At 44.6% G+C, this 71,288-nt stretch overlaps 2 protein-coding genes and 1 long non-coding RNA gene across 10 annotated transcripts in view; 1 reads left to right on the top strand and 2 right to left on the bottom strand.

Annotated features, from left to right (window-relative positions):
* Positions 1-347: 347 nt before the first annotated feature.
* NPPC (natriuretic peptide C) lies at positions 348-5,137 on the bottom strand. The gene is made up of 3 exons (XM_025935408.2): positions 4,847-5,137; positions 4,076-4,386; positions 348-842 (listed from the first exon to the last, which is right to left on the bottom strand). Exons 1-2 carry the CDS (start codon positions 5,135-5,137, stop codon positions 4,096-4,098), a joined length of 582 nt encoding a protein of 193 aa, XP_025791193.2. The 3' UTR covers positions 348-842; positions 4,076-4,095.
* Positions 5,138-9,723: 4,586 nt separating this feature from the next.
* Positions 9,724-13,886, bottom strand: LOC147578738 (uncharacterized). Its single transcript, XR_015254346.1, has 3 exons — positions 13,713-13,886; positions 10,857-11,742; positions 9,724-10,376 (listed from the first exon to the last, which is right to left on the bottom strand). It is a non-coding gene; the product is annotated as an uncharacterized LOC147578738 (long non-coding RNA).
* A 34,308-nt stretch (positions 13,887-48,194) lies between these two features.
* Positions 48,195-71,288, top strand: part of LOC147578739 (DIS3-like exonuclease 2) — a 179,507-nt gene continuing 156,413 nt past the window's right edge. For 4 of the 8 annotated variants that reach the window (XR_015255630.1, XM_086719930.1, XM_086719932.1 and 1 more), the window contains exon 1: positions 48,196-48,522. The gene's annotated coding sequence lies outside the window, so the exon portion shown is untranslated. Of the gene's footprint in view, positions 48,523-71,288 lie in introns of all 8 variants that reach the window. The other 4 variants (XR_015255629.1, XM_086719933.1, XR_015255628.1 and 1 more) reach the window with 3 other exon arrangements.

Genomic DNA, 71,288 nt, shown 5'->3' on the forward strand with positions numbered 1-71,288 from the left:
CTAAGTTCAATTTTAATTTAACTCCAGGCATCTGACTTCCCAGCTGTGAAGTGTTCTGACCAGAGTTTCCCATTCTGGCTGAACTGGTCAGAGTCACTGGAGACAAAATCCAAACAGCAAGTCTTATCCCCCCTGGGAGATTCAGATTCGGTTCATTGGGGGTACGTGGGGGCAGAAGTCAGTATTTTAGCAAGATCCCCAGGGGAATCTGATACAAACAAATCCAGAATCGGGAACCTGGCTGTTTAGATCTGTTTAGAGGCAAAAGCCTTGTCTTCACATCCTCCCTCTAAGACTAATTTCTGAAAAATAAATGTAGTAAGTAAATAAAGACAGTTTTCAAGATGTTCATGGAATGACTTTTTTTTTTTACATTTTTCAACTAGTTAAGACAAAAACATTACAATGATTGACTTCTTTCATTTAGTTACATAAATAAAATTTTTATAAATATCTCTTTATAAACAATATAAATAGCTTTACAACATAAATACATTTATGCATGACATGAATTTACAAACAGCAATGTTTTACAGCTGGTTTTGTCAGTCTCTTAAAAACTGTCCCTTGTCATCATGTTGGTGTAGGTGTGTGTGTTTCATGTATATAATATATATATAATATATAACTTTTTATTTTTCATTTTCAAAAAAAAAAAACAAACAATAAAATCATACCCCCCTTCCCGAATAATAATAAAACAGCTGGTGTTGTGTATTCCCAGTACCAGGAAAAAAAAAAAAAAAAGAAATGTAAAAGCCACATTGCGTTGGAGATGCTTCCAGATGCCGTGAGGCTGATGACCAAGAATGACCTCAGCAAAATGGAGCAAGTTCCCAATCCTGAAACACAGAGGGGACACGGGACACTTAGTTCTGGCCCCTTAGCCGAGAAAGCCCAGCCTGCAGGACAGTCCCTTTCCACAGCAGCGTGAAGCAATGTCCCGCTTTGCCCCACCAGCCCGGAGAAGGCGGTCCTATGGAGGGAAAGGGGTCCTTCTCTCCTGGGTCACCTCATCTCCTGCTGTGCCCTTGGCACTTCCTGCCCCAGAATGTCTGCCAGCCCTCCTCCCCCTGAGTCTAACTACAGGCCTTGCCCTTGGCACTCGGTGAGACACAATGAGGGAAAGAGAGTAGAAATGCCCTTTTCCCTTTTTTGCTGCAACAAAAACCCTCGAGGGTGCCACCTCGGCTTTCTGTGTCTACGTGACAGCAGTGGGGAGGGGGAGACAAACATCTGAAGAGTTGGGAATTCTGGGCTCAAATCCCAACTCTGACATTCACTTCCTGGATGGCCCTGGATAGCTTTGAGTATCGCTTTCCTCACCCATAAAATGGGATAATAGCCACCTCCCTGGGCCAGCTTTAAGATTCAACAGGTGGGCCACACGTTGGGCACCGGCAGAGTGTCTGGGTCACAGCTGCCACTCATTAAATAGCACTTCCTCCTCTAGCTGGCTTCACCTCAGAAAGGGTCCCCTTCAGACGCAGGGGGAGTGGGGTCTCATGCCAGCCCTGGGGCAATGAGTGGCCATGCTGGGTGTGCTGGGCGGAGAGTTAAGAGTCCTTTGATGAGGGCTCTCCAGCTCTCTGCCAATGGCCATGTAGGTGCTCTGGGGCCCGAGGGAGGAGTCCTCCTGAGACAGTGCAGTGCCCTCCCAGAGGCCAGCACACGCGGAGGGACCCCGGGCTTCAACACCTTGATGAACTGTCCCTCAACTTCCGTCTCTGGCCGTCCCATGTGTTTAAACAGACGATAGATGTCTGTGATGTCCCTGGGGCTCCTGGGCAAGGTGTTCATTCAGGCATCGGCCACACCCCATCTCTGTCATTAGAATTTTATAATCAAGACTATAACCATCAGCGACAGTCATTATGGTGACTGCTTAGAGCCAAAGTCAACTCCTGAGTGAAGAAGACATGGCCACAGCCTGGGACGAGTTTCCATTAATGTGAAAAATCTCAGCTGTCTTTCTCTTTTAAGCGGAGACGGTGAGACACCTTGGGCATCTCCACTAGGAGGCTGCGGGCAGCGGGAAGGATGCTCTGCCTTCTCATGGTGGGTGGGGTGGGGGGGAGAGTGGGGTCGAGAAGGTTAAGGGTGTTAGAGGTGGCTGTTCAGCTCAAGGACAGAACTTCCAAGAGGATGACATACTTCCCTAGTCAAAGGGGCTGAGAAGTCCTAGCGATCTGGCCTCCTGCCCAGCACCTCCCCACCTGGTGCCCCCGGACAGCCACACCCAAGAGCAAGGAGCCTAGGGGGATGTGCATTCCAGGCACTTTCCAGGCCTTCTTCCTCATCTCGTCTCCTGCTAACCCACTGGACATTTGGTTAGATCGGGAAGTTTGAGCTTGGTGCTTAAATCACAATGTGAACTGAAGATGTGAAGCCTGTGGCTCCATCTCTTCATTGTTTAGACAGGAAAGATGAGAGCAAAACCATTATAGTGGAAGCTAGTAGAGTCTGGGCCCCATGTGCTAGAATTATCTTTTCCTGTGCAGGGGCGAGTCAAGACCTCAGACAAATGAAGCCCCTTGCCGAAATGGGGAGGAGCTCACAGCTCAGTCAAGTCTGGCACAGAGAGGAAACCCTGCTAAAACCCAGGGCAGGTGTGAGAGGAGTGCCCCTAAGCTGGGTGGCGCATGTTTCTTTGGTCATTGACAAACATTTTTCAGAGCTTCTTTGGGGGTGCTGTGGGTCCCAGATCACCTTAGGTTAGCACCTGGCCCTCAAGTTGCTCATGAGTTAATCTGGGAGTGGTAAACAGGTTCCCAAGCAACTATGGCTCGGGTGAAAACGTGTTCTGTGCTGTAAAAACGGCTTAGGCAACGTGCTGGATATTTTCAGAGGGGCGTTCTCATTGCCCTCTGGAGGAAGACAGTGTGGACGCTGACAAGGCTTCTTGGGCGAGAGAGCAGCTTCCCCATGGCTTGGAGTGGGGAGTGGGACAGACAGGCTGCAGGGAAAGGCTGGAAGCCAGCAGGAGTCCGTTCCTAAAGCACTTGAATGTCAATTTCAGAGGTGGTTTTACCACCCCGGTTTACCATGGGAAGTGACGGGCAACAGGAAAGGAGAGAAAGGGAGAGAGGGGGGAGGATCTTTGCAACATCGCCAGGATGCAGCACCTGGCAGGGGCTGAAGGTAGCACAGGGGAATCCAGCCCTAGTGGAGGGTGAGGGGGCAATGCCAGAAACAGGGACCCCTGTTGGGGAGGTGGGCAGGTTGGGGAGGAACTCAGATGGGCACATAGGTTCAGATTGGGGCAAAATAATAATAATAATAAATAATAATAATAATAATAAAATATTTTTAGTCTTTTTCTCTGCCGTGAAATAGTGCCACAAACACTGAGTTTCCATCCTGAAGTCAGGCAGGCAGCAAGCAGCATCAGGACCCTGGACAGACCAGTTTGCTCCCAGCCACGGTTTAGAGAAGGGACAAGAATCAGACCGCTCTAGGACGGAAGGGCAACCTGCTGATGCCAACAGAGGACTATTCTGTCTACAGGATTATAAAGTCTGTCCTACTTTAGGGACCACAGTCCTAGGAAGCCGCCCTGACCTCTGGCACCATGAAACAGTGTCTGGCAGATAAACTTACCCTCCACTTGTGTGTATGCCCTTCCTCCTCTGCTCCCACAACCCCCCGATTGCCCCTCAACGCTCCCAAATGGCGATTTGGGACCAGTGCTGCCAGTTTACTTCTGGTCCCGGTGTGGGCAGGACCCCACCAAGCTGTCGCTGCTTTCTTAAAGGAAGCTAGGCGGGTTCATCCGTGTTGAGCCATTTCTGACCTGGCCCAAATGCCCCGACCACTCTATCCCTCACTTTTTTCATGTGTAAAACGGGACGATAAACGGGGTTGGGGGCAAATGCCTTGCACACACACTGGATCTCGTGCTGGGATCGCCTGGCTCTCCTCCAAAGGTCGGCTGGGAGGCGGAACGACCCCAGCGCCAGGGGATCAGAGAGGAACCGGCCTGCGGGCGGGCGGGGGTTCAGGCTTGGTTCTGGCAGGTGCCGCGGGGGAGCTAGGTGTGCACAAACTCCGGGCGCCCGGGGTTGGTGGTACTCACCGCCGCCAGGGGTCGCCGCACTAACATCCCAAGCCGCTCATGGAGCCGATCCGGTCCAGCTTGAGGCCGAAGCAGCCCTTGGACAAGCCCTTCTTGTTGCCTCCCTTGTATTTGCGCGCGTTAGGGTGCTCGTGCAGAAGGCGGGCCCACGCCGCCCGCGACTTGGTGTCCACGCGCAGGTCCCGGAGCAGTCGCGACCGGTCGCCCTTGAGGTTGGCGCCGCCACCCCCGGGAGTTTTGTCGCCCTTCTTCTGACCGCCGCCCGCAGCCTGGGGCTCGGCCAGCTCCTCCCCTGGCGGAGTTCGCGGGACCTGTCCGAGGGAAAGGGCGGGCAGGTGAAGGGACGCCCGGGGGCCGCGCGAAGTACTTTGCGCGACCCCTGATGCTCCAGCCCCTCGCGCCCGCCGGCGCGATTTGTCCTTTCGGAGCCCTGACGCGCCCCCACAGATGCCGGACAGCCGGCCCTGCATCCACCTGCCACGCAGCCGCCGTTGTCCGCTCCTTCCGGAAGCCCCTTGCCCTCCCTTCCTTTGCCCCCTGACCGGCTGGCCACATTGGGGCAGGGGCTCAGCATCTGTCGTCGTGCTCCCGAGGCTGGGGACGTAGACCCCCTGAGTCGGTTTCGAGGGCTTCCCGGCACTCACCCATACACATCTCTGAGCAGCGGGCCACTTTCCCGCCCTCTGCTCCCTCTAGTGCTCCGCATCCTCCTAGGGCCCCCAGCCCCACCATGGTCCCTCACAGTCCCGATGTCCATGCAACAGCACCCACCTTCGGCGGCGCCCCGGGCTTGGCTTCAGAGGGCCGGAGCGAGAGTAGCGTGAGCAGCAGGGCGCAGGCCAGCAGCTGGGAGAGGTGCATCGTGCCGGCAGGGTCGAGGGGCGCAGAGCCGCAGCAGCGAGGGCGCACGGGTCCGGCGGGAGACGGAGCAGGCGAGCGCGGAGCAGGCTGGCTGGGCTGCGGTGTGGGCGCGAGTCCCAGTGCTGCGCGGCGCCGGCTGGGTGCGCTCTGAGCCCGCGGCTCCGCTTGCGCCTTTATAATCCAACCTGCCGCTGATGTCATCCTCCCGCCCACCCGGCCGCCCCGGCCAATGGCACGCGCGCCGAGGTCCGGGAGGGGGGCGCGGGGGCTCCCCCTTTGCCCCCACCTACATCCCACCCCCGAGGGATCCCGCTGCTCCGCCAGCCCTCTCCCGCCGCACTCGCCGCTGCAAAGCGGCGCGCACAGGAAACTCCATTTGCAGCGAGTGCGTGCCAGGCATGCCAAGCGTCGGCGCTCCCGGTGCCCTGCACACACGCTTGGACCTCAACACACGCGCTCTCCCTAGGAGGAATCAGTTTCCCTCCTTTGCAGGTGCAAAGACAGGCTCAGAGGAATTAAGTCCCTTGTCCAAAGCCACACAGCCAGAAAGTTGGCACAGCCCCAAATCCACGCAGATCTGTCTTGTTGCCAAACTCTTTCCTGGGCACCAGACAGGCTCAGGCCTGGTACTGCGGCTCCACCTCTCACCTACTCGGGAGTTTAGATTGCACCGAAGTCTTTAAGTTGGGGAGGCAGAGGATGGGGCGGAGGTCCGGGCGGGAGGCGCAGGGAGAGCGAGGTTTGCCGGGGGCCGCAGGGGGGAGCGCAAGTCCTACACCGGACAGTGAAAGCTTTTTTGCCTGAGGGTGTGTTTGAGAGTGAATTGCAAACGAGGTGGGCTAGGAGGGCCGAGATACCGGTGCCGGTGCGTGCGTGCAGCTCGCGTTCAGCGTGGGTCTGCCGCGTGGAACCCGCCCAAAGTCTGACCCGGCGGATAGCTTCCCGGTGCGCTCTCGGGCGCGCGCCTGACCCTGTCTGCACCCACGCGAGGAACCTCAGGGTGGGGATGTTCTCTCCCTGTCCTGTGCACCTGCACCGCGCGGGGAGAGAGCTTTACCTAGCCTGGAGCCCCGTCTGGCTTCCCTGAGCGGTGACAGGTGATTGCCTTTGCTTTTTCAGTCTTAGATAGGTCTCTGTCAAAGTTGCAGGGACGAAATCGGGTACACCTGTCGCTGGGAACTCCCTCTCCTTGGGCAGGGTGTCTTCGTTCCTCGGACTCTGAGGAATCCCTTTGGGATGAGCAGCAGAGGCAGAGAGCTGGGCACCTCAAGAACTGAGTGAGGTGCGGAACTGTATGACCCCAAAGCCACCCAGCAGGACTCTGCTGGAAAGCAGACAACAGGGGCATGGTGGTTGTCCCTAGGCACGAAGACCACAGCCCGATGCAGGTGTCTGGATGAGTCTTTTCAGGGAGAGAAAGCTGTGCCTGAGGCAGAGGGCGGTGACAGTTAAGAAGGGCAGGGGGAGGGGGCATCTGGGTGGCTCGGTCAGTTTAGCATCCGACTCTTGATTTTGGCTCAGGTCATGATCTCACGGTTCATGAGTTGGAGCCCCGCATCAGGCTCTGCACTGACAATGCGGAGCCTGGTTGGGATTCTCTCTTCCTCTCCCTCTCTCTCTGTGCCTCCCCTGCTCGCATTCTCTCTTTCAAAAAATAAAATAAACATTAAAAGAAATAAGGGCCGAGGGAATCAGGTGCCATGTGGATGGCTCCTGCAGTGGAGCCCGTGTCTGGAGGCAGGAGGCAATAGCACCACCATTTTTTCAGGCTCTCCCCGTCCCACCTGGCACTCTGGGTAAGAAATTGCAGACCCACGGAGCCCAAGTTCCCTTTGTTTAGGAAATAGCTGACACGAGCCCTGAGTTTGGGGTAGCAGAATTTCTGAGTCTAGAAGAAGATTCAGACATTGACAGGACACCTTTTGGGGGTTCTAGTGAGTTGATTCACCACTTCCATGCAGCCCCCTCCGATTGTTGCTCCGTGGTAGCATGGAGTGGCACCACTCTTTGAGAGGTAAGGAAGAAGAGCAAGGAGGAGGAAGAGGGAGGCATTTCCTGGTGAGTGATGGAAGTCCTCTCTCCTCTTTGGCTCCTGATCAAAGTGGAATGTTACCAATCTGGAACGTCTCTGACACTTGTTTTATTTGCATCTATTTAAGGAGCCGAGCAGATTGAGTCTAGACCCAGTCACTGAACTCATTTCCAGGGGACAACAGCTACATCCTCTGAAACCCCTTATTAAGGACGGGTTGGAAGCTTCCGGTGCACCTTGGTCACCTCCTTCTGTCTGAATGTCGCTTCTTCAGGCTGGTTCTTCCTGTATTTGGTGTCCCTTGGATGCACTTAGTGACAGCTGGGTAACTATCTAAGTCTCCCCTCTCTTTGAGCATTGAGACTAAATTAAATAAATGGACCCCACCCAACCCCACCCCAGTGTGGGCAGAGCCAACACCCTGGACTCTACTTCTCCTATTCAGAAGTGGAAACTTCTGGTGAGCCCTCGCTTCTGACCACTGGACTATGGTCCTTTGGGGCAGACCAGATCCTGGAAGAGTTACCTGCAGAGCGAGGCTTCCCTGGGGCAGGCAGTGGAGCCACTCTCACTTAGCTGGGGTCTGGGAGGTGGGGTGGATAGAAGCTGAAGGACTAGGCTGGAGGAACCTTCCAGAAAGGAGGTAGTCCGCACGCGACTGCCTTGGTTTCCTCCCACATTGAGCTGCAGAGGAAGCTCTCTCCCTCTTGGGTCTAGAACGGGGACTCAGGTCCCTCCTTCCTGCTTTTCCCTCATGAGGTGTGCTTGTTTCTGCTCTGACCCAGGGGCCAGGCCTGGGAAAGCTGGACCCACTGAGCAGCTGAACAGGAGCTGTTGGAGGCAGTTTATGGAATGCTCAGTGTGAACACTCCTCCTGATGGCAAAGGAGACAGAAAAGTCCACTGGGCCTTGGGAGTCTGGCAGTGCTGTAGGGAATCCGGTTATGTGTCCTTTATCTGCCCACTGGTTCCCTAAGTGTCCATGGAGCACCCAGGAAGCCTGTGGGTTTGCATCCCTGCAGGGAAGGAATCCAGGAAACAGACACTAGGTTTGTAGGCTGAAAAGGACAACGGTGGGGACGGAGGGCAGCTCTCCCAGCTTGGGCTAGCTGGGTGGGCTTCCTGGAGAGGAAAAGTCTGTGCAGAGCTGGTGGTAGGGTGGAGGCGGGAGGCGGTGGGGGTGGGGGGTGGGGGGGAGGGAGACCCAGAAGGCAGGAGGACAGATGGGATAAGGAGGGAAATCTAGTTGGAGAGCAGCCCTTTGGGCTAACCATGTAGTGCACCCAGACTTAGAGGGCTGCAGTAAAAGAAAATGAGTGACCTCGCCAAAGGGAAACTGAGGGAAGCAGGGGGGCAGCCTGTGACATTGCAGGGCCCTGTGTGCCCAGACTGGGGGTGGGGTGGGGGCTTCAGGTAAGGGTATCCAGAAGACGCAGGCTTGGGAGAGAGGCAAGTCAGCCAAGGGAGGGCCTTGTCTGGCAAGAGTGGGAGCCTATTGTATTCTTGAGGGTGAAGACAGAAAGCAAGCTTGAAGGTTAGGACTGAGGGAGAGTGGTCAGTTGTGGGGAGGCACGGAGAAGGAGCAGGGATTGGGGAAAGTCAGAGCCAGCTTGAAGTGTGCCAAACCCCAGGCATCAGAGAGTCACAAGACTGGCACCCTCTCCTCCCTTCCGGACCTCTGAAAGAAAGGCGGGGACAGGGAGAGAAAAGGCTCCATTCCTGTGGGCCCCTTTCCCCTTTTTCTCCTTCACGAAGGCAAGGCGAATGTCTTGCACAGAAGGCGCCCTTCCTGGGAACAGTCGGTGTCCACTCTGCTAGCAGGACCCTATGGAACATGAAAGGGGCCTTGAGTATTCCTCCGGTGAGAAAGGTGTGCATAAGGGCTTACCTGAGGCTGGGGAAGGAGTGATTGAGACCAGACTGCCCAGGGGGTGGGAACTAGCTCCATGTGGAACAGCGCCCCCTCCTGGCCCTGGGGCAAAGCGGGAGGATTCTCAGGCACACAGAGGAAGGGAGGAATCCTCAGCAGCCCATCTGTTTTCTCTGCAATTATTTCATCCCAGGGGCCCCCTTCCAGCTGCATAACTTCCCAGAGAGGACACTGAACAGGCGGTGAGCAGATCTTATGGAGGCCGGGCAGGGAAATTTCAGCGGGACCCGGGCCAAGTCCCATCACTGCTCTGGGCCTTCAGTTTCACCACCTGTAATTGCGAAAAAGCTGTCCTTGCCTCCTGGACGGGGGCAGAGTGAACCAGGACGCCTGACAAGAGGCTTCCAACCCCTGGACAAAGGCAGGACGAGCAGCTGGGGCAGAAGAAGCATCTGAATGTCACTCGCACTCCTGGGGAGGAGGGGGAGGACACCGTGCCCCTGAGATTCCTCAGAACCGATTGATGGGGAGACCCACAGAAGACACAGAGGTCAAAGCTTGGCCAGGTCTTCTGGCGCTTGGTGCCTCCTCCAGGAGTCCTGCACCTACAGGACTTGGCTTTAAGAGAGGAGCTGGAGGCCAAGGAAGACTCATCTATCCTTCCTGGGCCAGAAATTCCAGGAAAGCTTAACCTAATGGTGCCATGAGGTCTTTGACCCCAGGACACCCCCACCTGATGAGCCAGCTGCCCTTCTTCTTCTTTCCCAGGGGCCCTGCCAGCACCTGCTCCAGATGGCCTCCAAGCCCACTGTCCCACGCAAGCTCATGACGTCAGAGTTTATCCCTCCTTTTTTTTTTCCCTTTTCAAAAATAAAAGACAGATAGGGTTGACAGATAGCCTCAATAGATAGGCTCAGTTCCTCGGAGGGGGGGGGGAACAACTGCTCCCCACGTGGCTTTTAACAAGCAGGCGAGGGAGTAGAGGCCGAGGCCTAAACGCTGAGAAAGTGAGGAGGGAGATGAAGGCGAGAGGCTCTCTGAACCGAAGATGGTTCAGCATCCTGACCTCGGTATGGAGCGAGCGCCAGATGTTTCCAGAAGGGACAGGTCTGCTGCCAAGGTCTGTGTCCTGGAGATTGGCTTGCCCTGGCTGGGCTCTGGTCAAATGTTGATCACATGGAGTTTTCCAAAGAGGCAGAGCTTCTTGCTGCTATAGAGGTCCCTACAGTGAGCTCGCCTTCTTGGAGTGTACCTGGAGGAGGCCTTCTACTGCCTGGTCTTGGAGATTGTGTTTCAGATTTGTTGGAGTCCACAGTCTTCAAGGAAGGGGGCTTTCCCATGTGGGTAGAAGGGGCCCCAAGGGTCTTATAGAAGACTCTTGGCCCCTTCACGGAAGGGATTATAGGATTGGTCTATCAGGATTCAGGGCCACCAGTCGGCTGAGGGAGCCCCACCTTTGGGTTTCCCAAGCCTGAAAGTCCTCTGTGGATTTCTGTCCCAGGAGTGTGTGATCATCAACCACTTTCTGGTGAGCAGTATCTAAAATGCAAATGGCCAGAAACACTAGCCAGAGACACACGACAAAGCCAGATGCTAATGAGGGGTTGGAGGGAACACACTTCTTGCAATCTGGGCTCCCCAGGGGTTGGAAAATACTTTTAAGCCCAAGCCCTGCCACCCTAAAAAAGCCTGAAGCCCAGAGTGCCTGGGAGGCTCAGTCGGTTAAGTGCCCAACTTCAGCTCAGGTCATGATCTCCCGGTTGGTGAGTTCAAGCCCCATGTCAAGCTCTGTGCTGACAGCTGGGAGCCTGGAGCCCGCTTCGGATTCTGCGTCTCTCTCTCTCTCTCTCTCTCTCTCTCTGTCCCTCCCCAGCTCACACACACTCTCTCTCTCTCTCAAAAACAAAGAAACATTAAAAATAATAATAAAAAAACCCAAAGCCCATATATTGTTTGGAAACCACCCTTGTGCCTGTGTGAATTGTTTCTGGGCCCAATGTGCAGCAGAACACAACAAACCTTTGTTCCTGGATTGCTCGGTACGGTCCCTCCGTCTCAGCGCGGGATGGGCAAGAAGAAGGTTCCTTCCTTTCCAGATGAGGGTGGCTTTGCCTCATGGGTGAAATAACGTAAGAGGGGAGGCTCTAGTGTAGAGTTCAATAGGGTTCAGAACTTCTAATCAAACAGATGATTCAGGATCTTGGGCTGCAGGGAGTTGGTAAGGAGGGGAGGCAGTCTCGTTGTACTGGACGCATATCAGTGATTTTTTGCTGCCTGGCTTCTCAGCCCCCTGGGAGAAGCTGAATTGCCAAATGCTTGCTTGCCTGACCTGCAGATGAGCAGGGGTTTGTGACTTGGACCCCCTGGGTTTTAAATCGGGAGCCATGGTCTCAGAGAAGTCCGTGCCATGCGGAATGCTCTTAGTCACATCCAAGAGGGCATGGTGGGTGGTAGCGATAGAATCCACCGTCCTGTGTCAAGGTTGCTATTGACCCAGTGTTATCATAAGTGTTGGTGGCCAGGAATATCTCGGAAGGCCTCAGCAGACCCACTGCAGCTTGACTGGTCCTGGATCAGCTGTTTCCCAGCCTTCTCAGACCGCCCAATGCCCTTTAATAAATCCCTCTTCTTTACTCAGCCGGTCCGTTTCTGTCACTTGCAAGAAAGCACCCTGATTGATCCCCAGGACAACCCACACCCTTGGTGCCCACTGCTGGACCTCCAAACTTTCATTCCCGGAATAAGCAGTCTGCCAGAACCCCGCTGCTCCCCCAGACGTCCCTGATGTGAGGATGAGGACATCTGGGGGCGTCGGGTCTTCCTCATGCACTTTCAGAGATGGATAGAAGGACAAAGGGGACAATATTTGGAGAAGAAAACTGTGTGGAGGGACTGAGTGGTTCCCCTAAGGAAATAACAAAGCAAATCATCAGGACCATGTTCAATGACTGGGTCCAGACTAACTGTGCTGGCCATGTTGTCTCGAAAAATCATGTTGTAAATTATTGGAGGGGATGATTAAAAATATTACATTGACTCTGTAGAAATTAGTGCCTGATCTAGCTCACAGCCTGGTGAGGAGGCTTCACTTCAGTAAAATGAAGGTGACATGTGCTTATACATATTGCTAAACTAAGCAAATATTTCTAACTTCAACACCTTCTTACCCCATTAAATCCAAATGAGTTTCTCAGGCAGAATAGGTTTCACGCAACTAAGAGAAACACAGCGTGGTGAGTGATGTGCTATGAGAAAATCCAGAAAGCTGGGAGGTAGCTGGGCCAGGAATGGAGGTAGAGGGGTTGGGAGACAGGGTGCCTGGCTTCAGAGAACAGTGCCCGGATCCGGCAGCCCAGACAGTGGGATCCTGCCCCTTCCTATTACCCCCTGAGGGAACTTGGACTCAGAGGGATTGGGCGTCATGGTCTGGACATCCTGGCCTCATACCCTCCTTGGTGTTAGACCCTCCCTGGATCTTGGCCACGCCACCTTCTCTTTGTCTCCTTGAGTTTTCACGTAGTGTGGACTGCAGACTAGGGTGGCGTGGCTGGGACTACTCAGCGAGAACCTTCCAGGAGGTGAGCCTCACGGAGAAGGGGAGAAGGGTGTGTGACAGTCAGGAAAGGTTTCTGAGCCTTGCTGAGGTGGGAGAGCCTCCAGGACCGGCTTGTTTCTGGCAGAAGAACCTGGTAGGATCTGAAACGACGGGGGATGGGCCTGGGAATCTTCTGGTGTGATGAACCTTCTGAGGGCCAGGGCTCTCCCTGGGCCTGACGGGCCCCATAGACTTCTCCTCTGGTTCAGCACAGTCAACAGGGGCCCAGCCTGAGTCCCATAGACCCTTGTGCATGCCACCGTCATAACCTTAATGCCACCATCTGTCAGTTTTGTGAGGAGCTCCTGTGTCTACCTCAGTAGTCTCAGTTCCTTGCATACTGCCAGCCACAAGGCAGGTGCTTAATAAGTGCACAGGAATTCAAGGCCAGCATTGTGCTCGGCCTTAGGGGGACAGCAGGGACAGAGATAGCCTCTGCCCTCGCAGCAGGAAGGTGCCGGCAAAGCTACTATAGCAGCTTCATTTTGTGGAAGGCTACGGGGCCCCCCACTGGCTGTCTGATCTGCCTTCGTCACACGGCAGGCTCAGCAGGCCGCTTAGGCCTACGGGGTGAGTCATGAGGATCCGGCTTGGGAGTGAGCTCCCCTGCCTCCCGCGAGAACATCTGCTGAGGGGAACAGCTGTCTCCACCCTGTGCCGAGTGGCTCCCGTGGGAATGTGGTGTGCGGCTTGGCAGAGAAACAGACACAGCTCCTCTGCCACTCGTGGCCATTTTCTGGGTGTGTGTGTGTGTGGGGGGGGTGTTCGGAGTTCTAGGGCCTTTGTCCTATCTGTCAGCAGCCATTTCTCTGGTACCACACGGTCCCCTCCTCCCATTCTTTCCTTCTTCAGTTTCTGGGAGGTCTGGAAAGGATGGGGCCAGACTGGTTGGGAACAGTGCGGTTCTGAGGTCTTCTAGCATCGGGGAACCAGACCTGTCCGCGGGAGATGAGGGGACAGCATGAATTAGGTGGTCTGAGGCCTCAGCTGGCTGGGACGAGCTTCTGAAAGTGAAGGGGTGACACTCACAGGAAAAGGGGTGGTCATTCTCTTTTCAGTTGTCCCTGAGAGAAAGACGACTAAGCCTCACCTTGTATTCTCAGCAGCAGGAGGCTTGGTACACAGGGGTCCCTCGTGTATGAGACCGAGCGTATGAACCAGCTCTCACCTGAGAAACCTTCCCTCATACCAGCAGGACAGACAGAGCCTCCATTTCTGGGTGGGGATCCTCACAGCTTTGGGACTCCCCTCCCCCAGCCTTTCCTCTGGCTGACACCCACCTGGGAGGCAGTGCCTGGGCCCGAGGTTGCTGCTGAGTCTGGGACTGAGACAGAAACAAGACGGTGGCTCAGACGTGGGCAGGGCCTGGCGTCCAGGTGGGGTCTGTCTGGTCACACTGGCTGAGCAGTTCCCAGACCAAGGCGAGGCTGGGACAGGGGCCGGGCTGGGGTGGGAGAGCTCTGTCAAGCCCCCCCAGACTTCTGCTGACCTCACACAATTCTCTGTTCTGTGTGGAACCACAGAGTGGGAGTCAGGGCCCACTCCGTCTGTCGGAGGCACAGGGCAGGGGCAGGAGGCTGGGAAAGGAATTGCCCCTGGCAGTTATCTGACCCCGGGAGGACTTGCCCAGCAACGATGAGCTCATGGGCACAAGCGCGGAGCGGGGTGGTGACAGGAAAGGAATGGCAAATGTTCGCTGGAGACCCGGAGGCGTGGGGCTTTCACATGAGCTCATGCGATAAGACGCTCCCCAGGCCTCGCCAGGCCAGGACCCTGCGGGCAGCTGTGTCCCACAGAGGAGCCCCGGCTGCTGGCCCTGCCAGCCTCTGCCCTCCGCACACATGCTCTCACTTGCTTGGAAACCTCAGGCTGAGGCCTAGGAATGTAGCCTCAAGATGGCATGGGCAGAGTCAAGCTTCATTTGGGTGGAGTGATAAACGTTCTCTTTTAAATCCATTTTTGGGGGGCGCCTGGGTGGCTCAGTCGCTTGGGTGTCCGACTTCAGCTCAGGTCATGATCTCGCAGTCTGTGAGTTCGAGCCCCGCGTCGGGCTCTGTGCTGACAGCTCGGAGCCTGGAGCCTGCCTCGGATTCTGTGTCTCCCTCTCTCTCTGTCCCTCCCCTGCTCATGCTCTGTCTCTCTCTGTCTCTCTCAAAAATAAATAAAAACATTAAAAAAATAAATCCATTTTTGTGTGTGTGAGTGTGTATAGTATATTTACCCAATGTTACAGTGCAAGGTCAACAGAAATGTCAAACCAACAGCAAAGTGTTTAAATACCTCCACCAATATAACACGATCTGCCTGTTGCTTTCTTCAGGTTTCATATCCTCCTGGGGAAATCTGAGCCTTGTTGGAATCCAAGAGTATATAATATCTTGTGATCAACTTTTTCATGCAACAGTATTTTGTATAACCTTTTCCATGGAGCTGTATAGTCTGCGATGTAATCGTTCACAGTCACGATTTGGGCTGATGTGTATGCAAATTATGTGTGATGTGTATGCAAATTATACAGGTAAAAACACCTCCACGCAAATGGAGTTTTTCTCTTCCCTCCCTCCCTTCCTTCTGCCTCTACCCTGCCTTCTCTCTCTTCCTTCCTCCCTTCCCCTCTTCTTTTTTTCCTCTCATCAGAGGAATTGCTAGTTGGAAGATTGGATGGTGTGAGTGTCCTGTGCTTTGGTAGCTTCATGCTAGCTCTGGGCCAGTGGTACATAGTTGGTGAATTCTTTTCCAGCTCTCCTGCTAATGCTGCAGCTCTGTTTGTATTTGCCCAAGACCCTCAGAGTTGCCTTAAGTTGTCTTCCTCTCATTTCTCAGCGATTTCAAAAATATTGTTATCAATCCGTTAAATATGCTTATATGCTTATTATTTTTCCTCTATACCCTGAAATGTTCTTTCACTCCATTGCTTTTCTTTATGGTTACATACAGATGTTTACAAATTAGAAAAAATGTATTTTAGGGCCACCTTCATGGCTCAGTTGGTTGAGTGTCCAACTTTGGCTCAGGTCATGATCTCACAGTTCATGGGTTGGAGCCCCACGTTGGGCTCTGTGCTGACAGAGCCTGGAGCCTGCTTCGGATTCTGCGTCTCCCTCTCTCTCTGCCCCTCCCCTGCTTGTGCGCGCACTCGTGCACTCTCTCTCTGTCTCTCTCTCTCAAAAATAAATAAACTCAAAAAAATATCTAAAAAATGTATTTTGTTCTTATAGCCTCTTATACTTTTCATTAATTACATGCTTGGGCGGTTCCTTCACTCAGATCTTTCTCCCCAGGGGCCATCTGTTGGGAAGGTGCCAGAGTGCACCCCCTGCACCCAGCCTAGAAAAATCCACTGCAGAAGCTAAAAGTGGGCACCACGAAGTGGCTTTGATTCCTGTGAATTTTTACCTACATCAGGTAGGAAAGCAGATAACAAACTGAGCTCATAGAATTAAGTATTTGAGTAAGCACCTCAGGTGGGACTGAAACTCAGAGGTCTGTCTGCTCTGAAACCCACACTTTGTCCTGACCCCCATGTCTCAGTAGACTGAGTGAGCCTATACTTTTCTATTCTTCTGTTGTGGGTTTTTTTTTTTTTTTTTTTTAAATCGTTGTGTGTATGTATGCATGTGAATATCTAACTTTAACCTGTCTGGAATGTTCTGTGGTAAATAGTATGAGTAAGGATTTGCTATTCATGTGCCATTATTACCCTCCATTTCCCATATGGATGTAGTGATAATTATTTCTTTCTTCATTTAAAAAGTTTCACTTGATTTGTTGTATATTAAAATATATTTTTATGTATCAGATGTATATATATTTGTTCAATGTATGTTCTACCATAAAGGTTTTTTTTTTTAATTTTTTAATGTTTTATTTATTTTTGAGGGAGACAGAGCAGAGCTCGAGCAAGAGAGGGGCAGAGAGAGAGGGAGACACAGAATCTGAAGCAGGCTCCAGGCTCTGAGCTGTCAGCACAGAGCCCGATGCGGGGCTCGAACTCATGACCAGTGAAATCATGACCTGAGTCAAAGTCCAATGCTTAACCGACTGAGCCACCCAGGTGCCCCTCATATGAACTTTGTTTATGGATTTTTAATTTTATTGCATTGTGATCCAAGGATACAACTTCTATCTGGGATTTGGATTTTACTGAGATTTTCATTGTACCTGAATATATATTATTTTTATAAATATTTCACGGGCCTTTAGAAATAGGGCTATTCTTTGTAAGATACAGAGTTTAACATATGAAACTTTATTCACTAACTTTTCTACATACTTTTTATTTTTTGGCAACTGTTTGTAATATAGTAATAGAATTAGATAAACCCCCATGATTTGATAAATGATGTCTCTTTTTTTAAAGTTCATTTATTTATTTTTGAGAAATGAGAGAAAGAGGAAGGAGCAAAGAGAGAGGGAGAGAGAGAATTCCAAGCAGGCTCCTCGCCATCAGCACAGAGCCTGATACAGGGCTCGAACTCATTAACCGTGAGGTCATGATCAGAGCTGAAATCAAGAGTTGGATGCCTTACTGACTGAGCCACCCAGGTGCCCCCATAAATGATGTTTCAATACTCATTTGCTATTATTGTTTGCTCTGCCCCTGCTCAGTAGCCCCTCCTCTGGGGAACTCTCCTCCACTCCAACCCTGTGGTTTTATTGGGGTGTGCCAATCTCCATGACCTATTTCTTTGACCATAGACATGGGCACATGGTTCAGATCTCACCAAGCCCAGGCCCCTTAATCGGTTAATGGGAGAAACCCAACTCAAACTATGAGGGACTTCATCATTTGCATAACTGGGAAGTCTAGGGAGGGGAATGCTATTGGCTGATCACAACCAGGTACGGGGATTCAAATGAGGGTGAGCCTACTTCTGCCATAGCTCATCTCTGCCTCTGTGTAGTGAGCATATTCTCTCCCACTGCAGGGCATCTTTCTCCATGTGTCAGGGGATGGAGGTGAGGAGGGAAATGCCCTTGGATATCTTCTTTCAATGTCTAGACAGGATCTTTTTTAAAATGTTTATTTATTTTTGTATTGAGAGAGAGAGAGAGAGAGAGAGAGAGAGAGAGAGAGAGACCATGAGCGGGGGAGGTGCAGAGAGAGAGGTGGGGGACAGAGAATCTGAAGCAGGCTCTGTGGTGACAGCTAAGAGCCCCTCAATGCAGACCTTGAACTCACAAACCATGAGATCATGACCTGAGCAGAAGTCAGAGGCTCAACTGACTGAGCCATGCAGGCGTCCCTAGACAGGATCTTGCAGAAGGACCAACTGGTCCTGTTTCATTTGAGTCCCCAGGCCCTGTGGCCAGGAAGACGGTTTTTCATGGGTTGGCCAGTATTAGTTCAAGTGCTTGTCTCTGGGACCTAGAGTTGAGTGTAGAGATTGACAACCTCAGTAGAACCCCAGGGGATGAGGACGGAATGGACCTCCAAAGGAAATGTGATTACTGTTACCAAAGGAGAGAGAGAAAGGAGTCCTGGGGTTTGAAGAACAAAGTTGTCTACGACACATTGCATTCCCCTGGTCATACGATTGATTCAGGGATCAGCATGGGACCCAAGCCAAGCCCAGGGATTTTATTTTTCTCTACCTGGAACTGACAAGAAAGGAATCTCTTTCCTCTTGTGCATAAGGTGGTCAGCCTAGAGCTACTTGTAGGCACTCAGACTCTGGGTTGTGTCACCACAGCCAGGTGACCCCAGAGGAGTACCTGCACAGAAAGCACTTTGGTGCCTTCCAGCTCAGGGGCTGGTGGAGGACCAACTTCCCAGGGTCACATTCCCCTAAATGGTTCCCAAGTATTGTAACATTTTTTTTTTTTAATTTTTTTTTTCAACGTTTATTTATTTTTGGGACAGAGAGAGACAGAGCATGAATGGGGGAGGGGCAGAGAGAGAGGGAGACACAGAATCGGAAACAGGCTCCAGGCTCTGAGCCATCAGCCCAGAGCCTGACGCGGGGCTCGAACTCACGGACCGCGAGATCGTGACCTGGCTGAAGTCGGACGCTTAACCGACTGCGCCACCCAGGCGCCCCTGTAACATTTTTTAAAAACATGAAAGTTTTTGTCTTATTCTACCTCAAAAAAGTGGAAATCGTTTTTTTTTTTTTCTGAGTACTACATAGACTGTGCTATATTACCAAGTTAATATGTCAAGATTTCTCATGCTAAGATAAGGCTGACCAGAACATTTTTGAAATCTTTTTTCTTGTCCATTTCCTGAATCATTCAAAAAACGATAAAATATTACATGACCATTATAACACAGACAATATAAAAGATACAAATGGGTGTGAAGCAGAAGACCACCTCTAAGCCCACCACCCCGAAATAGGCACTCTTAACATTTTGGGTTACACCCATCCATATATTTTTCTAGGTATATAAATACATAAAGATATATATTTTTTAATAAAATGCTGGGGTGCCCGGGTGGCTCAGTCAGTTGAGTGTCCGACTCTTGGTTTCGACTCAGGTCATGATCTCACGATTCACGGGTTTGAGCCCCACATCAGGCTCCTCAATGGCAGCGAGGAGCTTGCTTGGGATTCTCTCTCCCTCTCTCTCTGCCCCTCCCCCACTCTTTCTTCCTCTCCCTCTCTCAAAATAAATAAGTAAAAAAACTTTAGAAAATAATAAAATGCTATTGGATTGTAACACGGCCTCGTAGCCCCCTTTTCCAGTTATCCACAACTCCTGAGTATTTTTTGTGTTGTCCTGAACGCTTTGCACAGATTGGCTCAGGTGATCTTCCCTCCCCTTCCTCCCACACAACTATATATAGGTTTGTGTCATCATTTTCCATGGTGTTCTAATGTATGGAGGTCTCATCATTTATGCAGTCGCTTCTTTACTGGTGGGCTTGTAGGTTGTTTCCACTTTTCACTATTAAAAATGTAACAACACGACCACAGATGAGCTTAGACCTTGCAATATATTGTAGTTATCTTAATGGGGCTGGAGAATCAGACCCGTTCCAGTGAGCGAGGGCGGCCTGGCTGCCTCTGCAGTGACTGGGAGTTTCCACTGTCAGCTGCCCTGGGGCGGGAAGTGAAGAATGGAGAGAGTGGTGTAAAAACGTGCTCTCTCTGGAGCTGATGGTTGGGTCAGTTGGGCCATAAGGAGAGGCCTAGGGCGGTCCCCGGGTGGTGGGGGGGTGATGACTGTGTCTGGCCAAAAGGAAGTAGGTGCTTCCCGGTGAGGGACGCTGGGCTGCCTATGCTGTGCTTGCTGGCTGGTCTCCAGCACCTCCGGAGAGCCTGGCCTTTGCTCTGCTGGGGGAATGAAGAGAAGGCACTGGTACCATGTTCTGGATGGAGTGGCCAAGGGAGACAGTGGTGTCCCTTCCCTCAAGGCCAGATCAGGGGTAACAGGAGCATTGCTAAGTCAACAGGTATCCATTTATTAAGGCTTCTGAGAGACATATTGACAGACTGCCCTCCAAAAAGTGCTAGTACCTTCACTCATCCCACCCCTATGTGGGAAGCTGTGCGAGAGCCCTCACTCACACTGGGTGTTACAGTCTTTTTCACCTTTGCTCATCTAGTAGGTGAGGAAAGACACCCCATGGGTTCTGTGTGACCGTGCTGCGTGTGTGTGGTTTGCTTTTTCCTCCTTTTTTCCTTTTCTTCTTTTTAAACATTTCCTTTGGTTACCAGTGAGGTTGAACATCCTCTTGTGAGGCCACTGGCCTCTTGCAAAGCTTGGTCAATTACCACTTCATATCCATTGCACATTTTCTACGGGAATATTATTTTTGCTTTCAATTGGTTGGTGAGAGTTATTCATACACTGGGAATGTGATGCCTTTGCTTCTCACATGTCAAAATGCTGTTTCTCAGTTTCTGCTTTGACTTTTATTTTTTTTTTATTTTTTTTCTCATGTTGAATCTGTGATCTATTTTATTTTATTTTTTAATATATGAAATTTATTGTCAAATTGGTTTCCATACAACACCCAGTGCTCATCCCAAAAGGTGCCCTCCTCAATACCCATCACCCACCCTCTCCTCCCTCCCACCCCCCATCAACCCTCAGTTTGTTCTCAGTTTTTAACAGTCTCTTATGCTTTGGCTCTCTCCCACTCTAACCTCTTTTTTTTTTTTTCCTTCCCCTCCCCCATGGGTTCCTGTTAAGTTTCTCAGGATCCACATAAGAGTGAAACCATATGGTATCTGTCTTTCTCTGTATGGCTTATTTCACTTAGCATCACCCTCTCCAGTTCCATCCACGTTGCTACAAAAGGCCATATTTCATTTTTTCTCATTGCCACGTAGTATTCCATTGTGTATATAAACCACAATTTCTTTATCCATTCATCAGTTGATGGACATTTAGGCTCTTTCCATAATTTGGCTATTGTTGAGAGTGCTGCTATGAACATTGGGGTACAAGTGCCCCTATGCATCAGTACTCCTGTATCCCTTGGATAAATTCCTAGCAGTGCTATTGCTGGGTCATAGGATAGGTCTATTTTTAATTTTCTGAGGAACCTCCACACTGCTTTCCAGAGCGGCTGCACCAATTTGCATTCCCACCAACAGTGCAAGAGGGTTCCCGTTTCTCCACATCCTCTCCAGCATCTATAGTCTCCTGATTTGTTCATTTTGGCCACTCTGACTGGCGTGAGGTGATACCTGAGTGTGGTTTTGATTTGTATTTCCCTGATAAGGAGCGACGCTGAACATCTTTTCATGTGCCTGTTGGCCATCCGGATGTCTTCTTTAGAGAAGTGTCGATTCATGTTTTCTGCCCATTTCTTCACTGGGTTATTTGTTTTTCGGGTGTGGAGTTTGGTGAGCTCTTTATAGATTTTGGATACTAGCCCTTTGTCCGATATGTCATTTGCAAATATCTTTTCCCATTCCGTTGGTTGCCTTTTAGTTTTGTTGGTTGTTTCCTTTGCTGTGCAGAAGCTTTTTATCTTCATAAGGTCCCAGGAATTCACTTTTGCTTTTAATTCCCTTGCCTTTGGGGATGTGTCGAGTAAGACATTGCTACGGCTGAGGTCAGAGAGGTCTTTTCCTGCTTTCTCCTCTAAGGTTTTGATGGTTTCCTGTCTCACATTCAGGTCCTTTATCCATTTTGAGTTTATTTTTGTGAATGGTGTGAGAAAGTGGTCTAGTTTCAACCTTCTGCATGTTGCTGTCCAGTTCTCCCAGCACCATTTGTTAAAGAGACTGTCTTTTTTCCATTGGATGTTCTTTCCTGCTTTGTCAAAGATGAGTTGGCCATACGTTTGTGGGTCTAGTTCTGGGGTCTCTATTCTATTCCATTGGTCTGTGTGTCTGTTTTTGTGCCATCTGCTTTGACTTTTAAATCCATGTGAATAGTAGCATATGGAGATTTCACATTTTTATATAGTCAAACCCATCATATTTTTGAATGGTTTCTTGCTTTGGTGTCATTATAGAAAAGCCTGCCCCTTCACTTCCCAAGATTTAATAAGCATCACCTATTTTTCCCCCCGAGGACTTTTATGGAGTTTTGTATAGGTTGGTAAATGTGTGCATTTTTATAACTGGAATTTACTAAAATGTGAGGTAGAGATCCAACTTTATTTTTTAAGTTTATTTATTTATTTTTGAGAGAGAGAGAGAGAGAGAGAGAGAGAGAGAGTGAACATGAGCAGGGGAAGAAGAGAGAGAGAATCCCAAGCGGGCTCCATGCTTTTAGAGCAGAGCCTGATGCAGGGCTCAGTCACACTAACCATGAGATCATGACTTGAGCCGAAATCAAGAGTTGGACGCTTAACTGACTGAGTCACCCAGGTGCCCCTCAGCTTTATTTTTTAACATGAAAAAAAATTTAAAGCAGTTGTTACCAATCACCTACCACAACCATTAAAGCATTCATTCTGTGGGTGGCCTTTGGGAGATGTGAGTAACCAGCTTATCCAGAAAGTGATATCAAGTTATTAAAATACAATTTAATGAGACGGGAGGGCAGAATTCAATGGCTTTTTCCTACCTGAGCTTATATCTGATCAGTGAGTCCCTTTATAATCAAAACAGCCTGGACCAGGAACTTGTCGAGTTAAGGCACCAACCTCAGATCTGTTTCAGGAACTGGGCTCCTACCTGAGCACATGGGGCTCAGACCTTCACTGATTCTGCTCCTGGAGCCCAAAGTCAAGGAGAGGGTGATAGTCTTATGCACCTACCATCTCTTCACAGAGTGTTGAAGAATACAGGAGGGCCCTGAGTGGCCAAGTGATGGAGAGCCCAATTGCTCACAGAGGTCCAAACTTGGGTAACTGTGTGGATTTGCTCTGCATTGCTAATGCATAAGAAATGTTACATTTTTCTATTTTTCTAAGTCAGATTAAATGTGGCTCAGTCTTCAGCAGTCTTATTGATGGGAGGTCAAAATCATCATTTTGAGGAACCACTTGTCTGCCATAGGATTCCCCAAGAGTCCTGGGGGGTAATTGGAGTCAGGTTCATGGCAACTCAGAAGATTTAACTGGGAGAATTTAGCGAAGACTACTGTCACAAACACGGTATGATAGCACACACACAGGTTGTGTCTTCCTACAATGTCAGCTTAGTTCAATCATAAAGCAAGGTTAACATGAACATAAGCAGGTTCAGGATTCTCAACTCCAGGACTGTGTGTTTCTTTTGGCTTCTTATACGTCACACAAAGCCAAGCACAATACAAAGTCACACAACAGACAAAATACAACAAGGGGTAGGAAGTTAACAAACCAAACGCGCAGTCAGTCTGTGAGCGCGCAGTTGAGAAGGGCCTCTCTCCGCTCTGGGTCAGCTCTGGGCGAGTGCTGTTTATTATGTTCAAGCAGTGGAGACTCTCCATTCAGAGATCAACCAGGCATAGGCTTCGGCAGCAGTTTTGATGTGGTCAGACATGAAAGGTCAGCATCTAGAAAGTCTGATGGTTTTCTGCAAAACCCTCTCGTTTTAAAGGAGTTTAATCAGTCCTGGGCCTTTGCAGACTTCCTCTGGTTCTGCTGGTTATCAGTTCCGGGTGTCGTCAGCCTGTGCTGGTTTCCAAGATACCAGGTCTTAGCTGCAACACCCTTGGCTGCTTGCATCACTGCTCGACACAAGCTGCTGTTTGACGTGAGTGACTCCATTTTGCTCTCTCCAACTACCCCGAAGGGAAGATTGAGAGCTGGGGCATGAAAGATGGGCCTTTCTTTCTTTTCTTTCTTCTTTCTTTCTTTCTCTCTCTCTTCCTTCCTTCCTTCCTTCCTTCCTTCCTTCCTTCCTTCCTTCCTCCTTCTTTCCTTCCTTCCTCCCTCCCTCCTTCCCCCCTCCCTCCTTTCTTTCTTTCTTTCTTTCTTTCTTTCTTTCTTTCTTTCTTTCTCTCTCTTTCTCTTTCTTTCTTTTCTTTCTTTCTTTCTTTTTTTCTTTCTTTCTTTCTTTCTTTCTTTCTTTCTTTCTTTCTTTCTTTCTCTTTCTTTCTTTCTTTCTTTCTCTCTCTCTCTCTCTCTCTCTCTTTCTTTCTTTCTTTCTTTCTCTTTCTCTCTTTCTTTCTTTCTTTTCTTTCTTTCTTTGTCTCTTTCTTTCTTCTTTCTTTTGAGAGAGAGAGAATGTGCGCATGAGCAGGGGAAGGGCAGAGAGAGAGGGAGACACAGAATCCCAAGCCAGCTCTGCACTGTCAGTGCAGCGCCTGACACAGGGCTCCAACTCACAAACCATGAGATCATGAACTGAGCTGAAACCGAGTCGGACATTTAACCAACGGAGCCACTCAGGCGCCCTGAAAGATATGCCTTTCAATAGTACTTTTGATGCCATTTTGGAGTGTTGGGGTCCGGAGCCAACAGCCAAGAAAGAATGCTTGAGGCATTTTTGGTGCAAAAGGTGATTTTATTAAATCATAGGACAGGACTCGTGGGCAGAAAGAGCTGCACTGGGGTTGTGAGGAGTGACTGATTATATACTATGGAGTTGGGGGGAAGAGGGGTAAGGAAAAAGGGAGGTTTCCAAAAGGACTTTCATCTGCTAAAAAGGACTCATAAGACACTGGAGGCCTTGCTATTGTTGAGCTAAAGTTATTTTCCCTGTAGTAAGATTTTAACATTAAGACAAGACAGTTGGGAGTTTCTGGCAGGAATGTTTTACTCTGCCTGTCTCAAGTATTTATCAATGGGCTGCAGGTTTTAAGGAAATTTAATATTATCTACATTTTCTTCTTGCCTTTGTTCCCCGCATCACTATGGAGGGGAGGGTGATGTTAGGGCTCCAGAAAACTGAGGCTATAGGTTTCTGGAGATTGCTTTTTTTCTTGTAAATTGTTAAAATAGTTGCAAACTGATGGAAACTCCTGTCCTGCGGGACTGTGATCTCTATCAGTTAACCATTTGTTTTTCCCTTTCCTTTTTGCTTGGACAACCAGGAGGGTCTGAGGAATGTTGTATAGAGCCCACCTGGGCAGGGGTGGGCCACTGCCACAACTGTGGCCAAGCAGAGCAGAGAATAAGCAAGATGGATTTGGGGGGTGAGGGGGTAGATGACAGATAACCAGAATAGGGACTTACAGGGGTGCTGAAAAGAACCCCTAGGCTGTGGTCACACTGGCGTTTCTTTTATTTGTTTATTTATTAAAAAAAATTTTCTTTTTAAATCTTTATTTATTTTGAGAGAGAGACAGATGTGAGCAGGAGAGGGGCAGACAGGGAGAGGGAGACACAGAATCGGAAGCAGGCTCCAGGCCCTGAGCTGTCAGCACAGAGCCCGACGCGGGGCTCAAACTCACGAACCATGAGATCATGATCTGAGCTGAAGTCGGACGCTCAACCGACTGAGCCACCCAGGCGCCCCCACACTGGTGTTTCTTAACCCCAGTCTAGGGAACTGAGTCCTCCCAGGTAAGAGCACACGCCCACCTTGTGGTCACCCAAGCCTCCTGGTACCATGGGCGGGCCTAGGGGGCTTGGTGCTGTGTGAATTGGAAAAGCTGCACGTGGGATGCTGGTGCTCTCCTTGGACACCTGGTACCATGGGGCATAGCCTCTCCTTGCCCCTCTCAACTAAGGGACCCCACAGGCGGGGCCTGGCTCCCCGCTGCAGCAGAGGTTGTGGAACAGGCACTAACACCACAGGAGCTGCTGTTCTGAGGCCCCATGGGAGCTTCCCTGTGGCTAGACCTACAGCTATGATGCAGGGCTGGAGTGGTGGGGTTCGGAGCTGACGGCCAAGAAAGAGTGCTTGAGACGTCTTTGGTGCAAAAAGGTGATTTGATTAAAACATGGGCATGGGGACAGGACCCGTGGGCAGAAAGAGCTGTGATGGGTGACTGACCTTCAGGTTGGGAGGTGGTTAGGGACAGTGTAAGTCTCTAAGGTATTTTGGAAGCAAAGTTTCCAGGACCTTGAGGGGCTGGCTGCTGTTAGGAAAAGGTCATCTATCACTATTTAGTAAAACCCCAGTCATGATGAGACCCTTCAGATGTATAGCAGCGGGCCATAAGCTTGGAGTATGATTGCCAACCTATATCTTGGGGGTGGGTGGTGGTAGAGATAAAGGACATTTCCAAAGGAATTTTGATATGTTAAATTAGACTTACAGGATCCTGGAGGTCGGGATGTTAAGCGAACGCTGACTTTTGCCCTTAGCAAAGTGTCATCAGTGAGGGAGTTGAGCTCCTCGAGGAATGTCACTCTGTTTCAAGGACTTGTCAACAGGCTGTGGACAGCAAGGAAAATTTTCATTTGCCTTTGTTTCCCTCATCAGCTGCACCATTGGCCAGCAGAGCCAGTGAGCTGGGTCTACCTGGAACATTAGAGGGACAGGGATGGAGGCAGCAGCACCAGCCAGTGAGGTCTTGGAGTAGGAGTGTGGGTAGGGTGTCTGAATTTCTGCTTCCCCAGCAGGCAGCCGGAGAAGCACCAGAAGGACAGACTGGGGGACGTAGCCACGCACCGCAGGAAGACTTCATATATTAGGGAAGGCTGCACCCCCAGACTGACCAGCCTTCCTGCTGAGAAGGCTGAGAGGTCTCAGAGTCTGTGATCTGGGACTTGTCTGTGATCTGACTTGTCTGCCAAGCAGGTGAAGTTTATGACTTTCCCATTACATTGCCTTTGATATTGTGAAAAATAATTAATGTTTCTTAGGGAAAGAAATGGGAATGGATTTGTAAAATCTGTAAACGTACCTCCACTGAAATTAATTCAAAACCGAGGAAGCAAAATTCACCTTATCTCTCTGAGAGCTGTGAGGTTAGCAAATTACAAGAGCCCTCCTTACGTAGCTGTCCCCATAAGAAAGAGGGCTTCCATCCAATTTGTATTATAAGCCAATGTCTAGAAGAGCTTACATTCCTGGAAAGAAAAATTCACCTGAAAGGTGGCAATATTTACTCCATAAAGAACCAACTCCTCCGAGTTTGCTGAAATTGGTTTAATGCTTTCTGTCAAATCCCATTGTAAAGGTGAGCATGAAAATAAATTTAGTGTCATGCTTATTCTAAGGATCCGATCTAAGGATCAGTAAATATGATGGATCGAGGATTGTAATAAGCAAGCTTAAATACACACAGGCAATTGTCACCTGTTGGAAACAGAGTAAGAGTTTTAAAACAGCGTTTTGAGGTATAATGAGGTATAACCAACCCACCCACTTAAAATGTAGAATTCTGGCGTCTGGATGGCTCAGTTGGTTGAGCGTCAAACTCTTGGTTTTGGTTCAGGTCACACATGATCTCGTGGTTTGTGAGATTGAGACCTATGTTGGGCTCTGTGCTGACTGCATGGATCCTGCTTGGGATTCTCTCTCTCTCCCTCTCTCTCTGCCCCTCCCCCACTTTCTCTCTGTCTCTCTGTCTCTCTCTCTCAAAATAAATAAATAAACATTTACAAATGAACAAATAAATAAGTAAAATGTAGAATTCAGTGGCTTTTAGTATATTCTGAGTTGTGCTACCATCACCAGAATCCACCCTGGACCCCTCACCCCCACCTTGAACCATCAACCCTCAATCCGTCCATGCCCTCCAAGCCCAGGCAACCACCAATGTTTGTGTCTATAGATTTGCCTATTCTGGGCGTTTTATATAAATGGAATCAGACAATATGTGGCCCTGTGGGTCTGCCTTCTGAACATAATGCTTTTAAGACTCAATCATATTGTAGCATATATCAGTACTTTGTTTTTTTTTTTTTTAATAGCTACATAACATTCCACTGTATGTACATACCACATTTTGTTTATCCATTCATCAGTGGATGGGCTTTTGGGTCGCTTCCATTTGTTGGCTATTATGAATATATATAGCCAACAATTATGAATTATGAATTCATAATGAATTATGAATTAAGAATTATGAATAATGCCGCTATGAATATGTACGCACACATTTGGGGGTCAACGCATGTTTTCATTCTCTTGAGTGTATACTTAGGAGTGGAATTACTGGGTCATATGGTAACTCCATTTTTAACTTTTTGAGGACCTGCCAGACTATTTCAATCTAGCTGCAGCATACATTTCCACCAACGGTGCACGAGGGCTGTGATTACTCCACATCGTTACCAACACTTGTGATCTTTTTGATTATTGCCATTCCAGTGGGTGTGAAGAACATAAGAGGTCTTTAAGTAATAAAAATCACGGTAAGGGCTAAACCATGTTGTGGACGATATCGGATTATTTTCCATTAACAATATATTTAACGGCAATTAGCGTAGCTGTGCACATATAACATGCCAGTGCCAACAGTTTGTAGGCCAAACATGTTTCACTCTTTGCATTTTCTCTGTCTGTAGTCCAAGCAAACTTTTAAGACTGTACAAATGTAAACTCATCCCATTCTCTAACATGATATAATAAATTATCATAAATTACACGTAGTAAAGTCTAAAGGAGAGATTTTACTGTCGATACTTTCGTGATACTCTTACATCATCACATTTTACAGTGAAAATATCCCTACAGAACCTATGGAGATTCTCCAGTGCAGACACCAGTGAAGACTAAGGTGTGGGGAAAAGCATAAGGGACGATTTGTCATATTGGATATTTATTTATTATTTTATTTGAAAAAAATTTTTAATGTTTATTTTTCAGAGAGAGAGAGAGACAGAGCACGAGTGGGGGAGGGGCAGAGAGTGAGGGAGACATAGAATCCGAAGCAGGCTCCGGGCTCCGAGCTGTCAGCACAGAGCCCGACTCGGGGCTGGAACCCGTGAGCTGAGAGATCATGACCTGAGCCGAAGTCGGACGCTTAATAAATACAGTAGCTATTTTCACCCCCATTTCATAGATAAGGAGATTGACACACGGCAAGGTTGAGTAACTTGTTCAATGTCACGAAGCTGGAGATAGCAGAAGCAGGATCCAAACTCAGGATCTAGTTCCTGAGTTTGTACCCATTAATAAAATATCTGTCATTTGTATTTGGGAGGTTGACAAAGGAGTGTCACATGTTAATTGAAACTACCTGGTAAACCAAGCCCTCTCATAAAACTGGGACAAGCAGTCTTCCAAGGATCATCCAAAACCTGGCCAAATTGATGCTATGGATACGCAATGGCCCCAGTGAGACAGAGGAAGCAATCATGAGTTTACAGCAAGAGCGAGACAGCTTCTGACTTCTTCCCACCCTGTTTTTTATATCTCTCCAGGGTCAGCTTGCCTGTTGGCTTGGGCTGCCTGATAGCTTTTAAGGAGCTTATCTTATATATTCAGATGAAAGAGGGTTTATTTTTTTTCTTTTTCTTTTTTTTTAACATTTATTTATTTTTGAGACAGAGAGAGAGAGAGAGAGAGCATGAACAGGGGAGGATCAGAGAAAGAGGGAGACACAGAATCTGAAACAGGCTCCAGGCTCTGAGCTGTCAGCACAGAGCCCGACGCGGGTCTCGAACCCACGGACCGCGAGATCATGACCTGAGCCGAAGTCGGACGCTCAACCAACTGAGCCACCCAGGCGCCCCAAGAGTGTTTAATTTACCACCCATCTATTGATAAGAGGTGAGAGAAGAAATATTTCCCTTGAGTTGTGCCCAGAAGGGTCAGTTCCTAACAGAATTTGGGAGTAGTTTGACTCCTCTGCCTCCAATCTCACCAGTTCTGCCCCAAAGGCAGTTTGCAGTGAGACAGCTCAGTCAAGGGTGGAAAAGGAGCTGGGTGTTGTGAGGGAGAAAGGAGGAGCTTGGACCAGAGAATGATCATCAAGGATGTGGGAGACAGGAACATCGAAGCACCAGAAAGTCAAGGATGCTCACCCCAGGATGGAAGGAGGAGGGAAATCAGCATTGCCCTGAAGCCCCACTTCACGCTCAGGCTTGTCCTGTACAAAACCCTTCAGGACCATCCGGTACAAGATTTTGCAAAGAATGGTTGATTATGATTAGTCCACCTGCATTTTGAAAGGCGTCCCAGAGGCAAGAAATCTTCCATTGTTCAGTGACTCTAACACAAGATCACAGAAATATTTATGTGCTTTTTATTTCAGTACATTCAACTTTTGAAAATTAACACGGTTGATTTTTCTGGAATTTATTTGGGTTTAAAATGAAAAATACGGGGCGCCTGGGTGGCGCAGTCGGTTAAGCGTCCGACTTCAGCCAGGTCACGATCTCGCGGTCCGTGAGTTCGAGCCCCTCGTCGGGCTCTGGGCTGATGGCTCGGAGCCTGGAGCCTGTTTCCGACTCTGTGTCTCCCTCTCTCTCTGCCCCTCCCCCGTTCATGCTCTGTCTCTGTCCCAAAAATAAATAAAAAAACGTTGAAAAAAAAAAAAACTCTAAAATGAAAATACAACTCTTTTTCCCCAGTGGGTAGCCAGGTGCCCCAACACCATTACTGACTTTTGTGGCACATTTGTGAAGGTTCTCCTCCATCAAATTATACTTTCATTTTTCTCGTGCTGAATTCTCATATTTGGGAGTAGTTTGCATTGGTTCTATTGCATTGCCTGCTTAGTTCTGGCCATACTGTTTTATTCACTGTAGTTTTTAAATATGTTTTACTGTTTGGTAGGGCATATCACTCTGAAGATACTCTTCTTTTTCAGGATTTTCTTTTTTCTTTTTTCGTATTTACTTTCCAGAAGAACTTTAGAATAATTTATCCAAATTCCCCAATTATCCTGCTATGATTTTATGGAGTTTTATTGGATTTGCCCATAAATGTAAAAAAAAGTGTCATCTTCTCAATATTGAGTTTTCCTCCCCAAGAATGAGGTATATCTTTCCATTTTCCATACCCTTGAAGTTTCCACATAAAGGTCCTACACATCTTTATTAAGTTATTCCTGGATTTTTACGGGTTTTGTGGCTACAATAAATGGGCTTTAAAAAATTCCATATATTTGTTTCCTTACTGAGGATTTTTAAAAATTATTATTTTTTATGGGTTTTTGTGAACACAGAAAGAAAACAATGTTTACATATGTTACTTTATTTATTTTTTAGCATTTATTTTTTGAGAGAAAGAGATTGCACGTGTGTGTGGGCAAGTGAGTAGGGGAGGGGAAGAGAGTGAGAGACAGGATCTGAACCAGGCTCCGGGCTGACAGTAGACAGACCCACGCAGGGCTTGGACTCACAACATGAGATCATGACCCGAGTCTAAGTTGGAAGCTTAACCATCTGAGCCACCCAGGAGCCCCTGTTTACATATTAATTTTAAACTTGGATTAATAGCTGGATTTTCTTATTGAATTCACACTTTTTAATTCTATTTCTCTTGGGTTTTTTTTGCTTTGTTTTGTTTTTGGCCAGGAACTGTCTCTAGTCTTCAGAAGGTGCTCTTCCCTTGAGTTTCCTTCTTGTGTTCAGTTGTGTGTTGGGTTTTCACGGTATACAGTAAATCACTGGTAAATAATGATAGTATCGACTCCTGCTTTTCAGCTGTTATTGAGTTTAATGAAATGACCATTTATTTTTTTTTATTTTTTATTTTTTATTTTTTTTTTAATTTTTTTTTAACGTTTATTTATTTTTGAGACAGAGAGAGACAGACCATGAACGGGGGAGGGTCAGAGAGAGGGAGACACGGAATCTGAAACAGGCTCCAGGCTCTGAGCGGTCAGCACAGAGCCCGACGCGGGGCTCGAACTCACGGAGTGTGAGATTGTGACCTGAGCCGAAGTCGGCCGCTTAACCGACTGAGCCACCCAGGCACCCCTGAAATGACCATTTAAAGGAAATGTAAGAGTAGCCATGTGCAAAAAATATTAAAAAAAAGAAAACCCACCAAATAGCCTCCTCCCGGCAAGCACCTGTAAAAATCCCATTAACAATAGCCGTGTCAAAAATTAAACAAAACTTAACGTTATGGGACAAAAAGAAGCACCTGACTAAATGGAGAGCTATACATGTGTCTCCATAGGAAGATTTACTATTATAAAGACCTTGATTCTCCCCACCATACTGCATAAATCTGACATGATCCCAGACAAAACTTCAATGGCTTTGTGATTGCTGAAAAATTAATTTTCTCAGGAATAATAAATTCATGAAAATGATCAAGAAGATTTTTTTTAATGTTTTTATTTATTTTTGAAGGAAAGAGAGAGACAGAGCATGAGCAGGAGAGGGGCAGAGAGAGAGAGGGAGACACAGAAACTGAAGCAGACTCCAGGCTCTAAGCTGTCAGCACAGAGCCTGATGCGGGCTCGAACCCACAAAATGTGAGATCATGACCCAGGCCGAAGTAGGACACTTAACCAACTGAGCTACCCATGTTCCCCAAGAATATTTTTTTTTTAAAGAAAATTCTTCAGGCAAAAAGTCTTATAGATAAAAAAATGTGTTATAAATACTAATTAAGGATGTGTTACTGGTAAAGGATGTGTTACTAGGTTGACAAAAATAGAATAGGAGTTTGGAGTGGACCAAGTTTACAGGGGCAGGTCTCAACTACCTGGATCAGACAAATAGATTTAAAATAGGGGCGCCTGGGTGGCGCAGTCAGTTAAGCGTCCGACTTCAACCAGGTCACGATCTCACGGTCCGTGAGTTCGAGCCCGGCGTCGGGCTCTGGGCTGATGGCTCAGAGCCTGGAGCCTGCTTCCGATTCTGTGACTCCCTCTCTCTCTGCCCCTCCCCCTTCATGCTCTGTCTCTCTCTGTCCCAAAAATAAATAAACGTTGAAAAAAATTTTTTTAAAATAACAATTGGGGCGGGGCATCTGGGTGGCTCAGTTGGTTGAGCGTCAGTTGAGCGTCCAACTTTGGTTCAGGTCATGATCTCACAGTTTTGTGGGTTTGAACCTCCGCGTCGGGCTCTGTGCTGACAGCTCGGAGCCTGGAGCCTGCTTCGAAATCTGTGTGTCTTTCTTTCTCTGCCCCTCCCCTGCTCATGCTCTGTCTCTCTCTGTCTCTCAGGAATAAATAAATGTTAAAAAAGATTTTAAAAATAACAATTGGGGTGCCTGGGTGGCTCAGTCAGTTAAGCGTCCAACTTTGGCTCAGGTCACAATCTCATTCATAGTTAGTCTTTGAGTTTGAGCGCTGCGTTGAGCTCTGTGCTGACAGTTCAGAGCCTGGAGGCTGCTTATCAGTGCATTGATAAAATTTCTGATTCTCTGAATCAGAGAAAACAGGCACATATGAAGGCATCTGCTACACAGAGCAGCCAGGCAATCTGTGGACCCTCCTCCTGCTGCTGCACTGGGCACTCCCTGCTCACCTGCCAGCTCACCCGTCATAGCACCCGGCTGCAAAGATGGACCCTTTAGGGGTCGCTCACAGCCTGTTCTGAGAGTACAACGTTAGACCCTGGGAAGCCATTCTGGGGATGTCCTGGATATACAAGGCCATAGGCTTTGCAGCTGGGTTTCCACAAAAGCCCCAGTTCTTGGTGGAGTGGCTCCCCAGGATCCAGCTGGTCCAAGTCCTCTGACCTGGATGAAGCACATTATGCTGTGCCAGAGAGGGGAAGGGCCCGTGGTCCCTCCTGGGCTGGGCTGCCTGCACCTCTGACATTGGGCTGAGGAACTGGGTGGGGAGGGAGGAGGCGCGGGGGAGGGGGGGAGGGGGACAACAGCGCTCAGCTTCCCCATGAGGCTGTGTGGTTTGGGGACAGCCTTATCATCTCACCAGGTGGCGGCTCCCTGGTGGCAGGAGGAAGCAAAGGGAGGAGTGGAAGGAGAGGCTGGCTTCCAGACTAATACTTCCTCAAATTCCTGCCTTGGTCTCCTTTAAGAACTCCTCCACCCCTTCAGAATGTCCTCCTCCTTCGAGGTTTTTTTAGTGTGCTTATTGGCACAGGGAAAGCATTTTGTTAAATAATAAATGTGTGTTTTACCAATAGAGAAATGAAAAGATGCTCAACATCACTCATCATTAGGGAAGTGCAAACCAAAACTACAAATGAGATATCACTGCACCCTGGCCAGAACGGCTAAAATCAACAACACAAGAAACAACAAGTGTTAGGTAGGATGTGGAGGAAAAGGAACATTTGTGCACTGTTGGTGGGAATGCAAACTGGTGCAGCCACTGTGGAAAACAGTATGGAAGTTCCTCAAAAAATTACAAATAGAACTACCCTATGATCTAGTAATCACACTACTGGGTATTTACCTAAAGAATACAAAAACACTAATTCGAAGGGATATGCGCACCGCTATGTTTATAGCGCACTATTTACAATAGTCAAATTATGGAAGCAGCCCAAGTGTCCATTGATAGATGAATGGATGAAGAAGATATGGCATATATATATAATATATGGTATGTGTGTATATATATATACATATATATAATGAAATAGTATTCATCCATAAGAGAGAATGAAATCTTGCCATTTGCAATGACGTGGATGGAGCTACAGAATATAATGCTAAGTGAAATAAGTCAGAGAAAGACAAATACCATAAGATCTCACTCATATGTGGAATTTAAGAAACAAAACAAATCAACAAAGAGGAAAAGAGGCACACAAAAAAGCCAGACTCTTCTTTTTAAATGTTTATTTTGAGAGAGAGAGAGATAGACAGCAAGCAGGGGAGGGGCAGAGAAAGAGGGAGAGGGAGAATCCCAAGCAGGCTCCACACTGTCAACACAGAGCCCACAAACCGTGAGATCACAACCTGAGCTGAAACCAAGAGTTGGAGGCTTTTAACCAACTGAGCCACTCAGGCACCCCCAAAGTGAATGTTAGAGAACAAACTCCAGAGGGGAGGTGGGGGGGGGGATGATGAAATAGGTGAAGGGGATTAAGAGTACATGTATCTTGATGAGCACTGAGCAATGTATAGAATTGTTGAAAAACTATATTGTACATTTGAAACTAATATAACACCGCATGTTAACTATACTGGAATTAAAAGAAAACCATTAAAAAAAAAGAAATATGTGTTTGGATGCAGGTATTATCTGACTAAAAGCTTGCTCTTCTCTGCAGATAGAAGACATTGCTGGTGGAGAAGATTTTGGCCAGTATTTTCGGATTTCAGGGACTATTATTCTTCAAGAAGAATAAAAACAGTGACACCTGAATAAAGTGAATAAGTTCATTGTTTTTTATTTTTTTTAATGTTTATTTATTTTTGAGAGAGTGACAGAGCATGAGCAGGGGAGGGGCAGAGAGAGAGGGAGCCACAGAATCTGAAGCAGGCTCCAGGCTCTGAGCTGGCAGCACAGAGCCCGATGAGGGACTCAAACTCACAAACTGTGAGGCCATGACCTGAGCTGAAGTCAGACACTCAACTGACTGAGCCATCCAGGTGCCCTGAGTTCATTGTTTACCTTAATCTTCTTCCCCATAGCGGAACACTTGCCATCCATAATGTTGATGCAAAAGTATAAATGTGTTTACTGTATCTGAAAAGATAATTCTGGTGAACATGAAGTTTGAGGATTTGGTTAAGAAATCCCACAGACAGTCTGAGGCAGTGGAAGGCTCCAGGTTTACACCTCCTGACTGACTGCAGGGTTAGCCCTGCAAGGTTAGCCTTCTTGTGGTAGGAGATGATGAAGGATTCTAGGTTGGTAGCAAGAGAAATGGCCCAATCTGAAGGGGGAAAAGCAAGAAGGGAGAACCACAAAGTAGATCTGAAACAGATGATTGAACAGAGCTCTTGAGGAGAAGAAATACTTGGCTTGTTCACAGTGGAATTCTTAGAACCCAGGCCTCTGCCAGGTCCTTTATACATACGTCCTCTCAGTGATGTACAAGGTAATTGTCATCATCCCCATTTCACAGATGAGAAAACGGGCTTGACCCAGTCCAGGCCATGGACTGTTTGTGGTAGAGATGGGTTCAAACTTCTCTGAACCACTGTATCTGACTGCCATCACACAGAGCAGGCACCATGAAAATGTCGATTGGATAAATACTCTAAGCCCAGCATGATGCCCTGGCTGCTGTTCCATTCTTGTACACTAAACATAAATGAGGTAAAATGGACAGGAAATTGTTAACAGCAAGAATACAGAAAACAGTTACTATTACACTTCAATAAGAGATCTTACAAATTAGTTGGATTGAGGCTTTGTTAAAGAATTGGTTGAAGGCATGAGAAAACAATATATTCAGAAGGAAATACATTTATAGCATACATGAGAAGTCAAAACATCACCAGTAATCATACAGATGTAGTTAAAATATAAATAAAGCACTATATTCTTTTTTTTAACTTTATTTATTTATTTTGAGAGAGAAACAGAGTGTGTGAGTGGGGGAAGGGCGGGGGAGGAGTGAGAGAGAGAGAGAGAGAGAGAGAGAGAGAGAATCCCAAACAGGCTCTACACTGTCAGCAGAGAGCCTGATGCAGGACTTGAACCCACTGTGAGATCATAACCTGAGCTGAAATTAAGAGTTGGAGGCTTAACTGACTGAGCTACCCAGGCAACTCTAAAGCACTATTTTCAATCACTAAAATAGATTTCTTTAAGTATAATACCCAATTCTGACAAAGTTATAGTGAAATTGGTATACATTGGGGTGCCTGGGTGACTCAGTCGGTTGGGCGTCTGACTTCGGCTCAGGTCATGATCTTGCGGTCCGTGAGTTTGAGCCCCACATCAGGCTCTGGGCTGACAGCTCAGAGCCTGGAGCCTGTTTCGGATTCTGTCTCCCTCTCTCTCTGACCCTCCCCTGCTCATGCTCTGTCTCTGTCTCAAAAATAAATAAATGTTAAAAAAAAATTTTTTTAAATAATAATAAAAAAAAGAAATTGGTATACATTGCTTTAGGGAGCATTAAATTGAAAGAATATACATTTGGAGTATGTATTGGATATATATCAATTGTCATAAAAATGTTTATACTGTTTGGTTGAGGAATCTCAAGTTACTTGGTATATTTTGTCTAAGGAAAGTATCCAGAAGGAGAGTAACCAAATATACAAAAATTATATTGCACCATTATTTATAATGCTTAAACACTGAATAAAATTATTGTACTTTATAAACTTATTGGAATTTCTACAGTCTTTTAAATTAATAAATAAAGATAATTTTTTCAAAGCAAATAATTTAACTCAGGTGCAGAGATTTAGTTGCATGGATGTTTATTAAACATTGTGATAGGGGCGCCCGGGTGGCGCAGTTGGTTAAGCGTCCGACTTCAGCCAGGTCACGATCTTGCGGTCCGGGAGTTCGAGCCCCGCGTCAGGCTCTGGGCTGATGGCTCAGAGACTGGAGCCTGTTTCCGATTCTGTGTCTCCCTCTCTCTCTGCCCCTCCCCCTTTCATGCTCTGTCTCTCTCTGTCCCAAAAATAAATAAACGTTGAAAAAAAAATAAAAAAAACCCCACAAAACATTGTGATAAAAGATTGGAAATTATATATCTAATAATATGGTATAATTTTGGTCAAATAACTAATGAAAAATTCATAATGTTTATTTAAATTGATGCTATAGAGTTATTTGTGTCCACACATTGGTACATATTTTCAAGTTTTTGAAGTGAAAAAGTTACAAAACAATTGTAAAGTATATTCCATTTGGAGGACTCATACTTTTCAATTTTAAAACTTACTATAAAGCTACACTAATCACAACAATATGGTACTGGCTTGAGCTTAGACTTACAGATCAATGGAACAGAATTGAGAGCCCAGAAATAAATCCATGTATCTATGGTCAATCGATTTTGACAAGGGTGCCAAGATCATTCAGTGAGAAAAGAATAGTCTTTTTAATAAATGGTGCTTAGACAACAGGATAAACACTGGCAGAAGAATGAAGTTAGATCTCTATCTCACCGCATCTACAAAAATTACCCCCAAATAGATCAAAGATTTACATGTAAGTGCTAAAACATAGAAGAAAACATACGTATAAATCTTTGTGACATTGGATTAGGCAACAGTTTCATAGATATGACACCCTACAGCACAAGCAACCAAAGAAGAAATAGGTAATTTGGACATCATCAAAATTAAAACTTTTTTGGGGCGCCTGGGTGGCGCAGTCGGTTAAGCATCTGACTTCAGCCAGGTCACGATCTCGCGGTCCCCGAGTTCGAGCCCCGCGTCAGGCTCTGGGCTGATGGCTCAGAGCCTGGAGACTGTTTCCGATTCTGTGTCTCCCTCTCTCTCTGCCCCTCCCCCGTTCATGCTCTGTCTCTCTCTGTCCCAAAAATAAATAAACGTTGAAAAAAAAAAAATTAAAACTTTTTTTTTGGCATCAGAGAACACTAATAAAATAGTAAAAATACAACCCACAACATGGGAGAAAATGCTTGGAAATCATATTTGATAAAGGCCTAGTATCCAGAATATATAAAGAATTCTTACAATTCAATGGTAAAAAAAGACAAGCCATTAAAAAAAAAAAGGGCAACAGACTTGAACAGACATTTCTCCAAAAAGACATAAAAAAGGTCAATGAGCACATGAAAAGATGTTCACCATCACTAGCTATTAGGGAAATGCAAATTAAAATTACAATGAGATGCCATTTTACTAGATGAGATATCACTCCACTAGAATGGCTGTAATAAAAAAAAAGTAGAAATAACAAATGACATCAAGGTTGTGGAGAAATTTGAACCCTCATACATTGCTGGTGGGAATGTAGAATGGTGAAGTCACCACATAACCTGGCCCACATGACCGAGCAATTCCACTTCTATGTATATACCCGCAAACAATTGAAAACATATGTTTATGCAAAAACTTGAACTGGAATGTTCATAACTGCATTTTTCATAATGGCCCAAATGTGGAAACAACCCAGGTGGTTATCAATTGCTGACCAGATTAACAAAACATGGATATCCATACAATGGGATATTATTTATCCATAAAAAAGGATGAAGTACTGATTCGTGCTACAATATGAGTGAACCTTGAAAACATGCTAAGTGAAAGCCAGTGACAAGGGACCAGAGAACACTCTTCTTATATGAAATATCCAGAACAGGGAAATCCATAGAGAGATAAAATTGGTAGTTTCCCGGGGCGGGGAGGAGGGGACGGAAGTGGGCAGTGACAGCTAATCGGTATGGGGTTTCTTTCTGGTGTGATGAAATGTTCTAAACTGATTTTGGTGATGATTGAACAACATTGTGATTATACTAAAACCACTGAACTATACACTTAAAAATGGTGAATTAGATGCTATTTGAATTACAGTTGACCTTTAAACAACATGGGTTTGGGGGCACCTGGGTGGCTCAGTTGGTTGAGCGTCCGACTTCAGCCCAGGTCATGATCTCGCGGTCCGTGGGTTCGAGCTCTGCATCGGGCTCTGTGCTGACAACTCGGAGCCCGGAGCCTGTTTCAGATTCTGTGTCTCCCTCTCTCTCTGACCCTCCCCTGTTCATGCTCTGTCTCTGTCTCAACAATAAATAAACATTAAAAAAATTAAAAAAACAACAACATGGGTTTGCACTTTTTGATAAATGTAACACATATGTATGGTAAATGTATTTTCTCTTATGATTTTCTTAATCTTTTTTTCCTCAGGGCACCTGGGTGGCTCAGTTGTTTGAGCGTTCAACTCTTGAGCTTGGCTCAGCTCATGATCTCACAGTTCATCAGCTATCAACGCACAGCCTGCTTGGGATTCTCTCTCTCCCTTTCTTTCTGCCCCTCCCCTGTTCTCTCTTTCTCTACAAATAAATAAGCTTAAAAAATTTTTTTTTCTTCTAACTTCCTTTATTGTAAGATACAGTATATAATGTATATGACCTACAAAATATGTGTTAATTGACTATTTATGTATTGGTAAGGCTTCTGGTTAACAATAGGCTATTAGTAGTAAAGTTTTTTTGGGGGTCAAAAGTTACATGCAGATTTTCGACAGCATAGGGGATTAGTGCCCCAAGCCCCACCGTAGTTCAAGGGTCAATTGTCTATCTCACCTTAAAAATTTCGGAAAGAATATTCCAATTCAAATGCAAATGTCTATCTACCTCTCTGATTGTCTGTTTATCCCTAGGTGGTAGAATTACACATACATTTTTAGTTGCTTCTTCATAATCAAATAGATTATCAGGGTGCCTGGGTGGGTCAGTCAGTTGAGTGTCCACCTCTTGAATTTGGCTCAGGTCATGATCCCAGGGATATGGGATTGAGCTCCACATCGGGCTCTGTGCTGAGCGTGGAGGCTGTTTAAGATTCTTTTTCTCTCTGCCCCTCTTCCCTGCTTGCATGTGCTCTCTCTCGCTCTCTGTCTCAAAAAAAAAGTGTTATCTAAGTTATTTCCAATGAACATTTATAATTTGTATAATAAAGTGAATGAGACAACTCTAAAATAAACATGGAAAATAAAATAAAATTTATAAAAGGATTGTTAAATAGTTGCACATTCTACAACTACGCAATGTAAGTATACAGAACTAGTCCTGAAAAATAGAATAAAATGAAAATAATTGTGCAAAAGTAATAAAATTATGTATGAAGTAAATTTTTTGGAAACTTTTTTTGGTATTTATTATCTTTATCTCTACAAATAGGGGGAACAACCATATTTGCCTCACAAAATGAACTTGGCTTTTATTTATTTGATATCAAAAATGTTAATGATAACATTATTAACTCTAGTTGCTTTTTTTCTAAAAATTTACTTATTCATTCTACAATAAAATTTCCATGTTTTTTTTTTATCAAATTTTTAAATGTTTATTTATTTTTGAGAGACAGAGTGCAAGTGGGGGAGGGGCAGAGAGAGAGGGAGACGCAGAATCCAAAGCAGGCTCCAGGCCCTGAGCTATCAGCACAGAGCCTGATGTGGGGCTTGAACTCACAAGCTGTGAGATCGTGATCTGAGCTGAAGTCGGATGCTTAACCCACTGAGCCATCCAGGTGCTCCAAGTTTTCCATGTTTCTTCATTGAACTTTCCCTTTTGCTAATCTTTCCCTGTTGCTCTACCTGAGTTTTCTTCTTGTGTAAGTTGTGTTCAAAATTGTTAACTTCCTTTAATGTTTACAACTTAGTAGAGCTTAACTTTGAATAATATTTCCTAACAATTGAAACTTTTTTGTGGTTTCTCATTTTTGCATTTTGTTTCTCTTATATTTTCTTGGGTATTTAATTGGCTATCCTACTAGTCTGCAAATATTATATTAATTTCTTATCTCAGTTTGCAGAGTAAGCAGATACTGCCTTATTTTCTAATTTATTTGATTTCATATTTATTGTTTTTCCTTTTTAAATTTGCTACCTTTATCTTTAAAAAATTTAGGTGTAGATTTAGTTTATTTTTTCCTTTTTACTTCTTATTTGCACAGGCATGGGAGATACAAAAGTTCCTCCAATACAGTTTTAACTGTGTAAATGGTATCTGTTGTTTTTGGTCTTTAAAGTAATGTCCCCATATTTGGTGTTGCTTTTTTCAACTCAGTTGTTCCGTCACAGAGTCTTTCTTCCGTTATTGCCTGGTCATGTGCATATAAGGTAGTGTACTGGCTTTTTCTTCAATTTTATTGTATGGAAGTCTGAGAAAATATGTGTAAAATCTTTGTGCATCTATTGTGAATATCTTTATCTTCAAAATTGCAATTAATTTTTGTGAAAGCTTAATGTGCACTTGAGAAAGCTCTCTATTTCCCAATTTTTCCTCTTTGGATCAGTTCCTCCAATCACCTCCTTCTGTAGAAGAAATGGAGGCCCCCGAGGTGCAGAGACTTGCCCATGACCTCTCAGTGGGGCTGGGGCAGAGCCTGTGTTTGTGGCCAATGAATGGAGCATTGTGGAGAGTTTACACCAACATGCTCCAACAGCACCCTTCCCCTGCTGGTGCCCCATTCTGTTGAAAAGCTACAGAGCAGGGCTGCCTGAGGCCAAGCAGCTTGTCTTGTGTGCACACCCTCTCCCTGCAGCCTCCCTTCTTTACACTGCATCATACTGACCTGTTGTCCTTGGGCTTCTCTTTGGCCTCGCCTGAAAAAAGGGATTGTTTCCTAGGATGCTGCCTTCTCATGGAAACAGACCTCCAGTGGGTCCGGCCATGGGTGTTCTGGGCATGCCCAGGTATGCCAGAATCCTGGGATGAACATAACTTAATCAGTCAAGCTGGGACCCGCTACACTTGCTTTTGTGCAAGCATGATTTATCTGAGCCAGGCTCTTATTCTGTCTTCTCTTTCTTTAAATGTATTTTTAAAAAGATTCATAGGTGTGGATTTTGTCTTTTTAATCCAGTGTACGATGCTATTTTTTTAAATAGGAGAATTTAGTCCATTTACATGTAATCTTATAATTATTTTGATTGTGTCATTCTGTATTTTTCTCAGTTAATAAAATTCTTTGTTTTCTCTTTAGTTTAAGATTTCTATTGGAGGCCGTTTTTTATTCATTCGAGTGAGATGAGATTTTCTCAAAATTTTCTGAACAACCCAATTTCTTAGTGTTTTACTATGTTTTCACTTACCCAACAAAAAACAGATATGCTCATTTCTTTCTATTTGTTCTGATTCAAAACTATTTTTCTTAAGAAACTTGCTTTTCTTTCTTATAGAGTCAGTTTTTTTGTTGGTTTGTTTGTTTTGTTTTTGGTCATTCACTCACCTCCAAGTCCTCCTTAGTCAAATCCTTTTGCTTTGGTTTTGCATTCTGAAAAGTTTTACCTCCGGTTAATTTTCTTTAATTAAAAAACTTTAATAAAAAAAACTTTGTTTTTAATTTTAAGTAGAGCATGAGCAGGGAAGAAGGGTCGAGGGAGAGAGAGAAAATCTTCAGCAGACTCTGTGCTCAGCATGGAGCCTGATGTGGGGCTCATCCCACCACCCTCGGATTGTGACCTGAGCTGAAATCAAGAGTCAGAGGCACAACTGACTGAGCTACCCAGGCGCCCCTCCAGTTAAAATTTTTATTTATTTATGTATTTATTTATGTATTTATGTATTTATTTATTTATTTATTTAGAAATGTTTATTTATCTACTTTTGACAGAGAGAGAGAACAAGCAGGGGAGGGACAGAGAGAGAGAGAGAGAGAGAGAGAGAGAGAGAGAGAGAGAATCCCAAGCAGGCTCCATGCTGGCAGCGCAGAGGCCAATGCAGGGCTTGAACCCATGAACTAGGAGATCAGGCCCTGAGCTGAAACCAAGAGTTGGATGCTTAACTGATTGAGCCTCCCAGGTGCCCCCAATTAAATATTTTAAAATATGATTATCACATTTTATGAAAACTATACTTTATATCCTTGCTTTTCAGACTAGTTATATGTATCTGTGTAGATAGGCTATACACTGCATAAGATTATCATTTCTCTTTGCCTATATACATATCCTTCATTGAAATTTGCTCCCTTTTCCTTCAATAAGTGGGTCCCCCGGCACACACACATACACTGAGACCCTAAGGAAGGTATGGACTTGAACAGCCATAATTGTACTGAGTGGGTCTGTTTCCCTGGGTTAGCCGATTGGCTCCCATGGACCCCTAACCCATAGGCTGGCCTTAGCCAATCGCATGTTTTCTCTCTATATGTCTAAAATGAGGAGACTCATTCAACATTGGGTGCTGGAAAGGGATGAATAGACTTACCTTTCATTGAAATTTTTCCTCCCCCACTCCAAACACACACAGACGCAGAGCAAACCCATCCCTCCCCTCCAGCACATGACTCCTTGGAGGAGAGTTGTTATCTGGAAAAAAAAAATGGGTTGTGTTGGGAAGAGAGAGTGCCAAAAGAGAAGTTTGGTAGGCAGCAGCATCGGCTACAGAAGGAAGAAAAAAAAGCTCTCTCCGTCGGGACCATCATACACCAGACACTTAGTTGTTCTACACTCCTAAGAGTGACTACGATTTAGGATAACCTCTTAACAAATGATAGTATTAATGAACATGTATTTAGTATGTGCCAGGCAATGTTTTAAACGGTTTACATGTATGGACTCATTTAAATTTCCTATCAACCTTATGAGGTACTATCATTACTCACTTTCGATGAGTAGGGAAACCTCAACGGAGAGGTTGAGTAACTTGCCTAAGGTCACATAGTGAGTAACTGAAGGAGTTGGATTTGAATGCAGCAGTTTGGTTCCCCTTGTCTTAAGAGGCACGATGCACTGTTGTTGTAATGGAATTGCCAGCGTCATGTGAGGCTGGCATCTGGCAGGGGGTGAGGTACAGGAGAAAAGTAAAGTATTGTCCTATAAAGACCTCCAGCTGCAGTGAATTCTCCAACCAAACAAAGGTATAAACATTCTGGGTTTAATGAGTTTGGATGTCATTCTTTTTCTTTCAACGTGTAATAATCGTTAGATGCCATTTACAGCTGCTGAGATAGATCTTTGATTAAAAGACACAGTTCAAAATTGGAAAAAAAAAGGAAGATCAAAGAAAGAAAAGATCAAAATGGGAGGACGAGAGAGTATAAAAATCAAGACAAATTTAAAGCTGAAGATGTGGGGAATAAAACCCCGGAATGATAACATTGTAAATGAGAAGTTTCCAAAATTCATGCTTTTAGTAGCATATGTTAAATAAAAAATAAAAGAAGAGCAAAGAACTAGAAAATAAAAAAATAAAAAAGCCTAAAAATGTTAAGAATAACATGTTGATCAATCCTGATAAAATAAAATGAATAACTAGAAGTATTTGAAAAGGTGAAGTTTTACACAGGAGCTAGAATGTGAGAGAGACATTAAGGTAAAGGCTGAGAGTCATAAGGCAAAAAAAAGTGGGAATGATCTAGAAGGATTTACATTTAAATAGTTAAGAGAAAAACAATACCATAAAGATAGAGGGAAAAGAAAAATGTACTATTTTTTTAAAGCTAACTTTAAAGTGAGGCAAGAACAAAAACAGACTCTAATCAGACAAGGATTGCAAGTGGGAAAGAGTCGTCTGGGCAGGGCTAATTGCTGGAATTGAGGCGGCCAAGATCAACTGATATGGTCAGGATGAGACATATTTTCTGTTCACCCATAACACTCTCCGCTGGCAGCTCTGTCACCTGCACAGATAAAGATGAGGCTTGTGGCACTTGATTCCATCCCATACTGAGCCGGGTCCTTCCAAAGTCATACCCCCAGGCCAGCAAAGCCTCCTTCACGTTGGTCCTTGGAATATGCTCAATTCTACCTTATTCTTTAACATATTTAACAGTCCTTTTGTTATCTTTTAGTTCCTTCAAGCTGAGATTCACACGTGAAAGACAATCAAAACAGGTTGTTGTTGAATGGATTTATTCCATCTTACTTCCTTGAAGTTCTGGTGGTGTTTGGTTATTACATTTTTCTCTCTCTCTCCCCGTCTCTCACACACACACACACACACACACACACACACACACACACACACACACACACACAATCTTTATCACCTAGCTTCATTTTTTTTTTAACGTTTATTTTTGAGACAGAGAGAGACAGAGCATGAACAGGGGAGGGTCAGAGAGAGAGGGAGACACAGAATCTGAAACAGGCTCCAGGCTCTGAGCTGTCAGCACAGAGCCCGACGCGGGGCTCGAACTCACAGACCGCGAGATCATGACCTGAGCCGAAGTCGGCCGCTTAACCGACTGAGCCACCCAGGCGCCCCACCTAGCTTCATTTTTGATGTTCTAACACTTCTTACTGATTCTGAGTTGCTTGGTTATTTACTTTCAGGGTAATTAGTGGCAGTAGAATTGGGTGGGGGAATGAGACAGTTTACAGGACTTGTTTTTGGATTGGGCTATTAGGGTGAGGGTGTGGTGGTGAGGGACAGTGGAGTCACGGATGATTCCTAGGTGTCTGGATGTCTGCCTTTGTGACTGGGTGGATATTAGTACAGAAGACCAAGTTGGGGGTGGTGGTGGTTAGGAATCAGGGTCAGGCTGCACCTGGAAAACTCTGGGGCACTGTAGCTGTCTATACTCCCTAAACTCCCAGGAAGGTTTGTATTTCATAATAGACACAATCCCTCTCAATGCCAGCATGGGATTCTTCTGGAGGTAGCAGATGGCTCACTTCATATACCAACATGGCATGGTAACCCTGGTCCTTTGTTTGTATTCTGGGTATTGCCCAAAGTATTTCGCATCATTAATTGGCTATCCATCATCCAGAGACCAAAGTCAGACAAAGCTCATCACCTGGAACCTTTCTTGCCCACACCATTCTGGAAGTACAGGGTTCACCCACAACTTCCTGCAGTTCTCTAAAAATATGCCCATCATAGAAATGATAAGTTTCCATCTCGAGGCACCACTGAAATCTCCTGGAGCCCCAGCCAAGTTGAGCCTGATGAATCACCTTGGCTCAACTGAACACAGTTCTTTAGAATTGATACTCTATTCAAGGCTGTCAGGAGGATGCGGGAATAGACTTTATCTTTTGTACTTCATGGATTTGGGGCTTTTTCTATATTACAAGTTGACTTTGTCCCTTCCGCTCACATAATAATTGATTTAGCTTCCCTTTACCAAACTATAACCATTTTCTGGTCCTGCCTTGCTCATGTTACACCTAGCGTCCCTTGGCTGATATTTTGGGTGTTCCTAAACTCTTCAGCCACACGTTTCAAATTTCATGGTTTACTCTCACAGATGGTTGGTCACATCCATTGTGGGTAGACTTGTAGTCTCTTAGAGAAGAATATTTCTCTTCTGAGTGAGCTTGTTGTAATACTTGATATAATGAGAATGTACTGGTTCTGGACTGGAGGTATGCTTGTGGGGCAAGCCTTTCACCCTTTCCTTTTGCCCACATGAGGAAGCCCAGAGCTCATTCTACTTAGATGATGTCCACCCAGCCCTGTAGCCTTCACACTAGCTGACACACTTTCTGCCAGCTGTCCCCAAATGGGATCTGCCTGTGGAACTTACATACAATAATTGTCCTTCCTTTGCTCTTCTACACCTGCTTCTACTTTTTAATGTTTATTTATTTGAGAGAGAGAGAGAGAGAGACAGAGAGAGAGAGAGAGAGAGAGAGAGAGAGAGAGAGCGCGCTAGCAAGGGAGGGGCAGAGAGAGAGGGAGAGGCAGAATCCGAAGCAGGCTCCAGGCCCTGAGCTGTCAGCACAGAGCGCAATGGCAGGGCTCGAACCCATGAACCCGCGAGATCATGACCTGAGCCGAAGTTGGATGCTTAACCAACCGAGTCACCCAGGGGCCCCTTCTATTCCTGCTTCTAATATTTTTGGTTTCCTTGGCTTCATCTCCCATTTCTGGCTCTGAAACCCCAGTTTTTATGTTATCAAAACTTTGTTCTTTCCCCTTTCTGGGTATTCCCATCCCTGGCTCCATTGGGGCTCCTCCCTCCCATTGAATCCTTTGCCATCCTCTGCTTCCTGACCCTGCTGGGCTTCTTCCATCATCTACAGTTTGAATAGACAAGGTTTGCCTACATCACAGTCTTGCTGAGGATTCAGACCTGTGTGTGCATTAAAAATCAAAGGCTCGTGGGTTCATTTATTCTTTAAACAAACAGTGATTAAGGCTTTTCTTTGCGGCAAGCACTGGAGACCCAAGATTAAACAAATATTTCCCACCTTCAAGAACTTCAGGTATTAGAAGAATCCCGAAATTTACAAATACTTTAAAAAACATTAAGGCATTCAGGAACAATTTAATGTATTTCTTTTCCTTGTCTTAATGTGGAGCACATGGTGGTGGACTCCTTCACTACACAGATTCAAGCTACCGTCGACTTTGACGCCCTATTCCTGAATTTTGATTTTTTATGGTCACCACTAGGCACTTGATCTTCACAGCATTTGACACTGGTGACCACCTCCTTACTGGAATTCTTTCCTCTCCCACTGTCTTCTCAGCAGTCCTTCAACCAAACGTTCTAATTTTGTTTTCGTTTTTTAGTATTTTATTTTTAAGTAATTTCTACACCCCTAGTGGGGCTCAAACTTACAACCCCTAGATCAAGAGTCACATGCTCTACCGACTGAACCAGCCAGGTACCCCTTTCAAGGAACATTCTGAACGCTCTTTGGAGGTTCCTGTTCCTTTGTTCACAACATGAAAACATCATGGTTTTGTTTTCTGGGCTCCATTCTTTCCTGTCTACGCACTTCCCTGGGCAGGCCACACTGATCTTTCGGTCGGTATCTCAAACGAGCCTACTCTCGTACCTGAAACACTCCTCCTTACCCTCTTACTTGCTTGAAGTAACCTTTTCCCTACCCGAGTCCGGGTAGGCTCCCACAGCTTCCCATACTTAGCCCACCCAGGTAAGCCGTATCTGTCTGCCCGCGCTCCCACCAGTCTGCACATTCTGGCGGCAGGGACCCCGCCTGGATTGCCCATCCCTGCATCTCCAGTGTCAGCCCTGCCCCGAGCCTTGAGCAGGTGTCCAACAACCAAGTATCTAGTAAACGAAAGAATGAGTAAAGCCCTGTGCCAGGAAAGGACGGGCGTGGCTACATCCGGGGGGCCTAGAAGCAGGGCGCGAACCCGGACTGGAAGCAGGGCGCGAACCCGGGCTGGAAGGGCTCCCGCGCAGGGGCGGGAGGGCTCCCGCAGCTGACTGGCTCTCGAGCAGGGGGCCGCGGCGGCCGGGGTCGCCCAGCTAGGGCCACCGGCTACAGTTCATCGCCCCCGCGAGGCGAGGCCACAGAAGTCGCGTTGGCCCTTCGCCAACTCCTGCCACCTCCACCGCAGAGGAACGACGGCCGACCACCGTCTCCGCCGCGCTCCCGAGGCACGCGGCGTTCTTGGCCCCGTCCGGCCACCGTTGCTTTCTATACAGCGGCGCCCCTGACCCGGAAGAGTATTCTCCTTAGCAACTGCGGGACCGCGGCGGCGCCAGCCTCCCGGGAGCGACGGTGAGGCCTCCCCGCCCCCGCTCCGCGCGCCCCGCCTCGACCCTTTCCCTGGACCGGCCCCGGGTCTGACCTGCCACGTCTCCGCAGCGCTTAGCGGGGTACCTGCGGCGCCGGTCCTGGGCGAGCGCCCTCCGCCTCGGGCATCGCTCCCCGGCTCCGGCGTCGCCCCTGCCCACCTCACGCCCCCCTCTCCCCCGCTCCCGGCCGACAGGGCCTGTCAGGCCCGGCTCCTCGCGCGGGGTCCCGCCGGCCCTCTCTCGTAGCCCCGTTAGGGGCGCGGATAAGAAAACCAGAATTAAGCAGAGCCTGTTGCTGTGGAGAGGACGCTTCCCGAGGCTCGGGTCACCTGTGGACGCGTTCTTATGGGTCCAGATACAGGTGTTTGGGACTGGCAGGGATGGAACCCTTGAGGAGCCGGGAATGGCAGCCGCTTAATTAGAATGCTTGCTGTTTGCCTGCTGCTTTGCGCTTGCCAAAGCGATGTCTTTTATCTGCTTTGTTGATCGTGGAGACTCTTGTAATTGAATATTTTCAACTGACCGTTTCCCGGGGATTAGGTTCCCTGTTTTTACTGATGTGCGGTTAGTATTATGTAGCTTAGATTTTGTGTCTTCCAATTTTCTACGGAAGGAACTCTCCCTGGGACTGATTACCTTTGGGAAACATTTCAAGTGAATTTTGCTGCGTTGAAAAAAGTAGGGGCAGGTGTTGTTAATATCTCTGATTTGCATTTGAAAAGACACAGTGATCCTGAAAACCTCCCTTTATTGAGTTTGTAGGTGTGGTACTAAGAAAACTCTAAACCTTATTTGAACATTGTTAGGTAACAATTTTATATTTAATGATGATAGAGTTAGGGGCGCCTAGGTGGCTCAGTCAGTTGAGTGACTTTAGCTCAGGTCTCGATCTCAGGATGGTTGGCTTCCAGGCCGGCATCGGGCTCTGTGCTGACAGCTCAGAGTCTGGAGCCTGCTTCACATTCTGTGTCTCCCTCTCTCTCTGCCCCTCCCCCCTCTCTCTTTCTCAAAAATAAACAAACGTTAATGATGAAAGAGTTAAAGCAGGCATGCGAACAATTTTTGGGAATGACATTTGGGAATAAAAGTGCAGGAATTTCGATAGCAAAATCCATTAATCAGCACGGTATAGTGTTCAACCAGCACGCCCAGTGTTCTAGGTACGTGAAAGGATACAAAATAAGAGACCGTACACATTAAGTTATTGGAAAAACTACAAAATAGCATTTGTTTAAATACAGAATCAGAGGAGAGAGCAGTATGGGCTGGAGTTTTCTGTAACATGTTTATGGATTATATCTCTAAAGTATAGGTACAATTTGTGTTTGTATTGGAGGGGACAGGGCATCCTAAACAGTTTCGTATGTTAAGTGTGCGCGTGACATTTTGTAGTCCTTATTTAAAGCTCTATGGTCACTTGATTCTATTTCACTCTTAGTAAAAATCAGTCTGGCGTTTTTTTCTGTTTGAGATCTAAATGAATATGGTTAATATCAGGAGGCTTTGCCACTGAAGAGATTCATTCCTTTTGTGATGGTCTTACTTTTATGTGAGACACCACAGTTTTCAGTAAAGTTAGTTACTAGTTCCTATATACTTAAGAGTTTTGTGAAATGTTGCTTTTAATATTTGACAGCTATTTCCAGAGTGCTTCCTATGTAGGAGGCATTGTATCAAGAAATACCAAAAACAGGTTACTCAACAAGGAGTAGTTTTGCTTTATCTGCAGTGTATGTGTGTGTGTGTTTGTATGTTTTACCCATCAGCCTTTGATGCTCAGCATTTGCGTAGGGACATAGAAGGACCGGAGAAATTGATACAGGCATCTGAATTGACTTTTTTTTTTCCCCCGTAGGAGTTGAATAGGGATTTTTGGCTCAGTTGCTTTGGATGTCCTTCAAAGATTCATTAAGGAGACCTCTTACAGTGTTTTATTGCTTTCTTATAGTTTTAGTGGCCATTTATTCACTTTTTTAAAAGTACTTGAGTGCCTATTTGGTGCATTGTGCTTTTGTTGGAAATGGGGGAGAGTGAACACATCCGTGGCTCCTGTCTTCAGCAGATGATACCAAATAATCACACGGATGTGAAACTGCAGATTTTTTTCTTTTCTTTTTTTGATTTAGGGAAGTCACGGGAACGACATTTGAACTAAGATCTGAAGGATGCACAGGAAAGGAAGAGTGTTCGAGTCAGACCCAACAGCACAGGCAAAGGACAGGACAGGACAGCACAGGCGTTCATGGGGAGGACTGAGGATTTAGGGTGCAGCTCTATGTAGAGAACAGGAAGAGTGTTGGAAGAATCTGGTGGGAGGGAGCTGGAGAGGTGGGCCACAGGGCCTTGTAAGCAGTTTGAGGAGTTTTTCTTATCTTTCGAGTAAAGAGAAGCCTCTATACTGTTTTACTTACAGACTTCCGCTGGATTGCAGGTGGGGATGACATTGTTACATTGTGTTTATATAGCCTGCTTTGTATTTCTACCTTTGCTTCCTATTTGTATCGTCTTCTTCCTCATTTCCCCAACGTGCTCCCTCAGTGTTACTGTAGTTGGAGAAGCTTCCATGTCCTACCAGCGAGATGTGTCCACTTTTTTTTTTTTCTTAATTGAGAGAAAAGGAATTTTAGGGATTAGTATTGGACACTAGAAGTTAGTTGATTTGGGGGCGCCTGGGTGGCGCAGTCGGTTAAGCGTCCGACTTCAGCCAGGTCACGATCTCGCGGTCCGTGAGTTCGAGCCCCGCGTCAGGCTCTGGGCTGATGGCTCAGAGCCTGGAGCCTGTTTCTGATTCTGTGTCTCCCTCTCTCTCTGCCCCTCCCCCATTCATGCTCTGTCTCTCTCTGTCCCAAAAATAAATAAATGTTGAAAAAAAAAATTTTAGAAGTTAGTTGATTTGAAATATTTTTGCATCAGTATGACTGCTAGGGCACTAACTTCTGAGACCTGTTTCTTTTTATGTGCAATAAAAACACATAATATAAAACTTACCCTCTTAACTATTTTTAAGTATACAGTTCAGTGATGTTAACTGTATTTACACTGTTGTGTAACAGATCACTGGGACTTTTTTATCTTGGAAAACTAAAACTGTACCCAATGAACATCTTCCTGTTTCTTCCTCCAGCACCTGCCCCCCCCCCCCCCCCCCCCCCCGCCCAGCTCCTAGTAGATTTGAGTTTTATTGCTCTAAATGCTTTTTGAAAGAATCATATTTGTACCACATTTTGTAGTGCTTATCTCAGAATGCCTTCAGGTCAGTTGATTTTGGGTATTGGACTGGAAACAATTTTGAGATGGTTCCATATTTTAAGTACAAAAAAACATAACAGAGCATTTTCTTAGACGGGGAAGATTTGCAAACTTTTATTTGCAGTTTTCCCATTTTATCTCAGACTTTGTATTCCTGTAGTGTTGTATAAGTAGCCTTATAGAATCCAGTTTGTTTTTATTTTTTATTTTTTTTAAATTTTTTAATATTTATTATTGAAAGACAGATATAGAGCATGAGCATGGGAGGGGCAGAGAGAGGGGGAGACACAGAATCTGAAGCAGACCCCAGGCTCTGAGCTGTCAGCACAGTGCTGATGCGGGGCTCAAACTCACAAGCAAGATCATGACCCTAGCCGAAGTTGGACGCTTAACTGACTGAGCCACCCAGGTGCCCCTAGAAGCCAGCTTTTAGAATGACCATTGAACCTTTTGAAAGTTGTTTTTTTGTTGTTTTTTTTTTTTGTTTTTTTTTTGCTTTAAATGGGGAGTTGCTGTGGAAAGTAAAGTTCATTTTCGTTCAAATATTACTGAGCACATGCACAAATCAGACTGTGGGCCTGGAATGGTTCTGTAGATCCCTCTGAGGTCCACCTGTCCATGCCATTACTGTGACATCAGGGAGACAGCCAGATTCTTGTTGTCTTTATTAGATGGAAGGTAGTGGTGGAGCTGTGTCACAGACTCTGGGTCTAAAGTTCTCTCTGGTCCAGCAAGAGAGTGGACGCAGGATTAAAATGGGAGAGATGGCTAATGTCTGGGAGAAGACAAGAGCCCCAAATAAGGGTCCTTGCTCCATATTTGTTAAGATCAGAAGGCTTACAAATGTGATGGGCGTGCACAAAGAGATAATGAATCTGTGAACATTAACTCATGGGCATGAGGGAAAAGGGGTTTTGAAGATATATGGTGTTAGGGGTTTGGGTCTATATAAACCAAAATCCTGGTGCCGGGCAGATGGATGTTAAGGGTAGACCTGAGGTGCTGTGTCTGTTTATCTTAGCCAGCCTAGGGGATAAGACAGACAGAGGATGCAACCTCAGGGTCAAAAGCCACCTTTCTTTTGCTAATCAGCTCTGCTCTGGGTAGTTCACCCCTCAGTGGTCTATCACCCTATTTACCTGTTTACCTAATTTGGTTCTTCCTTCCTGTGAAAGCAGCTTTCTGCTATAGTACTAAATTGGGGGGCCTTTTCGCCCTGAATACCTAATCTCATATACCTTTGCCCCCCGCCCCCCATCTTGGGGCCTCTGCCCTGTCTATACTTATTTACCCAATCTTGTTTACCCACACTTGGGTGTGAGCATCCTATGGCTTTGTAATTCTTTTTGCCTTGTTGACCCATCAGTGCAGGCTCAGGGAATTATTCCTAAGCTTATTCCCCACAGAGCTGCTCCTTTGTGTCACATCAAGGGAGATAGAAGGATTTGACGAGAACTTTTCAGATAGCATTTTTTGGAACCATAGCAAGAACTTGATGTCCCAGAGTTGCAGTTATGAGATTAACTCTCATGTTGAGACTGGAAGTGGTTGGGTTTAGTCAACTATTAGTCCAAAGAAACTTAGTTTTCTATTTTTTTTCCTATGGTGGTAAAATTTACCATCTTAACCATTTTTAAGTGTTCTGTTCAGTGGTATTAAATACATTCATAATGTGGAAACATCACCACCATCCATCTCCATAACTATTTTTTGTCTCATAAAACTGAAACTCTATGCTCATTAAACAACAACTTATTCTTTCCTCTCCCCAGCCTCTGGCAACTACTGTTCTACCTCTGTCTCTATGATTTTGGGCACTCTGAGTACCTCAGAAGTGGAATCATACAGTATTTTTTTGTGACTGGCTTATTTCATTTGGCATAATATTTATTTGTTTGTTTGTTTGTTTGTTTAAATGTTTATTTATTTTTGAGAGAGAGACAGAGCATGAGTGGGGTAGGGGCAGAGAGAGGGAGACACAGAATCTGAAGCAGGCTTCAGGCTTCGAGCTGTTAACACACAACCCGATGCGGAGCTCGAAATCAAACCACAAGATCATGACCTGAGCCAAAGTCAGACATTTAACTGACCAAGCCACCCAGGCACCCCTAGCATAATATTCTTAAGGTTCATCCATATTGTAGCATATATCAGAATTTCCTCCTTTTAATTTTTTAAATTTAATTTAATTTAAAATATTTTTTAAATATTTATTTTTGAGAGAGAGAAAGATAAAGTACAAGCGGGGGAGGGGCAGAGAGAGAGGGAGACAATCCAAAGCAGGCTCCAGGCCCTGAGCTGTCAGCACAGAGCCCGACATGGGACTTGAACCCACGAACTGTGGGATTGTGACCTGAGCCAAAGTGGGACGCTTAACCGGCTGAGCCACCCAGGTGCCTCAGAGTTTCCTCCTATACCACATTTTGCCTATCCATCCATCTGGTGTGGACACTTGGGTTGCTTCCACGGTTTAGCTGTTGTGAATAATCCTGCTCTGAACATGGGTGTACCATCCAACTACTTTTGATTCTTTTCTTACATCCTAATACAGCTGCCTCTGGGATGCACCAGCGTTGGCAGACAAGAGACAGTGTTCATACTGGCAGGGAAGGACTTTAATGTGGCACAGAGTACAGGGAAAATGTCACTCATGAAATCACCTGGGACTGATAAGGACTGATAGAGGTACCTGCCTCAGAAAAATGCCTTCTAGTTAGAAAGTAAAGAAGAGGAAGGGGCTTATCATTTATGGAGCCACCTCTCCTCCTGTGTGTCAAATAATTCACATGCATTATGTCATTGATACCAAGTTTTGTCCAATGAGAAAGATGATTTGATTCTTGGACTGATAAGAAAATTGAGGCTCAGGGAGTATACTTAAGTCGTAGGGCAGTATGTGTTAGAACCGAAGTATGGACCCGTGTCTGATTCCAAAGCCCACATTCCTTCCATGACACTGCATCATGCTACTTCTGTAAACCGTGTTCCGATATCGGCATCAACGGTGGGCATGAGAATATCAACATAAATAGTGCAGGGACTATAAAGAAGAGGGCGAGTAATGAAGTAGGCTGATACAGCAGGAGGTCTTAAAAACCTTTTTTTTTTTTTTTTTTCAACGTTTATTTATTTTTGGGACAGAGAGAGACAGAGCATGAACGGGGGAGGGGCAGAGAGAGAGGGAGACACAGAATCGGAAACAGGCTCCAGGCTCTGAGCCATCAGCCCAGAGCCCGACGCGGGGCTTGAACTCACGGACCGCGAGATCGTGACCTGGCTGAAGCCGGACGCTTAACCGACTGCGCCACCCAGGCGCCCCTTAAAAACCTTTTAAATGAAGGAAAGTATTGTCATCTGGTAGACCGGAGAGCTTAGGTGACCAAACCTCGAGGAGGCAGAACGTCATGCGATGCTAATTGAGGAACTCTGCTCTTGAGGTTCCTGGGCAGATTTCTTTTAATGAAATTGGATTGTTTCTCCCATTAGACTTGGATGAGGAAGAGAGGTTGGTAGTGATTGCCTCCGTGCTGAGGGGTCCAGAGAGAAGCCCCAGACATTTCTCTTTAACTTCTCCTCATTTAGAGAGCATTTCTCCACGTGGAAAATAGTTGCTTCTTTTTCTTTGCCATGGTCAGCTTTAATCCATTTTAAAGGATTGAATATGAAACCACAGCAGCAGTTACGATACCAAGGAAGAGATAATAGCACATTGTTATTTTTGTTTAATCCTACTTAAAATAAAAGCAGCAGTTTGCATGGCTTATTATTCTTTTTAGTTCTTTTAGGTTTATTTTATTATCATTTATTTTTTTTTAAGTTTTTATTTAATTTGAGAGAGACAGAGAGAGAGCAGGGGAGGGGCAGAGAGAGAGAGAGAGAGAGAGAGAGAGAGAGAGAGGGAGAGAATCCCAAGCAAGCTCCACACTGCCAGCACAGAGCCCAATGTGGGACTCGAACCCACAAGAGATCATGACCTGAGCTGAAAGAGACCCACTGAGATCATGACCTGAGCTGAAACCAAGAGTCAGATGCTTAACCAACTGAGCCACCCAGGCTCCCCCTTTAAGTTTTTTTAAATGAAAAAATATTTGAGTTGTTCAGAGCTCTTTTGCTCCAATAAGACATTTGTTTTCTTTATGATTTACTGAATTTTGCTAGTTTAAATCAGTGTTTCTTAATAGTTCAGAAATAAGGATGAGCCATGAATTTTATGACTAAAATGCACATTATTAACAGGGAATAATTTTACATGAATGAATTAGGGCCCGATTTTTATTTAAAGGATTGTTGATTACTAGTTAAGACTATATTTTTTAAAAACTGATTTACTGAGGAATAGTTGTCATATTACAAGCTGTACATATTTAAAGTATACAGTTTGAGTTAAAAAAATTTTTTTAAAGCTTATTAAGTAATCTCTGTACCCATTGTGGGGCTCGAACTCACAACTCTGAGGTCAAGAGTTGCACACTTCACTGACTGAGCCAGCCAGGTGCTCCCAGTTTGTTAAGTTTTGACATATGTATGTACTCATCATCACAAACAAGGTAGTGAATAAATCTGTCACGCCCAAAGTTTTCCTTCTTGGTCCCCATCCCAGATAACCACTGATATTTCTGTCATTATATATTAATTTTCATTTCCTAGGATTTCCTAGAGTTGTATGTAAATGGAACCATACAGCATGTAGTTATGCTTTTTTCACTCAGCATAATTATTTTGAGATTCACTCCTGTTTTTTAGTATATCAATAATTGATTCCTCTTTCATGCCTAGTAATATTCCTTTGTATGGATGTATCACAGATTACTAATACATTCATTTATTGATGGACATATTGGTTCTTTCCAGTTTTTAATTGGTAACAAAGAAGGCTGCTATGAACATTTGTGTACAAGTCTTTGTGTGAACATATACTTTTGTTGTTCTTTTTGTATGCTTAACTTTGAAAGAAACTGTCAAAACTTCCAAGTACTATTTTGTATTCCTACCAGCAGTGTATAAGAGGTCCACTCCCTTGGGGCGCCTGGGTGGTTCAGTCGGTTAAGCATCTGGCTCTTGATTTTGGCTCAGGTCATGATCTCACTGTCTGTGGGGTTGAGCCCTGCGGTGGGCTTGGTGCTGGCCATGGATCCTGCTTATGATTCTCTGTCTGTCTCACTGTCTCCCTCTTCCCCCGACCCGTCTGCCACTCCCTGACTTTTGCGCACTCTCTCAAAATAAACAAACTTAAAAATAAAACAAATAAACTTAAAAAAAAAAGTTCACTCCCTCCACATTCTTGTTAACACTTCATATGCCAGTCTTTTCAACTTCAGACATTCTAATAGATGTGTAGTGGTATTTCATTGTGGTCTGGATTTGTATTTCTCTAATGACTGGTGATGCTGAATATCTTTTCATGAATTTATTTGCTATTCACATAGCTTCTTTGGTAAAGTGTCTGTTTTTATTTTTTTTGAAGTTTATTTATTTTGGGTGGGGGGTGGGGAGCAGAGAAAGAGAGAGAGAATCCCAAGCAGGCTCCACTCTCTCAGCACAGAGCCTGATGCGGGGCTTGAACTCACAAACCACGAGATCATATCCCTAGCCAAGATCAAGAATCAGATGCTTACCCCACTGAGTCACCCAGGAGCCCCATGTTTTGTTTTGTCTTTAATGTTTATTTTTGAGAGACAGAGTGGGCATGTGTATGAGTGAGCAAGGGAGGGGCAGAGAAAGAGCGAGACAGAGGATCTGAGGTAAGTTCTGTGCTGAGGGTGGAGAGCCTGACATGGGGCTTGAACCCATGAACCGTGCTTAACTGATTGAGTCACCTAGGCACCCCTGGTGAAGTGTCTGTTTAAATCTTTTGTCCGTTGTTAATTGGGTTCTGTGTTTTTTTATTACTGAATTTTAGAAGTTTTTTTAAATATATTCTGGATGTAAGTACTTTTTCAAATTTGCAAATATTTTTCCTTATCTCTTTTTATTCTCTTAATGGTGTCTTTTGAAGAGCAAAAGTTCTTAATTTTGATGAAGTCCAAATTACAATTTTTTTCTTTTGTTGCTGTTTTTGTTACTTTACCTAAGAAATCTTTTCCTATTTAATATCACTGAAATATTCTCCTATGTTCTAGGAGTTTTTGTTAGGTTATAGACTTAGACTATGATCCACTTTGAGTTTTTAAAACATTTTTTTGTGTTTTATTTATTTTTGAGAGAGAGAGAGAGAGAGAGAGAGATTGTACGTATTGCATGTGCAAGTGGGGGAGGGGCAGAGAGAGAGGAAGACAGAGAATCCTAAGCAGGCTCCAGGCCCTGAGCCATCAGAGCAGAGCCTGATGGGGGCTCGAACTCATGAACCGTGAGACCATGACCTGAGCCGAAGTCAGACACTTAACCGTCTGAGCCACCCAGGTGTCCCTTGAGTTATATTTATGTGTAGTACAAAGTATGGATTAAAGTTCTTTTTTTTATAATCTTTTTTTTGAAATTTAAATTCAAGTTAGTTAAAGTACAGTGTAGTATTGGTTGCAGGGGTAGAACTTAGTGATTCATCACTTCTGTATAATACCCAGTGCTCATCCCAACAAGTACCGTCTTTAATGCCCATCGCCCATTTGGCCCATCCCCCCATCTGCCTTCTCTCCAGCAATTCTCAGTTTGCTCTCTGTATTTAAGAATCTCTTATGGGGGTGCCGGGGTGGCTCAGTTGGTTAAGCATCCGACTTTGGGTCAGGTCATGATCTTGTGGTTTGTGAGTTTAGCCCCACATCGGGCTCTTGTGCTGACAGCTTGGAGCCTGGAGCTTGTTTTGGATTCTGTGTCTCCTGCTCTCTCTGCCCCTTCCCTGCTCATGCTCTGTCTCTCAAAAATAAACAAACATTAAAAATAAATTAAAAAAAAAGAGGCTCTTACGGTTTGCCTCCTTCTGTTTTTATCTTCTTTTTCCTTCCCTTCCCCTATGTTCATCTGTTGTGTTTCTTAAATTCTATATAAGTGAAATTATATGATCTTTCTCTGACTTTTTTCAGTTAGCATAATACACTCTAGTTCCATCCACATTGTTGCAAATGGCAAAATTTCATTCTTTTTGATCCCCAAGTAATGTTCCATTTTATACACGCACGCGCGCGCACACACACACACACACCACATCTTTGTCCATTCATCTGTAGATGGACATTTGGTCGCTTTCCATAATTTGGCTATTGTTGATAGTGCTGCTATAATCATTGGGGTCAATGTGCCCCCTTTGAATCAGCATTTTTATATCCTTTGGATAAATACCTAGTATTGCAATTGCTGGGTCATGTAGTAGTTCTATTTTTAATTTTTTGAGGAACCTCCGTACTGTTTTCCAGAGTGGCTGCACCAGTTTGCATTCTCACCAGCAGTACAGAAGTGTTCCCCTTTTTCCACATCTTTGCCAACATCTGTTGTTTCTTGAGTTGTTTGTTTTAGCCATTAATGTTCATTTTTTTACATATAGAATCCAGTTGTTCTAGAATCATTTGTTGAAAAGACTATTCACTAAATTGCCTTCTGCATAGGTTGGAAATCTACTTATATACGTGTTGTTCTATTTCTGGACTCCCTTTTCTGTTCCATTGATCTATTTGTCTTGATGCCAATACTACATTGTTTAGATTACTATAGTTTTATAATAGGACTTGAAGTAAGCGTTGCTGCTCTTTTTCCAGATTTTGGCTCTTAAAGGTTTTTTTCATTTCTATATTAATTTTAGAATCAGCTTTGTCAACTTTTCCAGAGTCTGCCTGAGAATTTGAGATTGTATTGTATTTATAGATTTGTTTGAGGAGAACTACCTCTTAATGATGTTGTGTCTTCCAACCCGTGGACCTGCTGTAGTCTCCATTTATTTAGGTTTTATTTAATTTCTCTGAGAAAATTGTAGTTTTCACTGGGCAAATCATGTACATCTTTTGTCATGTTATCCCTACATATTTCATATGTATTTTCTTAAAACAACTGTTTTTTAAACATTTATTTATTTTTGAGAGAGAGAAAGAGAGAATGTAAACAGGAGAGGGGTAGAGAGAGACAGAGACACAGAGTCTGAAGCAGGCTCCAGGCTCTGAGATGTCAGCACAGAGCCTGATGTGGGGCTCAGATTCACGGAGCTGAAGTTGGACGCTCAACTGACTGAGCCACCCAGGCGCCCCTCGTATATATTTTCTAATTATTTTCTTAAATTGAAGTATACTTGACAAAATGTTACATTAGTTTCAGGTGTACGACATAGCATATTTCATATTTTTGGATGCTGTTGAAATGATGGTTTTTCGAATTTGTATTTTTGACTGTTGCTCCTTATACAAATATGCTTGATTTTTGTACGTTGATCTTCTGTCAACTAGGCTATGCCCACTTATTCCTCAGGCTTTTTTTGTAGATTCCATGGGATTTTTTACATAAAGATTATGTCATCTGTGAATACAATTTTACTTCTTCTTTTCTAATCTTTTGTTGATTTTATTTTTCTTACTGCATTGGCTGTAATTCCCAGTACAGTGTTAAATAGAAGTGGTGAGAGCAGACATATTTGTCTTGTTCAGATCTTAGGAAGAAAGTGCTTAGTCTTACACCATTAAGTATGATAATAGCTGTAGACTTTTTTTTTAATGTTTATTTATTTATTTATTTATTTATTTATTTATTAAAAATTTTTTGGGGCGCCTGGGTGGCGCAGTCGGTTAAGCGTCCGACTTCAGCCAGGTCACGATCTCACGGTCTGTGAGTTCGAGCCCCGCGTCGGGCTCTGGGCTGATGGCTCGGAGCCTGGAGCCTGTTTCCGATTCTGTGTCTCCCTCTCTCTCTGCCCCTCCCCTGTTCATGCTCTGTCTCTCTCTGTCCCAAAAATAAATAAACGTTGAAAAAAAAAATAAAAAAATAAATTTTTTTTTAAATATTTATTTATTTTTGATAGAGTGCAAGTGGGGAAGGGGCAGAGAGAGAGAGAGAGGGGAACAGAAGATCCAAAACGGGTTCTGTGCTGACATCAGTGAGGCCGATGTGGAGCCATGAGATCATGACCTGAGCCAAAGTCAGATGCTCAACCAACTGAGCCACCCAGGTGCCCGCTGTAGACTTTTTATACATGCTCTTTGTCAGTGAGGAAGTTTCCTTCCATTCCTAGAAGTTTTGCTGAGAGGTTTTTTTGTTTTTTTGTTTTTTCTTTTTCAGAAATGAGGTTGGATTTTGGCAAATGCTTTTTCTGAGTCTACTGAGATGATCATATGGTTTTTCATTTTTAGTTTAATATGGTGAATGATATTGATTTTCAAATATCAGAACTAACATTGCATTCTTGAAATAAACTCTACTTAGTCCTGATGTATTATTGTTTTTTTTTATATTGTTGGAATTGATTTCCTGAAATTTTGTTAAAAAAACTTTGCATCTATGGTTATGAAAGATATTGGTTTAGATGTTTTTTCCTGTAATATCTTTGAATTTGTTTTGGTATCAGAGTAATGCTGGCACCTTGGGATGAATTGGGAAGCATTCTTTTTCCTTTAATTTCCTGAAATAGTTTGCATCTATTCTTTTCTTTCTGCCTTAAGGACGTCCTGTGATGTTTCTGGTAATGCAGACTTGGTGGTGATGATTCTTTTAGCTTTCACACGTTTGAAGAAGTTTGTGTTTTGCCTTTGGTTCTCAAAGATATAATTGCTACATAAAGAATTCTAGATTGACAGCTTTTTCCTATTGGTGTTGTAAGGATTTTGACTCAGTATCTTCTACCTTGCTTGTTTCTGACAAGAGATCTGATATCCTTATCTCTGTTTCTCTGTACTTTATTTAAAAATTTTTTTCTTAATTTAAATTTATTTAAAATTTTTTTATTAAAAAAATTTTTTTTAAATGTTTTATTTATTTTTGAGACAGGGAGAGATAGAGCATGAACAGGGGAGGGTCAGAGAGAGGGAGACACAGAATCTGAAACAGGCTCTAGGCTCCGAGCTGTCAGCACAGAGCCCGACGTGGGGCTCGAACTCACAGACCGCGAGATCATGACCTGAGCCGAAGTTGGCCGCTTAACTGACTGAGCCACCCAGGCACCCCTTTAAAAATTTTTTTAATGTTTATTTTTGAGAGACAGCGCAAGCAGGGGAGGGGCACAGAGAGAGACACACAGAATCTGAAGCAGGCTCCAGGCTCTGAGCTGTCAGCACAGAGCTGGACACAGGACTCCCCTCTTGAACCCACAAGATCATGACCTGAGCTGAACTCAACTGACTGAGCCACCCTGGCACCCCTCTGTTTCTCTGTACTTAATGTGTCTTTTTCTCAGCTGCCTTTACAATTTTTCCTTTAAACTGCTTTTAAGCAATTTAACTATGATGCATCTCTTACCATAGTTTTCTTTCTTTTTTGTGTGTGTGTGATTGTGTCATTGAACTTCTTGGATTTATGGTTTTATAGTTTTATCAAATTTGGAAAACTTTTGGCTCTTATTTCTTCAGATATTTTTTCTTTCTCCACCTTCCCTCCCCGTTTTGCAGATTTCACTTACACATATATTTGATTGCTTAAAGTTGTCCCCTAACTCACTGATGCTGTCTTAATTTACTCTTTTTCTTTGTTTTTCATTTTAGATAGTTCCTATTGCTATATCTTCAGGTTTATTAATTTTTTCTTTAGCAGTGTCTAATCTGCTATTAATCCCATCCAGTGTATTTTTCGTTTCAGGCATCATAGTTTTTAACTCTAGATGTTTGATTTGGATCTTTTTTATATCTTCAGTGTCTCTTAACCCATTCAGTCTTTCTTCTTTTTGAACATATAGAATACAGTTCTAATAACTACTACTTTCCTGTCCTTTTTTGTTATTTCCATACATTTCTACATTGTTTATCTTTGTCTGTCTCTCTTTCTCTCTTTCACATATCCTATTTATTAAAGAAGTAAGGCAAGACATTTAATAATTTTTTAATTTTGTATGTTTGGAAACAGGCTTAAGAAAGTTAGATGGTTGGGGGTCACCTGGGCGGCTCAGTTGTTAAGTGTCTGACTGACTCTTCATTTCAGCTCAGGTCATGGTCTCACGGTTCGTGAGTTCTAGCTGCTCATCTGGCTTCACCTGGCTCCTGGCTGCCTGGAGCCTACTTGGAATCCTCCCTCTCCCTCTCTCTCTGTCCTGTCCCCATATGCATGTGTGTACACTTTCTCTCTCTCTCTCTCTCTCTCTCTCTCTCTCTCTCTCTCTCTCAAATAAGTAAACCTAATAAAAACGTTAAAAAAAAAGAAAAGTAGTTTGGTTTGGTCAGGGTTAGATAGTTAACGTTCAGATTTAAATCTAGGTTTTTCACAACTTCTGCTCTTTCTGTTACTCCTGCCTCAATAGGAGGGATAAGATAAATACAGAACTAAAAAGAGTAGGGAAGGAATCATAATAGAGAAGAATTATGCAAGATCTTAAGAGAGTATGTAGGTCAGAAAGACTTCTAAGGATGCAGGAAGCATTTGGGATGAAACTTTCAGGACAGGTAAGATTTTGGAGGTTGTTCTAATGAGGGTGAAGCATTTGAGGAGGAGAGAAGAGTGTACTTCAGTGTGTGGGGTTGGGAGATTGGGGCATGCGCTTAGCTGAATTGGGTAGGAATATGGAAAGCAGATGACTAGGGAGGTTGGCCTGAATTTGTGGAGTATTTTTGATGTCTGGCTTTAACACCACTTTCTTTTTCTTTTCTTTTTTTTTTTTTTAACACCACTTTCTAATATCCCTGTCTCTTCAACTGCTGCATGCTTCTGACAAAGGGATGGTGTCTTTAAAAATTTTTTTCATTACATAGTATAGTCTTGCACATAATTCACAGGTATTGATTGATTAATAACATTTTATTATAGTACCATTAATTATACTTTATTACTACTTGTGATTGCATTGCTTATTGTATAAGAAGTCTCAAATCCTGTGTTCATAAAATTCCTTCCAAACAAGTCAGCATACTTTATGCTAATTCATCTATTGATTGTCTCAGCAGTCATCTTACCATACGTAAAGAATATCCCACTTCCTCAGGCAGCCAGAATCCTGCTTCAACTTAAGGGTCATTGTGTAATCTTGTACTGTTCTAATGCAAGGAATGCTCAGATGATAGTGTTGTGGGCAGAGCCCAAGCCTGATTCTCTTGGACTTTTTCACTTCTGGCTGGGAGGGAAGAGTACACGCGGTACTGCCCTTGAACTCACAACTGCCCACTACGTGCAGCGTTGACTCTGACACTGCAAGTGCTCAGCTGGGCTCACTCTGATCTTTGTTCAGTATCTCAATCGAGAGCTGAAGTTTCAACCAGGGTTTCATTGAATTTCAATCAATTCAAAACTAATTAATGGAAAAATAATCTTACCTTTCAAATTACATCATTCTTCCTGCATTGCTTTTAATTTTCTTTGCAAACCTTTTTACTCTTGAGTTCTGGCAAGCGCCCTCTGTGCTGGAGTTCCTGAAGTGATTGCTAGTGATTCTCAGTGAGTTTGATCAAAGAGTGCATTATTGCTGTATTACATGCTGTAATAAATTGTTGTAGTACATTCTTTACTGTAAACCCTCCCTACCCCCATAAATCTCCTTGTTAATGCAACTTCAGAAGAAGAGGAAAATCAAGGATTTTGCTAACTCCTAACAGGTGTCTACTTAGGACAACAGAACCCAGCAGATTTTCAGTGGCAAACATTGAATCTAGTCTTCTTTGTTTTACTTTTTAAATTTGAGTGTAGTTGACACAATTTGACATTAGTTTCAAGTGTACAACATAGTGATTCAATTTCTTTATATGTTATGCTACGCTCACCACCAAGTGTAGCTACCATCTGTCACAAGATCACTGGCTGTATGCTGTGCCTGTTTATTCCCACATTGTTCATTTTTTAAAAAATTATAGTCTTTTATTAAATACTGAGAAGTTATAAAATAGCATATGCAAAACATGTGTAAGGTGTACAGAGTAATAGGACGGTGAATACCCATGTAACCAACCACCCAGTGTAGGAAAAAATTGCCGTTGCCATTAAAGATCTACATTCTTGTTTGTAAAGCCACCTCTCCTTTTCTTTTTCAGAAGTAACCTATGTTTTATATTTTCTTTATACTTGGGTCACATCATTTGTATCCTTAAACTGTTACTTAATTTTGCATGTTTTTGAAGTTTGTAGAATGGAATCATAATGCAGATATTTTTTAGTGATTTGCTTCTCCCTAGAACATGGGTGTCTGCTTTGGTCACATTTTGCAAATAATTAATCCTGGGCTGCTTGTACTTAGCATAATTTATTTTCTTTCTTTCTTTCTTTCTTTCTTTCTTTCTTTCTTTCTTTCTTTCTTCCTTCCTTCCTTCCTTCCTTCCTTCCTTTCTTTCTTTCTTTCTTTCTTTCTTTCTTTTGAGAGAATGGATGTAAGTGAGTGAGGGGCGGAGAGAGAATCCTAGGAGGGGCTGAGGGAGAGAGAGAGAGAGAGAAGTGGGATTCACCCTAAGCAGGCCTCGAGCTCACCCAAAGGGGGCACAAATTCACCTGAAGCACGGCTTGAACTCACCCAATGTGGGACTCGAACTCACGAACTGTGAGCATGATCTGAGCCAAAGTCAGATGCTTACCGACTGAGCCACCCAGGCACCCCGTAATTTTATTTCTTAATAATTTTCCTCACTAGTCTCATAAAGAATAGGATTCATATGTTTCTGCCTTTTAGAAAAAAAAAGATAATGCTTTCTGACTGGATAAAAATAACCCGGTTTCCTTTGGGGTGTTCCATCTCCAGGCACTCCAGAACCCATTTCTCAGGGCCGTACCTCAGTGACTGGGTAGAAGTCCTTGAAGATGGCTCATTTTTGCTGTCTTTCCCCCTTATACTTTACCTTGGGCAGCCTGGACACTCCCCGTTTTTCAGATAGGTATCTTTTTGGGGTTTTTTATCCTGACTGCACGTAAGAATCACCTGGGGAGATTTAATGCCCATGCCTAGGCCAAAGACCAATTAAATCTGAATATTTCTTTTTGTGATTGTTCCTATCTTTGGCCTGTTCTTTTTTTTTTTAACTTAACTTTTTATTTTTTAATTTTTTTTTTAACGTTTATTTTTTGAGAGAGAGAGAGAGAGAGACAGAGCATGAGCAGGGAGGGGCATAGAGAGGGGGAGACACAGAATCCGGAGCAGGCTCCAGGCTCTGAGCTGTCAGCACAGAGCCCGACGTGGGGCTCGAACTCACAGACCACGAGATCATGACTTGAGGCGAAGTCGGACGCCCAACTGACTGAGCTGCCCAGGTGCCCCTAACTTTGTGTTAATTGGTTTACTTCTTTCATATCGACTTGTAGGTCTTGACATTTTCTGTATATTAATCTTTGAATTCTTACATATTGCAGATATTTTTTCTCAGTCTGTTTGGTCATTATGGTTTCTTTTGGTATACAGAAGTTTTTAATTTTTAAAATTTGAGTCTTTTCCTCTGGTTTCTGTGTTTTTTGTCTCAATTAAGAAGACTTTCTTTTCTTTTTTTTAAATGTTTATTTATTTTGAAAGAGCCTGTGAGTTGGGGAGGAGCAGAGAGAGAGAGGGAGAGAGAGAATCCCAAGCAGGCTCTGCTCTATTAGGGCAGGCTTGATGCCGGGCTTGATCTCATGAACCATGAGATCATGACCTGTGCGGAAATCAAGAGCCGGATGCTTAACTGACTGAGTCACCCAGGTGCCCCAGAACAGATCTTTTCTCGTTACTCTTTCTTTGCAAACATTTCCCATCATTCTGTGCATTTTCCTCTTATATTTGATACTTAAAAGTTTTTTTGCTGCTGTGAAATTCACGTCATAAAATCAGTCACCTTAAAGGGAACAACTCAGTGGCATTTAGTACATCCACAGTGTTGTCCTACCACCACCTCTATCTAATTCCAGAAGAAAGCCCTGTACCTGCTAAGTGTTGCTGGCTGTTCTTCCCTCTCCCTATCCTCTGGCAACCATCAATCTCTGTATGTCCCTGTGCATTTACCTATTCTGGATATTTCATATACATGGAATCATATATGGTCTTGTGTCTGGCTGCTTTCACTTAGCATAATGTTTTTCACCTTCATCCATGTGGTAGCATGGGCTAATTTTTCAAAAAAACCTCATTATTTATGGCCAAAAAAGTATTCCATTTGATGTATATGCCACAATTTATTTATTTATCCATTGATGGACTTTTGGGTTGTTTCCACCTTTTGGCTATTGTGAATAGTGCTGCTATGACCCTATGTGTATAAGTATTTGTTTGGATAATTATTTTCAACTCTTTTGGGTATATACCTAGAATTGGAGTTGCTGGGTCATATGCTCATTCTATGTTTAACTTTTCGAGGACCTTCCAAACTTTTCCACAGTGGCTGACCCATTTTACATATCTACCAGTAATTTATGAAAGTTCCAATTTCTCCACATCCTTGCCAATATTTGTTATTTTCTGGTTTGTGTTTTGCTTTGTTACAGCCTTTCTAGTGAGTGTGAAGGGAACCTCACTGTGGTTTGATTTACATTTTTTTGATGGCTAATGGTGTTGAGCATATTTTCATGAACTTGTTGGTCATGAATATATCTTCTTTGGAATAATGGCTATTCACATCCTTTGCCTTTTTTCTTCCATTTGATTGTTAAGATGAGATTGTCAAAAAAAAATCATGATTTTGTGATTACGTTGTAATTTTTTGACTAATTTACAGCTGACATGTTTATAATCTTGTGTCTTTCTGGTCAAGAGCAGGGTTTGTTTATTTGTTTAGGTCTTTCATGTGTTTTCAAAAAATTTTTAATGTTTATTTACTTTTGAGAGAGAGAGAGAGAGCGCGCGCGCCAAGGGCGAGCAGGGGAGGGGCAGAGAGAGAGCGAGACAGAATCCAAAGCAGGCTCCAGGCTCCGAGCTGTCAGCACAGAGTTCCATGCTGAGCTGAAGTCGGATGCTTAACCAGCTGAGCCACTCAGGTGCCTCTGTCTTTTGGGTTTTTGAAAATGCTTTTAAAATTTACTTTAGATCTTAAATCTGTCTTATTAGTTTTATCCACAGGCATTTTGTGATTTTGGTTACTTCTTAGAATTGATGTTTTTCTCTCTCATGTTTTAATTTTTTAATTTATTTAAGATAAGAGATTTCACTTCTTTATTTTGTTTGTTATTTTTGAGAGAGTGAGACCATGTGCACAAGAGCAGAGGAGGGACAAGAGAGAAAGAGAGAGAATCTTAAGCCAGCTCCATGCCCAGCACGGAGCCCAATGTGGGGCTCGATCTCACAACCCTGAGATCAAGACCTGAGCCAAAAACATGAGCTGGATGCTTAACTGATTGATCCACTCAGGCACCACTCAAGCATCTTTTTTTTTAAAGTTTATTTATTTATTTTTAGAGAACGTAAGTGTGCGCGCGCATGTGCATTTGTGTGTGTGTGTGTGTGTGTGTGTGAGAGAGAGAGCGAGCGAGAGAGGGACAGAGAGGGAGAGAGGATCCCAAGCAGGCTTTGTGCTGTCAGGGTGGAGCCCAACTCGAGGCTTGATCTTGTGAACTGTGAGATCATGACCTGATCTGAAATCAAGAGTCAGAGGCTTAACTGACTGAGCCACTCAGGTGCTCTGCCAAAGCATCTTTTAATGATAATCATTGGCAAACTCATTTGAAACCTGCATTGAAAAGCAAACTTTTTTTTTCTTTTAATGTCTTCAGACTTTGACCCATCTTTGTTAGACACACTATGCTCTAGGTTTTTTCTTCTATATTTAGACTCACATCCCTTTCTTGGAATTTTTGTTTGAGATCTTTGGAGAGGATGTCTCAGTGAGCCTCCTGAGCCCTGGTTATAGTCAGTCACCAGTCACTAGTGTTTTTCACAGGTTTTATGTCTTTGGTGAAATCTAGTCTATACCATTCTTTCATCTGGTGATAATTTCCTGCTTTTTATATTTTCATTCTTAATTCATCAAAAGTCTGTTGAGTTCTGCCACTTGCCACTCCTGTTGTAGGCACTGTGGTTGCAGTGATGACAAAGCCCCTGTCCTCCTGGAACTTTGAGTGGACATTGGGGATAATCACATGTGCACAGAGATGAACAGGCCATTTAAGGAGTGATAAGTGTAATGAAGGAAGTAGAAAAATGTGCTAGGCTAGAAGAAGACTGGGGAACCTTATTTAGATCAGGGTTTCTCAGCCTCAGCAGTATTGACAGTTTGGACTGGGTAACTCTTTGTTGGGAAAGAGGGCTGTCCTGAACATTGTGAGGTGTTGAGCAGTACCTGGGGCCTCTACCCTTAAAAAAATTTTTTTTACTGTTTTTATTTATTTTTGAAGGAGAGAGAGAGACAGAGCATGAGCGGGGGAGGAGCAGAGAGAGCGGGAGACACAGAATTCGAAGCAGGCTTCAGGCTGTAAGCTCTCGTCACAGAGCCTGATGCGGGGCTCGAACCCACAAACTGTGAGATCATGACCTGAGCTGAAGCCAGACGCTCAACCGACTGAGCCACCCAGGCGCCCCTGGCCTCTACCCTTTAGATGCCCTAGGACCCTCCTCAGTTGTGACAGTCAGAAATGTCTTTAGGTAGTCTCAAATGTCCCTGGAGGGGAGGGGCAGAAACGCCCCCAGTTGAGAAGCACTAGTTTTTAGTTTGGATGGTCAGGGAAGGCTTTGTTTTGGGAGAAGATTTCTTTCTAATTCAGATATGAATTTCATAGAATGATGAGGTTCTGTTCTATTCACTTGTTCAGGCAGTTGGATCTTTTACCTGTTAGGCTGAAATTACACAATGAATTAGATGTTTAGACATTAAAACAATCCCTCTTGTTTCACAGATGATATCCCGAGATTACCTGAGGTTATTTCTCTAACGTTACATTTAGTATCCTTACCCACACCAGCGTCATTGCCAGTATGGTTGTGACTATTTGGAAGTGCATGCGAGTTAAGAAAGAGGGGTGTGTTCAGTCCAATTCTAGAAGCTTAGTGCATTGCTTCTTAGTCTTTAGTGAGCACCAGAAGGGCCAGGAGAGCTTGTTAAAATACAAATTTCAGGACCCCACTCCTAGAGATTCTGATTCGGTTGGTCTGTGGTGAGGCCTGGTAGTTTGCATTTTTACCAAGCTCCCAAGTGCTGCTGCGCTGCTGCTGGTCTGTGCTTTGCGTGGCACTGACCATAACGTCCCACTTAGTGCCTGGGAAACCGTGGTTGAAGGATTAGTAATAAACCTTTGAGGAACATGGTTTCTTCATTTTTTTTCATTGATTCGTTGATTGTGTTGGATGTGACACTACTGAGATGTTCTGCATTGCAATCGTATAAGTAATTTGAGGTATTTTTACCTATTGAACTAAGCAGGGAAGCTATGAAGTGACACTTCCTATGTGATCAATTTATCTTATGTAGAGAAATGAAAACAATGCTGGCAACATTTGTTAAAATGAGAAATTCTCTGCTATAGTTTTTTTTTTTTTTTTAATTTTTTTTTTCAACGTTTATTTATTTTTGGGACAGAGAGAGACAGAGCATGAACGGGGGAGGGGCAGAGAGGGAGGGAGACACAGAATCGGAAACAGGCTCCAAGCCATCAGCCCAGAGCCTGACGCGGGGCTCGAACCCACAGACCGCGAGATCGTGACCTGGCTGAAGTCGGACGCTTAACCGACTGCGCCACCCAGGCGCCCCTCTCTGCTATAGTTTTAACTGTATGAAGAGACATTCATTTTCAGTTCTGGGCTGGTAATTACAAAATGTGTGTAATTCTGCAGGAATAGGTTCTGGAAAGGCGAGTGGATGTTCTTAGACCATGCTGAAATTTTTGCTTAGCGTCTCCCCTTAAACCATTGAACCAACTTGATTTATGATAAAGCGTAATTGTTTTTTTAGCAATAGCCTGAATAGACTCTGTTCTATTGCTAAATAGAGTTAAGATATATATGTGTGCATATGTATGTATATGTGTTGTTGTTTGATTGCAAAAGTAATTCATATTTTTGTAAGAAACAAAAAATTAAACGTTATTAAAATGTGTGCTTTAAAGTGAGAATCCCTAGTAATCCTACTTTCTAAAGAGAATTGTTATGAATGTGGTATATCTAAATCGGTTTCATTTGTCACATGATGAGAGGCGAAGATGACTAAAGAGATGGTTCGATGCTACACTGTTGGCATTTGTAAGATGCTGAGTTGTCATCCTTCATCTGTAGGCCAGAGCCTGCACCTGAGAATTTAATTCAGTGCTGTTCCTGGAATGAAAATGTTGCAAGAAAGTTGAAAATTTTTTTAAACATAAAAAATATTGGTAAAATAAATTCTTTTCTTCTTAAAAGTGTATGTCATTCTTTCCTTCTCTAATACAGTAGGTTCCATGCTCTTTAAGTACTAGGGAAATTGATTTTGCAGTCTTTGCTCCCCCCCTCTTATTATTTTTGCTTCTTAACTAAAGTTTTTCTTGGATATTGAAGACCTGGAGTTTAGCAGAAGTACTTCTATTTTTTTTAGAAGTACTATTTTTTAAAGA

Source organism: Puma concolor, chromosome C1 (genome assembly GCF_028749965.1).
Source record: "Puma concolor isolate L17-30 chromosome C1, mPumCon1.1.hap2, whole genome shotgun sequence".
In the NCBI taxonomy this organism is placed as follows: Eukaryota; Metazoa; Chordata; class Mammalia; order Carnivora; family Felidae; genus Puma; species Puma concolor.

Coding starts and splice junctions, on each gene's coding strand:
- NPPC (XM_025935408.2), bottom strand. CDS start 5,137: ATGACATCAGCGGCAGGTTGGATTATAAAGGCGCAAGCGGAGCCGCGG. Junction 4,387..4,846: donor AGCCCGGGGCGCCGCCGAAG/GTGGGTGCTGTT, acceptor TCCCTCGGACAG/GTCCCGCGAACTCCGCCAGG.